This window comes from Eulemur rufifrons, chromosome 17, assembly GCF_041146395.1.
Source record: "Eulemur rufifrons isolate Redbay chromosome 17, OSU_ERuf_1, whole genome shotgun sequence".
Classification (NCBI taxonomy): Eukaryota; Metazoa; Chordata; class Mammalia; order Primates; family Lemuridae; genus Eulemur; species Eulemur rufifrons.
In genome coordinates this window covers 36,047,239-36,119,327 of record NC_090999.1, presented here as the reverse complement: position 1 = coordinate 36,119,327, position 72,089 = coordinate 36,047,239, and the positions used below count along the sequence as shown (strand labels likewise).

Below are 72,089 nucleotides of genomic sequence, written 5' to 3'. Positions count from 1 at the left end.
CAGAGGCACAGGATTTCATTTGCATTCATGCATTAGTTATGCACTCTGTGAGTGACTCCTCTGTAGTGTCAGGGAATAAATGTTGGGACTGTCAGAGGAAGGGCTGGTTGAGTGGAATGTCCTTTGGCTTGGGCCCCTCTTCACACCATACCCTGAGGTTGCATGGGGGAAGGGAGAGTTGAACATGACAGCTGTCAGCTGTGAGGGTGCAGCTGCTACACACGTCTGTCGCCATTCTTGGGGTGAGGGCTCTGAGGCACTTTGGGGCTTGTGACTCTTTTGTCATTTGTCACCAATCTCTCTCTAAGATCCATTCTAGCCCTCTGTGTACCTATTACACCCATCAACCCTTTGAACTCTTCCTCCTCCAGGCAGACACACGCACATGCACGTACACGCTTACACTCATACACATACCCGTATAATGATGGTTGCGCGTTACCATTTTCCTATCCTCATCATCAGTTCATTTATTAGTCCATTGATTCTTGGATTCATTCACTGATTTGTTCATTCAACCATTCATTCACTTATTCATTCCTACGTAGGTCGGCACTGAAAAGATTTACATTACACACAATAGTGACTCAATCCCAGCACAAAATGCTTTGGACAGCCACCTGTATTTTCTCTCTACACCACCTTCTTTTCAGTGTCTGTCCAGTTTAGACCTCTCGTAGAGCTGGTCCCTTTCCCTCCCATGCTCCTTTCCTCCCAGCCTCCCTCCCACTTTGATGCCTCTGACGGGCTGTGCTTCATGGGACTGCTCGTAGGTTTAGGAGGTCAGGGCTGGCTGCCTGTGGGTTGGTGACAGGTGCAAGATGGCATCAGAAGCAAAAGAAGCTGATTAAAGATCAGGTTCTGAGAATACTATAAATATGCAAAATCGCAACCCAGAGAGTTTCCAAAAATTCCCCTTACCTCTCTAACAATAGCTCTGTGGTACTACCTGTGAGGTTACTCCAGGGGAGGCACCCGGAAGGGGAATGTTCTGGAGCCCAGAGACTCCAGCGTGCCTGGGACTGTGCTCACACTGGGACAGCAGAAGGATCCCACAGCCTGCTGTTGATTGTTAGCTCACTGTCTCCTTTGTCCAGTCTGGAATCTGGTTTCTTCATTTTCGTCTTCCCACAGAACAGTCTTTCCACTCCAGCTCAGCTGCAGCCAACCTTCATAGGGGTCGTTAAGCAGCACCTACCTTGTCCTAAATTCTCAGTCTGCTTTCACATGCCCCATTTCTTGCATCTGGGCTTCTGTCGTGAGCCTATTCCCAATAACCTGGTGGTGTCCCCATCTCCTCCTAGAACAGCAGCCTCCCTTTGCCTCGCCAGGCCAGCTCCCAGGGACCAGACTCACAAATACCTCCACGGTCCACAGACTCCTGGTTGGTGTCCTGGACTGCTAAGGGTGATCCAGCTTGAATGCCCCAGTCCTGTGTGTCAAACACCTGCTAGAACCCTCTTTCCCTCCTCAACTGCTTGCTCAGACCTTCTCCAGTTGCATTTGCCCTGTGTCGTGCATGAAACCAGAATTAACTGTGGCTGCATAGCTCCTTTTCGCTCCCTTGTGTTTTACCCCTAGGGACAGAGATACTTCCAAGTCCTAGTGTCTCCTCGCCTTCCATCCATCTGCAAGTAGCGCTAGGCCTGGCTGAGTCCCACAGAGTGGCACAGGCAACAGTCATGTGTGAATTCAAAGTTATGGCATGTGCTGTTCTGTAGATTCATGTCACAGAAACAGGAGCCAAAACTTGAATGAGCAGAGAAAGGAAAAGGAAAGATGCTGTCTAGTTTGACTATTTCCCAATTTCACATTCTGGAACATGACTATTAAAGTATCCTTTGGGCATATGCCGTTCAGTTTCCCTTTATGCCAAACCCCCTTATAATGTGATTATTTGGTATTATTTTCTCTAAATCAGTTTGATGTGTCTTCAGAGGACCTACTTAGTAGCAGGATATCACAGTGAAAAGAGCACAGGGCTGTGTCCTGGTCCAGTTTCCCTGGAATGTAGTAGTTACTTAAACCATTCAAAGTACTATATACACATACAAAGTTGCTTTCTTTGACATTAATCTTAGGTTGTTTGTAAACCTTTCTGAAAAATCACCTTTATGTTATCATTTTATTACAAGCCACTTTGTAAAAATAGGTTGAAAAGTTTTATTGTTTCCATTTTATGGATGAGAAAACTGAGGTCAAGAAAAGGTAAATATGGGATTTTACCCAAGATATTGCTGATAAGCAGTAGAACAAGGGTGAGAAGCCAGTTCTGCTTCCCCAGGCCAGGCCTGTTTTGTTCTCTTCCCTTGGGGCCTCTCTAACCCAGCTCCCAGCTCTATCCCTACTCTCCTCAGTGCTGGGGCAGAGCTGAAGCGAGCCCTCAGGTGCCAGGCAGGAGAGTGAGGAACTGAACAGCAGGGATGGGTGGAGGGCCGGGCTGTGCCGAGCAGTAGGCTAAAGCTGAATTGCGGAGTGGGAGCAGAGTTCCGGGATCAAGCCAGAATTTAATCACCAAAAGAGAAAAAAATTCTGGGTTAATATGACAGGCATAAACTGTTTAAGCAGATCAGGATCAAACCAATTGCAATTGGCCCATTATCATAGACAGGCTCAGGCATAAAGTGGTCTGGATTAACTTTCTGGGGAGGGGTCAGTTTGCACCCCTTTGAAGGCTCAGGCCTAACTCTGAAGATGTGGCTCACTTGTTGCAAAGGCCTTTCGCTCAGTCAGTTTGCACGCATGCGTCAACACCGGGTTATCAAGGATTTACTCTGAACCATGAGATATGTTAGGTGCTAGAGATACAGTTGGGAACAAGCACATGTAGGCTCCCTGAAGCATGTAGTCTAGCTTGAGGTTTTCCACCTGGGCACTACTGACATTTTGTTGTGGGGACTGTCCTGAGCACTGGAGGATGTTTAAGATATCTGTCCCCTACCCACTAGATACTAGTTCCAACTCTCCAATTGTGACAACCAAAACCATCTCCAGACATTGCCAAATGTCCCTGGAGTATGGGGAGGAAGGGACAGACCACCCAAGGTTGAGAACCACTGGTCTATTAATAATGATCAGCAACCACTGAACACTTGCCAAGAGCCAGGCACGGAGTCGGTACAACCAACCAAGAGGTTAATGATGGAAACTCTTAGCAGGCCCCCCTTAAGCAATTCATCAGATTCTCCAAGGCTCCCCATGTCCTCCGTAACCCACAACAACCAATTCCAAGGGCACATGGACCACCTGCAGCCAAGGACTCTGGTTTGCCTGTGTGCTTCTGCTCAGCATGTTGAGTCACACGCTTACAAAAAGAAATTTTGTTTGTTCCTAAACCTGTTTGTGCCTATTCTACTTGTTATAATTGTGCAACTTAATTAAAGAGTACATAAACTGATTAAATATGAGTGCGAAGAGTTGTTCCTAAGAAAATTAAGTGGAATGCTTTTGAAAAATCTGATGAAAAACTTTCTGTTCAATTAAATATGAATCAGAACAACTATAAAAAGGCAGAAAAAATATAACAATTTAGCAGATATAAGTTCTTGCTACACTTTAAAGAATCCCAAACTGAAAATTGTTGCCAACGCATTGTGAATCTGGATTAGGTATAAGATAAAAAGATGGAAAGTACAATTAGCAGATCATTCTCAAAGAAAAGGCCTATGCCCTACATAAAGATGTCTAAGTAAATCCACATTTGTATGTTTTAAGTTAAAAGAAAAACTGTTTAACATATGTATGGTATTTAATGATTCTCTATTTTTAATTTATCAACCAATTGCCTATCTCAATTGGTTCAGGTAAGTAGGACTCTCTTGTATTACCCTTGTTTTTGAGAGGAAAAGTTGAAAGAGAGGAAATTTATCAGGCACTTACTAGAGATGTTATAGGCCTGAGGTTATTTGAAGGATTGAACCCAAAACATGGATATCAGACCAAACCATACAATTGACATCTATAATACAGATAAGAGAATTAGTAAAGAAAGACTGAAGAGATTCCCATGTGCCCTGTTTTCTCGATTTGGCCACATGGTAGTAGATATTGTGGCTTTAAAGACCATGAAGATGTTGTATTTAAAAATCTAGGGTCAGCCACAAATGCCTTGAGACAGTTACAAGGATTTCCATTTTCTGTTAAACCAATGCAATCCAGTATGAAAAACAGATTCTGATATAATAAAAATGTGTGGCATTTTTGTTAACAAGGAAAAGAAAGAAGAAAAGAAGAAAGCGAAAACTGTGCAACAGACTGCAAAAACCGCAAACAAAAAGTCTGTTCAAGCCAGGTGCGGCGGCTCACACCTGTAAGCCCAGCACTTTGGGAGAATGAGGTGGGAGGATCACTTGAAGCCAGGGACAACCAGCCCGGGCAACATAGCAAGACCCTGTCTCTAAAAAAAATTTAAAAAATAGCTGTGAGTGGAAGCATGTACCTGTAGTCACAGCTACTCGGTAGGTTAAGACAGGAGGATGGCTTGAGCCCAGGAGGCCATAATGAGCTATGATCATGCCACTGCACTCCAGCCTGGGGGACAGAGCCAGACCCTGTCTCTACAAAAAAAAAAAAAAAAAAGCCTGGTCAGGGAACACCAAATTCAGTTAGTACCCAAGAAAATCCATCACCAAATCTTCAGGTTCCTGATTATCCTCCACACTATATTTTATTCTTTATTAGTTTATCAGCAGAGACTAATGAGGTGATGTTATCCATGCTGTTTAATCAGTTCCCTGGTTTCAAGAAAGGTATGTTTGGTACCGGGGAGACATGGCATTGCTTTCGTTGAATTTGAAAATGACAGGTAGACTGGAGCTGCCAGGGAAGCTTTACAAGGATTTAAGATTACTTTGTACCATGCCACGAAGATCACCTGTGCCAAGAAATAACATTTGGTTTAGTCATCTTTAAAGGACTTGGTATTATTTATAGTGTTTGTTTTGATAACATTTGGTCAGGTCATTCTAATAATTAGGGGTGGGGAAAGTGAAAGTGAAAAAAAAAATAGAGAGGTAATTTAACTAGGTAACACATCCAGGACACGGTGAGCCAGGAATGCAGTTTAGGTGTGCCTGGCCATGGTTCAACCTCTTGACCATGATGTGATACACAAAGAACACCCCACCCCCACCGCAATGATGCTCTTGATTACATAAAATTAAGGATTTCTGTTCAATCACAGAGATCATGGGCAATGTCACTAGACGGTAAATGGTAGATGTCTACAACATCTAAAACCAACAAGGGTTCAATATCTATAATAAACAAAGAATTCCTAAAACCAAAAAGAAAAAGAAAGCAATCCAAACATAAAAATGGACCAAGTGTGTAACAGGCAATTGATAGAAAAGGAATCCCTAAAGACTAATAAGCATAAGAAATGAACAATAATTTTAGTAATCAGAGAAAAGGAATTGAAGACAACAAAGAGATACCACTCTGTGCCCCTTGGGTGGGCATGAATTATCTGGATAATGCCACCGATAGGCAGAGATGCAAAGATGTAGGAACCCCATGCACTGCTGGAGAGAATTCAGATGGGAGCAGCCACTCCAAGGGAAACCTGGGCCCTACCCTGTGACTCAGCAATTTCTCTCCTGGGTGTACCTCCCCAAGAAATCTTTATACAACTTGATTAGGGTATTTGTACAAGGATGTTTGGTGTGGCATTATGAGTTAGCATGGGTCTTTTAAGAAATAGATACCAAGATGTGGATTAAACCAATTGAATGTACAAAGATTTTATTAGAGGGAATACCTGTGAGAGAAAATGGAAGGGATGGGAGAACTCATATCACAATGAAAGTCTGACCCTCAGTGAAGGAGAAAGGGAAGGAAGGTTGGTGGAAGCTGAGGAAAGTTCTTCAAATCCACTAGGAAGTCATCAAGCCAAAATAAGCCATGAGAGCAATCCTGTGTCTCCCAGGGATGGGCAGGCCTGCCTTAGTGTCCCTGCTGTACTCGGTAACTGGCTAGGAGCAGCCTGTGGGAAGTGTGGCCTCAGGTGAAACCCAGAGATGGATTTCAGAGCACAGAGATGGGCCTTTCGTCAATTACACTCTTTGTGGTTGGAGATCTGTGAGGCACATTCTTGTGGGTGCCACATATTATTTGGAGTAACAGGGAGAGGAAGGCAACCTATATGTCAACACAGGGATGGTGGATAGGTAACGTGCAGTAGACACACACCAGTGAGCAGTTAGAAGCAAAGAATTAGATGTACACTCCAGCCTGAGTGAGAGCGAGACCCCGTCTCTACTAAAAATAGAAAGAAATTATATGGACAACTAAAAATATATATAGAAAAAATTAGCTGGGCATGGTGGCGCATGCCTGTAGTCCCAGCTACTCGGGAGGCTGAGGCAGAAGGATTGCTTGAGCCCAGGAGTTTGAGGTTGCTGTGAGCTAGGAGGACGCCACGGCACTCACTCTAGTCCGGACAACAGAGCGAGACTCTGTTTCAAAAAAAAAAAAAAGATGTACACTGAACAGCATGGATGGGTTTTAAAAACAGAAGGCAGAGTGAAAAAAGAAGAAACAGAACGAGATATCTAATACAATACTATGAATACTTTCTAAATGTAAGATACACATATACATGCATACGGGACGGTAACACACAATACTCAAGTATGTATGTGTAAACCCAAACCATTCACTATGCCCATTAGAATGGTTACTAGGGTGGAATATGGGAGTAAAAATGACCAAATAAAGGAATATATGAGAAAAGGTATTACATGTGATCACCCCGGATAAAGTGTCTTGAACTGTGTATGAGTCACTCAATCTCCTGACTCTGAGGATCTAAATAATCAACTCAGCATGATGCCCACCTCCTGCCTCCTGCAAAGTCCTCAACACAGAAGCAGCCTCTTTGGAATTCTTTAATAGCAGCAACTATAAAAGCAGTCTTCTGTTTTAAAAACAACATCTGCACAGGAGATGTCTACCCCACCCCTGGCCCTATAGTGCCTCACTCTGCAGCAAATGCAGACCCAGCAACAGCAGCACCACACAATACCAGCCCAGGAACTGCCTCAGGCACCTGCCTGCCTTCTCCAGGCTGGTCTCTCTCTCCGTCTTTCTCTCTCTCTGTCTGTCTCTCTCTCCCCATCTGCCTTCTGGCCAACTTCTGAGTTCTCCATTCCTGGCCTGGTCCCCTGGTTCTTTTGTTTGTTTTTGTAACAGCTTTATTGAAATCTAATTCACCTATCATACAATTCACCCATTTAAAGTGTACGTTCAATGGCTTTTAGTATAGTTGCAGAGTTGCGCAACCAGAGCCACAGTCAGTTCTAGATTAGATTCACTAACCCCCAAAGAAACACAGCCCTCCTTATCCATTAACCCCCAATCTCTCCATTCTTCCCCTGGCCCCAGCTCTAGGCAATCACTAATCTACCTTCTGTCTCCATAGATTTGCCCTACCCTGGACATTTCATAGAAATGGAATCATACAACGTGTGGTTCTTTATGACTGGATACTTTCATGTAGCCTAATGTATTCAAGATTCATCTATGTTGTAGAGTTAATCAGAACAGCATTTCTTTTTAGGGCTGAGTATTCCATTGTATGGGCATATCATATTTTGTTTATCCATTCTTCAGTTGATGGACATTTGGGTTGTTTCCACTGTTAGGTGACTGAATAATGCCGCTATGACATTTGTGTACATGTTTTTGTGTGGACATATGTTTCCATTTCTCTTGGGTGTATACCTAGGAGTGGAATTGCTGAGTTGCATGATAACTCTATGTTTAAGCTTTTGAGAAACTGCCAGACTGTTTTCCAAAGCAGCTGAACTATTTTACATTCCCATCAGCAGCATATGAGGTTTCCAATTTTTCCATATCCTCACCTATAGTTGTTATCATCTGTCTTTTTGATTACAGTCCCATGGTTCTTGCTATTGGTTCCCAGCTCCACCTGGACTTGCTGACCTTAGCTGTCCTGCACTCACCTGGCTTCCTTGATTTCAAAGCTCTTCAGGGCTTCCTGTGAAGCATCCTCCACCACACTGGCAGAATTAGTCCTCAGTTTCCTCCACCAGAAGAGGGTTGCAGGTAGTAGAGTCCTCAGATTCTACCCCCAAAATAAAAGAGTAGAAAAAGGGGAAAGTTAAATGTGACTGACACCTCAGTCCTTGTGATGGTTAATTTTATATGTCAAATTGACTAGGCTAAGAGATGCCCACTTAGCTGGTAAAACATTATTTCTGGGTCTGTCTGAGTGGTTTTTTTCTAAAAGAGATTGGCATTTGAATAGGTAGACTGAGTGAAAAAGATCTGCCCTTGCCAATGTGAGTGGGCATCATCCAATCCATTGGGGCCAGATAGAACAAAAAGGCAGGGAAGGGTTGAATCCACTCTCTCTTATTGAGCTGGGACATCCATCTTCTCCTGCCCTCAGACGTTGGAGCTCCTGGTTCTCAGGCCTTCAGACTTGGACTGAATTACATCACTGGCTTTTCTATGTCTCCAGGTTCCAGACAACAGATCATTGGACTTCTTGACCTCCAGAATTGCATAAGCCAATTCCTATAATAAATCTATCAATCTATGTATCTATCTATCTATCTCCTCTTAGTTCTATTTTTATGAAGAACCCTGACTAAAACAGCACTTTTGCTTTTGCTGCAGTTGCTGGAATGACAAGCTGAGGGGTCCAGGAGGGGCTGAACTGGGGACAGAAACCATTCTGGAATTCCAACCTGAGGGCGGCAAAGATGACAGCACAACCAGCGCAATGACCAATTTAGAGGTGGATTCTCATTTCCTGAAGTCTTTTCATTTTCTGCAAACGCAAAGAGGGAAGAGAGTCAGCTTTGAGCATGGTAATAATTAATAAATCACTGTTTTTACTGACAGTAATTTACAATTGATAATGTTAATTGTTTCTCTTATCAATGACTTCTCTCTTATGGCTGGTTTATTTGGAAACAACTCTTGGCAGTTGTACCAATTCCATGTGTTCCAGAATGAAGAGTTCTAGTTCAGAATGAGACAGATTGGCCTATTGTTTTAGCATTTGTATTTCAATAGGCATGACTGGAAAACACATTCTCAATCTATTTAGCTTTATAGAGTTCAAGTATAAACTTTTAAAACATGAAATCTCTTGAAGTATAATTCACATACATTTAAGCGCACCTGTTTTACTAATCAATGAATTATACATTTGTATAACTATTATCATAATCAAGATATAGAATATTTCTATCACCCCTTTCTTCTGCCTTTTGCTCTCAATCCCTACCTACTTTCTAGCCCCGGTCAAGCAATAATCTACTTTTTGTTACTAGATTAGTTTTGTCATCTTAAGAACTTAATTTAAATGGAATCAGACTGTTCTTGAGATTCATGCATGTTGCTGCATGTATCAGTCATTTCTCCCCTTTTACTACTCCATAATATTTCATTGCATAGTTATATCACAATAATGAGGTGAAGTTTACCTCAGGAATGAAAGGTTGATTTAACATTGAAAATCAATAAATATAATTCACCATAAGACCAGAATACATATGGTGGATTATTATACGATCATCTCAATAGAAAGGGTGCTTGACAAAATTCAACACCTATTAATGATAAATACTCTCAGGAAACTAGTAATAGAAGGGAATGTCCTCAATGTGCTGGAGGGCTTCTGCAGGAAAAATGATACTTAATGGCTGCATCAGTTATCTATTACTGAGTAACAAACTACTCCCAAATTTGGCAGCTTAACAATAAACACTTATCATCTCACAATTTCTGGGAATTAGAGATTTGAGAGCCACTTACCTGGGTGGGTATGGCTGAAGTTCTCTCATGAAGTTGCAGTCATATTTCAGCTTGGGCTATAATCATCTGAAGGCTATAATCATCTGAAGGAGGATTTACTTCCAAGATTGCTCATTCACACAGCTGTTGGCAGAAGGCCTCTGGTCCTTAATTGCTATTTGTGGGAAACCTCCAGTCCTCACCAGGTGGATCTCTTCATAAAGTTTCTTGAGTGTCCTCACAGCTTGGCACATGGCTTCCCCCAGAGTAAGTGATCCAAAAGAAAAAGAAAGCAAAGAGGAAGACACAATGCCTTTAGGATCAAGTCTTTGGAAGTCACATACTCTTACTTCCACCAGAGGCTACTCATTAGAAGCAAGTCACTAACTATAGCCCACATTCAAGGGGAGGGAAATTAGGCTCTACTCTTTGAAGGGAGAAATATCAAAGAAATTATGGATATGTTTTAAAACTACCACAATGGTAAAAGATGGAATGCTTTCCCCAGGAAGATCAGGAACAAGAAAGGATAAGCACTCTGAACACTTTTATTCAACATTGTCCTGGAGGTCCTAGCCATTGCAATATAGCAAGAAAAAGAAAAAGGCATGTGGATCAGAAAGGCAGAAGTAAAACTATCTTTATTTGAAGATATCTATCTTTACTTGGTCTTCTGATTCAAATACCAATCTCTTCCAGAAATACCCTCACAGTCACACCCAGAAACAATGCTTTATCAGCTATCTGGGTATTCCTTAACCCAGTCAAGTTGACACATAAAATTAACATCACAAAGATATAGGAGAAAATCTTTGAAAACTGGGAGTAAGCAAAAATTACATAGGCTACAAAAAGCACCAACCATAAAAGAAAAAAATTGATATATTGGACTTCATAAAAATTAAAATTTCTGTTCTTCAACTACAACTTTAACCAATAGGACAGAAGAGATCAGAGTAGAGAAGATTGTGTGTACCTACACCAGGTATTAAGGTTCTCATTGATAGAACTAAAAGCAGACCTACAATTTGATTCAGCAATCCCACTGCTGGGTATCTACCCAAAGGAAAAGAAGTCATTTTATAAAAAGGATATCTGACTCGAATGTCTATCCCAGCATAATTCACAATTACAAAGATAAGGAATCAACCAAGTGCACATCAACTAATGAGTGGATAAAGAAAATGTGGCATATATGTACCATGGAGTAATACTTAGCCACAAAAAGGAATGAAACAATGTCTTTTGCAGCAACTTGAATGGAACTGGAGACCTTTATCCTAAGTGAAATATCTCAGGATGGAAAAACAAACACCACATGTTCTCACTTATAAGCAGGAGCTAAATGAGGGATATATATGGTCATAAAGAGGTATAATGGACATTGAAAATTAAGAAGGGGGGAGGGTGGAAAGGGGTGAGTGATAAAAATCTACCTATTGGGTACAATGTACACTATTCTGGTGATGGGTACATTAAAAGCCCTGACTTCAGCATTATACAATTCATTTAAAAAATTCTCATTTATGAAGGGCACTGGCCAAGCAGTCATTAAATCAGAATGACCAAGAGCAGAGGTAGTATGAGAGAATGCTAGGATTCTCAGTGGACAGAGCATCCTGACTTAGTATCAGGGGAGCAAAGACATGGACCTCACCTCCTGACCCCGAGGCTTGTGAGTCTGAAAGAATGGTGTCCTGGGGCATCAAGGCAAGGAGGTAGATTTTAGTTAAGGCAGGTGGTGGAGGAAAATGCTCAGGGAAGTGGTTCAAGATATGAAGAGTGTGTTGATCACAGAGTGTCTTTTTTCCAGCTGCTATAACAAAAATACCATAGACTGGGGTGGCTTTAAAAACAAACCTTTATTTCTCACAGTTCTAGAGGCTGGGAAGCCCAAGATCAAGGTACTGGTAGATTCAGTGTCTCGGGTGAGGGCCCTCTTCCTGGTTCCTACTCAGCCATCTTCTCCCTTTACCCTCACATGGTGGAGGGAGGGACCTTTCTGAGGTCTCTTCTCCAAGGGCACTAATCCCATTCATGAGGGCTCCACCCTCATGTTCTAATCACCTCCCAACAGCCTCACCTCCTAATACTATCACCTTGGGGATTAAGTTTCCAAACATGAATTTTAGGAGAACATAAACATTCAGTCTACAGCAGACAGTCTGATTTCTGAGGGTTTGGTGGAACGATTGGGAAGAAAATGAACCATGTTGGGAAGAAGCAGCCCAGATAGAGGACTGGAGAGACCTGTGTTTGGGATCATGACTGCAGGAAAACAAGACTTAGTCCTCTCAGTCTCCCAAGGCAGTTGTCTTCAAACATTTTTGCTTGATTACCCCCAAAAAGAATTTGGAAAAACCCTCATACTTTAAAAAAAAATTGAAATATAACTTACATAAATTGCACAAATCTTAAGTGTAAGGCTCAGTGAACTTGTATATACCTACACACCCATGTTACCATCACCATGATCAAGAGAGAGAACACTTCCAGCACCTCAGCTGATTCCCCATCTCCTTCTTGTTGATACCTGTTCTCTCCCACCTGCAGGTAACCACTATTCTGACTTCTATCACCACCTGTCACATTTTGAACATGTAAAATTTTCTATTATAAACATAAATAGTTGCAAAGGATGTAATTCCTGCCATGTTATATGTTGCACCTTGCTCTGCACATTATCCACTTTAGTTTATAGAAAGTCTGCCACATAATCTAGACGGTAAAGCCAGTCCTTGTTGTCAAACCAAGTAGCTTCATTTATCAATTCATGTAAACGTGTTCAGATGTCTCCTTGTGTTCAGCTTATCTTACTTTTGGATTCTAATTCTAAGACATATAGATAGGTATGTAAGGCTCAGAGACTTGTCAAGAGTTTGTCACCTGGAAGAAACAAGGCACTGCCCTTTTCAATATTTTTATTATGCTCTTTGACTTTGCTCTCAGGGAACTGCCTCCCTGTTCCTCCTCACAGGAGAGAGCCACACCTTCTCAAATTGTCCCTTGTTGGGTACCTTGGAAGTTGTTTTGTTTTGTTTTGTTTTGTTTTAGATACAGGGTCTCACTATGTCGCCCAGGGTGGAGTACAGTGGTGCAATCAAAGCTCACTGCAGCCTCAAACTCCTAGGCTCAAGCGATCCTCCTGTCTCAGCCTTCTGAGTAGCTGGGACCACAGACATGTGCCACCATGGCCAGCTTACCCTGGAAGATTTTTATGCCCGGAATGTGTATTTGGGATTTGGAAGAAGGATCACTGTGAAAAGAAGGTAGGAAAGGAGAACTGGCAGAGTGTGGCAGACCAAATTTAGAAAAGAGTACAAATGGAAATTGAAGATATATAGCCTATCAGCTTAAAATGATCTGTGCCCCCTCACCCCTGGGAAGCCTACATGTACCCCTAGGGCAGGTTTTCTCAACCTTGGCACTACTGACATTTGAGTCAGATATTTCTTTGTTGTGAGGGCTGGACTGTCCAGGATATTTAGCAACATCCCTGACCTCTATCAGAAGCCAGTAGCATCCTTCCATAGAAGTTTGACAACTAAAAATGTCTCCAGACAGTGCCAACTCTCCTCTGGGGCTGGGGGGAATCTCCCCAGGTTGAGCAATACTAGAGTACTCCAGTTTGAGGACTGCTGCCCTAGAAGACAGCAGTTTTACAGAACTCCTCCGCAACCTAGGAAGGGGCCCACAGTTGCAGCATGGTCCCCCAGTTTCCCTTCTCTTCTTAGTCCAAAGAAGTGGCACCTGAACCTCATTTCCTAATATGCTGATGGCAGCAGGAGCCAGGATCCGGGAGGCATGGGAGTGTGGGCCAAGTGGTCCTTCTTGCAGGGGTGAGTAGAGGGGCAAGCAGTGGTCTTCACACTTGAGGAGAAGGTCCCAGGGACCTTCTGTAACTGTGGTTTGGCAACTTCATCAGAGATATCCCAATGAGACTCCAAGAAATACTGAATAAGTCTTGTGGAGGGCTAGGGATCTTTTGACAACAGAGATGAGCAAGTGTCAAAAAAAATTCTTTTTTATTCTTGGAAGCCCATTTTTAAAACCCCATTCAACTATAGTCTAGGGCAGTGCTACTCAATGTGGGTCCATGGACTGTTTGTTACCAGCTTCTGACTAGATAAGGACCCAGTGCCAAAATATCAATGAACACACTGCTTCCTTCAAGAGAAGGTCTTGCTATTAAAAAAAAAAAAAAAAAAGTTAGCTGAAATCAGTGCTTAATGACTTCAGGGCATAGTGACATAATTTATTTACATTCTGGCTCTAGCTCCTTAACTTTTCACCCCAGCGGTCCACACCTGGAGTAGATAGGATAAAAATGCACTGATGGTCTTTAGAGAATCTTGACATTGATTTGGGGAATTGCAATCTTTGTTTTAAGAAAATCTAATGGAATAGAAAAATATTAGAGTACATCCTACTTCAAAAGAGTAAGTATAATTTCATAAAACTTTTGTTTCAGAATATATATGTATATATGCAAATATTCACTTATGTTTACTGGGTCATAATATAAAAATATATTTCAACCTGTGGATATTGGTCAGAAAAGTTTGAAAAGCACTGGTCTAGGGAAACATGGAAGTACAACTGTACTGATTTAAGGTTGGATTGTGGCCCATAATGATTCCCAGAAATTTTTCAGCTATCCATCAGCAGCAGATACTGCCAATGATTGATTCTCAGCCTACCCTGGAGTCCCCTGTAGATGGCACCTGTACACACCTGGTTCCAGCATCTCACTGCCCAAAGGTATTCTCTGGCTGAGACAGTGGGGTCAGCCCTCACGAAGGGCAGGCCAAAAGTGCCAGGAGTGACTTTTAATGGGGATGAGAATTGGTGGGTAAAACTCTAGCTTCCTCACCCCTCTAAATACTTTACAATTTGAAAGTATTATGCACCATTTCTTTTCTTTCTTTCTTTTTCTTTTTTTTGAGACAGAGTCTCGCTCTGTTGCCCGGGCTAAAGTGCCATGGCATCAGCCTAGCTCACAGCAACCTCAAACTCCTGGGCTCAAGCAATCCTTCTGCCTCAGCCTCTCAAGTAGCTGAGACTACAGGCATGTGCCACCATGCCCGGCTAATTTTTTTTATATATATATTTTTAGCTATCTAGATCATTTCTTTCTATTTTTAGTAGAGACAGGGTCTCACTCTTGCTCAGGCTGGTCTCAAACTCCTGACCTTGAGTGATCCTCCCACCTCGGCCTCCCAGAATGCTAGGATTACAGGCGTGAGCCATCACGCCCGGCCTTATGCACCATTTCTGAGAGGGTCCTCTGTGTGATTGACTTCTTGTTGCCCAGAGTGGTAACCTCTCATTAATGAACCCTTTATTGGCTTCCTGCCCTCTCTGTCTCAGTTTCCCACTCCCTTGCAGTGGGATCATCTTCCACATAAACTACTCTATTCAAATCTTTGCTTTTGGAAGAACCAGACTAAGACAACTGGCTATGGGTCCCCATCTTGTCTTTTATCAATCAGTTATTAGGTACAAGGTAATATGCTAAGCACTTTACATAGGTGATCTCACATCAACTTCACAACCAGACTAAGAAGAGGAAACTGAGGTTCAGATACATTAAATGACTCATCCAGGGTTAGATGGCCAATAAACAGTTCCATTTGAACTCAGGTCTGTTTTATCCCAATGTCCGCTATGCTATAACTGCGTTATTTTTTTCTCCCGACATATACTTCTCTGGCCCATAAAGTTATCATTTGTCTAACAATTTCTCCAAGTTAGTCTGTCTTGTTTTGTGGGCCAATCCTCAGCCTGTGACATTAATTCCATCCCATATCCTTCCCTTGAGCATTTCTGTATGACAGAGGCACCCACTCCTGCAGGCTGCATTTCCTGGGCTTCTTCACCAGCTAGTTTCTTCCTGGGTTCCGGCAATCGGAGAGGCCAGCAGGAAATTGGAGGGAGAAAGAGAGAAAGCAGGAAGTTTCTCTCCCTCTCTGTGTCTCCAGTTGCATCTCCAGCACAGCCACATCTTCAGCTCCACCTGCTCAGGTGCGCTGTGGCTCCAACTTCCCCAGTGGCTCTGGCCTCTGGGCTCCAGTAACACTAATTCCTCCTTTTGTCTCTCCAGCTGAGGGGTAGTAGCAAGTTTCTGCTTTTGCAAATCTCTGGATTGTTTCACAGTCCTCTGTTCGTCCTCTCAGCTCTTTCATGACCCACATAACCAATTCATGGATTAATTTCCTTTGTTTTAATTCTTAGAATGGTTTCTGTTTTTTTTTAATTTGGAACTGACTGATACATTGTCTAATCCTATATTTCATAAAGAGGGATGATCCTCTGCACTGATCACACATAATGCAGGAGCACGTCATTGATCACACGACATGTGGCTCAGAATCAGCCCCAAGATTCCTTGTCAATGTTTGTCTCTAATTAACAGGATGTTGGTTTTTTTCCTCAGTCTTATTTTCCAGCTTAAAAGTATGCCCATGTTCTAGCCTGTGTTTCCTAGAAATAGAGCGTGAGGCAAGGATTAAGTAAAGATGTTGTATCTGGGAGTATTTGAGAGGTACAGAGCCAGGGCAGCAAGAATGAGGGAAAAGGGAAGTTAAACAGGGGAAGATGGGAAGCCACTCGACATGCCACATGCCTGTGCTGGCCAATTGCTTCATGATACAGCCACAGGCGACAGCTGGCCGCTCAGCAGGTACGGCTGCTCCTCCGCTACACTGGACATCTCAGGACACGCTGTGTGAGGAAACTGCCTCAGAGTCATCCATCCAAGGAATTTAACTACCTGCATCCCCAGCGTTCCCCACCCCAGTCCCCCATTTCCCCCGTCATCAAAGTTTAGCTCATGGAAAGTTAATATCTTCACGCTTCTGGCTTACACCCTTCAACCCCTTTAGACAGTGACTAGGAAGCCAGATACCATGCTCTGCAGGCTGGCACATCGTCTGAGCACAGAAGAGGCGGAAGAAGCCGGACCCCAGCACGCAGCTGCCTACACGGAGCTGGTCACCCGCGGCGGGGGCTGTGCATCTGAGAGGTGGGTTGGGTGGAGGGAATCTGAGGGGGCACATGTCATGGACTGAAGTGTGTCCCCCCAAATTCGTATGTTGAATCCCTAACCCCTGGTACCTCAGAATGTGACTGTATTTGGGGTTAGGGTGTTTAAAGATGTGATTAAGTTAAAACGAGGTATTAGGGTGGGTCTTAATCCAGTCTGTGCCCTTACAAGAAGAGGAGGAGGAAATTTGGGCACACAAAGAGATGCATTCACAGAGAAAAGGACCATGGGAAGAGGAACAAGAGGGACGTCATCTGCAAGCCAAGGAGAGAGGCCTCAGGGGAAACCAACCCTGCTGACACCTTGATCTTGGACGTCTAGCCTCCCAAACTGTGAGAAAATACACTTCTGTCGTTTTTGCCACCACGTCTGTGGTATTTTGTTACAGAAGCCTGAGGAGACTAATACAACACATAAGATGTTCTGATACAACCAGTTCCTAAAATTCCTTCTTTCTATGTAGAGAGGTTCTCCCAAAGGACAGGCTCGTTCTTACGCAACTTTGACATCATAATTTTGGAGAGAAATCCACTCAGTGGTGGAGTGGGTTTATTTGTGTGTAAATGCAAACGCTGGGGTTTAATTTTTTCAAGAGCTGTCGTAGAAGTTGGTGAGTGAGGAGAGCTGCTTTGCCATATAGATGTGTGAAGTATCTATTACAGATCCTAGCACAGTAAGTGCAATGTGTCCCTTTTTCTCTCAGATGGGGAGGCCAGGTAGAGCTGAGGTAGTCAGTATGGAGCTGGTATAGACCAGGCAGAACCTGCAGCTGCCAGTGAGTGGAGTGTTAGGAGGTACACAATCTTGTCCCAGAGAAAATGGTGAGGGTGAAAGCCAAGGAAGCATGTCCCAGTGAGTCAGACAAGTAAGGGAGCCCTGAGGGACATTTCTCTGCCATACACCATCAAGAGGAGTTAAGTACCTGAGGCAGAGGAGGAAGAAGGGACCAGACCAGGCCAGAAGAGGTGAGCCACTGGGCTGACTGCACACTGAAGTCAGAGGGGTGGCATCCAAGGCTGGGTTTCCTGGAACATGAATTGCATGAAGAGGCCTAATCCAACTAAAGGCCAGGGAGGGAAGTGATTTGTAAATGGATTAATAAGTGAATGACTGGTCTTGTATAATACTATACTAATGATGTATTAGAAAGTATTGCCTATCATCCCCATATATGCCTCACATTATTTCTCTCCAAGGAAGTGACTGCCGTTGAACTAGATCCTGATTCATTCATTCAACAGACGTGCTGGATCAAGCATGTACAAGGAGAAACTGAGACAGACATGGTCTCTGCTGTCTCACCTTACTATCTTTTACTTACTGTAAAACTCTGATTATTTTCCCCAAATGTATATTACTGTCTCAATAATCTGGTCCACATTTTTTTCTTTTATCCAATTTCACAGGTTATTCCAAAAGTTAGTTTCTTAGTTTAGCACACTTTTACCCCAAATAAGATTGCTTAGTCTCATTTATAATCAAAATTTCACTTAAATACTATTTTTTTTTTTTGTTTTATGATTCTTGGTTTACCCATTAACATCTTTATATAAAGAAGAGTCCAGGCTTTAAATTCAAGCAGACTGGGCCCAAATTCAGCTCTAATATTTCTAAGCTGGGTCAGTTTTAATTTCTCTAGGCCTTAGTTTCCTTATTTGTAAAATGGAGACAGTAACACTCACCTTGCAAGGTAGTTGGGAGCCACGAAATAATATGCATTTAGTAGGTATTCAACAAAACTTGTCATATGGAATCATATTGTGTTTACATTTAGTTTGTGCCAAATAAATGAAAAAATAAGAAAAAACTATTTAAATGGCATACTTTTGTTATTCCTGAAATATTTCACCATAATAATGTTAAAAGAAATTAAACTTTTTAAAAAAGCCTTAGGAAAGTGCCACATTGAAAGTAGATACACAGCCTCCCAAAAAGTCCAATGCAGCCAATTTTCCTTCAGTATTGGGTGTTTCTTTAGTTGAACACCAGATGAAGGAATTGGCTTGTATTTACAGACCATGCTGTACCAAAAAAAAAAATGTGTATCTTTAAACACCAGAGTTACACTCAATGCAGCAAGATGTTCACACTATGAGAAGCCAACCAAAAGTACAGAAGACTCAAGTTTCCTATCTCAGGCTATACCTGGAAGTACATTCATTGAGTAGAATGGAGAGCAGAGTCACTGGCATCCCTTAAGTTGTGCATTCTTTCTTCAGGATAATTTATGCAGCCATAAAATAATTCTAGTTCTGCTAATACTTGCTTTGGGAGGTGCTAATGATCCTTCACCAAATGAAGGCCCTGTTTATTCTTGCCCTACGCATCTCAGCTCAAACCCAGTTCTCTAAGCTGGTTGCCCACAGTTCTGTTGTGCTAAAATTGTCCAGTTAAGCTTTTTCCAATCTCCCTCCAGCTTCCACTCTAATACAGTACAACACAGAACTATGAAGCAATTGTTAGTATTTTTTTTTTTTTTTTGAGACAGGGTTTTGCTCTGTCTCCCTCGCTAGAGTACAGTGGTGTGATCATAGCTCACTGTAACCTTGAACTCCTGGGCTCAAGTCATCCTCTTGCCTCAGCCTCCTGGGTAGCTGGGACTACAGGTGCATGCTACCATGCCTGGCTTATGTTTCTTCTTTTTTTGTAGAGATGGTATCTTGCTATGTTGCCCAGGCTGATCTCGAACTCCTATCCTTAAGCAATTCTCCTGCCTCAGCCTCCCAAAGTGCTGGGATTACAGGCGTGAGCCACTACACTTGGCTGCAATTGTGTTTATGGTTGTTTTGCTCAATCTTTTTGGTCAATCTTGGAGAAGTAAATCTTTTTTTTATAATTATAATTAATAAGAGATAAAAAAATCTTCACAGTAGATATTTTGAAATACATATTGAAATAAAGGAAATATAGTAAGCTTTTAGGCCGTATTTAATACACGTTAAATCTTCCAGTCTTACATATATTTTAGTCCAAGGTTAAGCATAGTGTGAGGAATGGAGTATTTTGGTTTTCATTGAATTTTTCTGATATCAGGTACAGTATATTGTATAGTGGAGGTAGTGAAAGAGATAGCACGTTTCATTTAATGACTTTCTTGTTTCTCTTGGCCTTTGTTATAGAATGCCTTGCTGTTGAAGGAGGGTTCAGAAAGAGCAAAGTAAAAAACCATCATTGGTAGGGAACACTAAACACTAGTGAAATTTAAGCACACATTTTCAACGAGTCTCAATACTCATGTGTAGGCCATGATTTTGAGAAGAAACTGAAATGTTTTCAGAGACTTCCACATTTCCATGAACACTGGATAAAAGCCACATAAAAATCCTTATATTATTTCACTTTATAATATTCTTCCACTTCCTATTAAAAATAAGATGATAGGCTAACTTCTGGACTGATTGTTTTCAGCAGCATATACCTTTCACTATCAACAAACACATAAGAAAAGTTAAACATAAATAAAATTCATGGAGAATACCCAAATTTTTACCCATAATTCTCTTTTTTTCCCAAAGCAAATATCAGATGTTTGGTAATACCAAATTCCCAAAGCAAATACCAAATGCACACAGGTTGTCTTAGTCTACTCGGGCTGCCATCACAAAATACCACAGACTGAGTAATCAAGACCCAGCAGGGTCAGTTTCTGGTGAGGGCTCTCTTCCCAGCTTGTGGATGGTTGCTTTTTTGCTATGACCTGCATGTACACAGAGAAAGAGAGAGAGAGAGATAGAGAGAATACCCACAAGACAGTAAGCTCCCTGATGTCTCTTCTAATAAGGACACTAATCCTATTGGATCAGGGTCCCACCCTTATGACCTCATTTAACCATAATTACTTTCTTATAGGCACCATTTCCAAATATAGCCATTCTGGGGGTTAGGGATTCAACAAATGAACTTGGGGAGAACACAAATATTCAGTCTATGACACGTTTACCAAAGAAATATTGTGCCTTTTATCATATTCTTCACCATATAAATAACATCACTTGTAGCTACGTGTTACATCATATTACAATAAACTAAGTAATGAGGAACTGCATGTTGATTACATAACTTATTATAAAATGAATAAATTAATTCTATTAGATCTTACATTATTTTAATTTTGAACTGCAATGGCCTGATTTTAGTAATCTACCTTATAATACATATTTTGTAATATATTTCTCAGTGGGATTTTTTATTTTTTTTGAGACAGAGTCTCACTCTGCAGCCCTGGCTAGAGTGCCGTGGTGTCAGCTCACAGCAACCTCAAACTCCTGGGCTCAAGCCATCCTACTGCTTCAGCCTCCCATGTAGCTGGGACTACAGGCATACGCCACCATGTCCAGCTAATTTTTCTATACATTTTTAGTTGTCCAGCCAATTTCTTTCTGCTTTTTTAGTAGAGACAAAGTCTCGCTCTTGCTCAGGCTGGTCTAGAACTCCTGAGCTCAAACGATCCGCCCGTCTCGGCCTCCCAGAGTGCTAGGATTACAGGCATGAGCCACTGCACCCAGGCTCTCAGTGGTTTTTAATATGCTTCAAAATAAGAATTAACATGCTTATTAGAACTGAAAGATGGGCTGGATGTGGTGGCTCACGCCTATAATCCTAGCACTCTGGGAGGCCAAGGCCGGAAGATCACTTGAGGTTAGGAGTTCAAAACCAGCCTAAGCTAGAGCGAGACCCTGTCTCCACTAAACATAGAAAAAATTAGCTGGACATATTGGCATGTGCCTGTAGTCCCAGCTACTTGGAAGGCTGAGGCAGGAGGATCTCTTGAACCCAAGAGTTTGCGGTTGCTGTGAGCTAGGCTGACACCATGGCACTCTAGCCCAGGCAACAGAGCGAGACTCTGTCTCAAAAAAAATAAAAAAAGAATTGAAAAATGAAATCAGACTTTTTCTAAAAGAATGCAAGTCTGACTTGGAAGTTTAGTTTGCAAAGAGGACAGGCTTTGCTAGTTAGGTTATGTGGCAGACATTTTCCACAAACTGAAAAGGCTAAATCTGCAACTCCAAGGTTTTGACAAAAATATATTTCAATTGTGTGATAAGATATATGCATTTTATTTAAAAATACTGTATTGGCAAGAGAGTATTGAGATTAAGACTATTTCCATTTTCCCTCTGAGAGTATGTTGAGTCAAACAAGTGTCTCTACATTGGGGTGAAAAACAGTACAATTAATAGTCTTGGCAAAGTCTTTTTGGTAATCTGCATCAAAATTGAAGTGGATTATAGTGAAGGACTATAAGGGCTTGGTAACATCTTTCTGCAAGTCAGGTGGATTTTAATTCTTTGCTTTCAATGAAATTGAAAGAAGACCTTCAAAACATCAGTGTATAGAATATTAAAAATGTTTGATGGAAGATCATAACATATGACTAAAAAGATCAAATAATTGAGTGATGGTTTAATAACAAAACTATTCCATTCCCATCTACTTATTGTATGAATATGGTTTTTCAAAGCTTACTTCTACACAAATAAAAATAAGAATAAAATTGATGTTAAACTCTCTTTCTAGCATTATAATATTCATCTACAGGTACATGAGTTCTTAAAAAAACCCTATTCATTTTATCAAGAGACTGATTTCCAATGCAATTTTTGTTCAATAAACTTTAATCAAAATTTGTAATTCACATATATTATTTTAACCAATATATGATTAATACAATCACATTATAATTAATAATATAATAATAGTAATTGTACTGATAATCTGGAGAAAAACTATTAATCTTTATTATCAATTTATAGGGATATTTTTGTTGCAGAGAAAGATAGTACAGTATCAGCAAAAGGCTTCTAAGCATAAAACATATTCTTTGGAGGAAATAGAATGGGAATATGAGTTCAAGGAGAAAAAGGAATTGTAAAATTTCCTACTATTAAAGAAGAAATATGTTCATGTATTTTTTAAAAGAATGATGGAATATCCAATTGTTATGATATTTAGATTCCATTGCATACATTTTAAAGTATTATGTAATGTTTATTTTTAAATAGTCATCATTACAATATGTTGAAACGTATATCCTTTGCAACTATTAAACTTAAAATAAAACTATAAGTCAACTTGAATATGTAAGAAAGGGTACAGTTATTAAAAATTCTTTTGAGGATGTTCCTAAAATTTAAAGCCACTGAGTTGGAAGATCTCATTGGGTCCACTTACAAAGGTATGTCAGCCTGATGCATCCGTCTCATTTTGAGAACAATCCTGATTCATGGGCTGGGTAAATGTTCATGTCTATGGAACAAGTTATCTTCTCCTTTGGAATGAACTGAGGAGACCTCTTTTGAGCTGTATGAACTCTCTTTTCTTTTTTCAGTTACTGTGCAGATCATTTTACTTCTGTTAACAATCTGTGTTTAGGCAAAGCTTATTACAATCAATTAACTTTCTCAGAGAGTGGCCATTCATTCCGACAACAAATATTTAATTGCGTATCACACAGAACAAGTGCATATATTTAGAAAAATGCAAGTAGGGATGCTGGGATGAATTGTTGGCATTACAGTCTTATCCAAATCCATGCTGAGAGGTAATATTAAGATGATGTTCTAGGTCAGAATCTACAAACTGGAAGCTCACTGGCTAATCACAATTTATTTAACATAATTTATTTGATTTACACTGTGTTTGCATTTTAAGAAACTAGCTGATGAGTTCTAAAAACCAGGAGATTCCACATAAAAATCTAGTTTTTCAGCTCTTCTTGGAAAATTGAAGTGTCTGGAAACACTGGGCCCACATTCTCACAAGTCAAGAGCCAATCTGCTGAAACTAACTAGTATCTGCCCTGTTTAGGCAGACATAGGTCTCCAAGTTTGCTATTGCTCCTACTTTTGTCTACACTAGCCTGCTTCACTTGTTCATGATGCCTCCCTGACTCTATAAGCATTTAAGACTGAGACATTAACTTTGTATAATAACTTTGTTTATTATCTTCTCTTGGGTTAGATGGAAGCTACAGAAAGTTAAATATCTATATTGTATGACTGTGGCCTTAATTATAAAAACTGCTTTCTGTAGGTCATACATTCATATTGTACCCATACATTCATATTGTGCCCTCAACTTTCATAGATGGTCACTAAAACAATGCTGTGAAACCTGCTGGTATATTTGCAAACCTAGAGGATATTTCCTTCTATATTACTGTTGCCATGTAGCTCAAACAAGACATTTCTTTTAAAGTGTCCTGAAAAGCTTTGTTTCCATTTAAGAATTTGTATATGTCTCCTAAATGACAAGAGGGATCAAGCAACTGACTGTATTTACTTTTTTTTTCTTTTTTTTTTTGCTTTGGCTACCAGAAAGCTCTGAATTTATGGTTCAACTCTCATATTGTGTGTTGTACCTCATGACCTTGTTTTTACATTTTCTTTGGTGCTAACCTCCTTGTCCAGTTAGTTTCATTGGTCCTCATTTTTTATATTTACATTTCCTATTTTATTGTATGCATTGACTGTAAGCCATCTCAAATCACACATTTATAATCTTTTCTTGATTTATTTCATTTCTAAAGATGGCTGGAGGATCTATGACATTTTGGGTTTACTTAGGGGGTTATTATGGTTTCAGCCTTGAGCTTTCCTTGCTCATGTACCCATCTACCACCTATAGAAATTACTTAGTTAGACTGTAAGCTTTTGGGGGGACAAAGACTTTTATTGTGGTCCCATAGTGCCCAGCATCTAGCACTTTCCATATAATGCCCCCTGTTGTGTAGTGACAGGATAATAATAAACATAAAATTGTTAATAGTATTTTAATTTCAACTGCATGCAACAAAAGAACTTTTTATCTGTACTGACTCCTGGAAGTCTTGTCATCAAAAAGAATGAAAGATCCATCTACATACAGTAGACTTTATACACTTTATCATAAAAGGAATGTATTATGTAAGACTGGGTGGTAAACTTTTTCTCTAGTGATCAGGAAGGGAAAAGTAGCTCTGCTTCTTTAAACTGCCAATTAATTTAGCTTCATTTATCTTTCTCTGGATCCTTATTTAATACCATGGACACAGACTCCCTAAACTATGTACTATGATGGAGAGCATATAAGCAGTCAAAATTACAAATGTCTATACAAAATCTTTACAATTTAATAAAAAGAAAATCTACAAAAACCCTACTAGGTTAACGCAAGTACACAAATCCGTATTTCTCAGACGCGGCAAAACATAATCTCATTCCACATGTATAGCTTGGATTAGCCAAATTTGCTAGGAAGAAAATGTTTTTTTTAGTGTAATGTACCAGGCAGGCTGCTGAAGACACTTTCTTCCTATGGCTTGGACTGTGGTCCAGTGCTCAGGGCTCTGTTTAATAGCTCTGTCCACAGGCCCTGCTCGTTGCCTCATTTCTAAAGATAATCACTTGCACTTAATTTCAAGCCACTTTTTTACTCTGAAAACTCTGAACGCCTCATTGAGGACAGTACATGCAATGTGTGCCAAGCCTCTGGTTTCAAAGTTCAGCTGTTTTTGAGTTATTCAACTGGACAAAAGGTCGAAAGATATCTTTCACAGAAGAGAAAGTATAACTTTCCATGTCTTTATGATGTTTTGAAATAGTTGAAGTGATTTTTCCTTAAAATTTCCATAAATAAATTTTACCAGTGATTTTGAGATGTCTTGGCAAAAATTTTGAAATTAACCTTCTCCCCTCCTTCCATAATCCAGTCTCCAGCCTCATCCTCAAGTATGCACCCCAGGAGCAGGGGAATTGCAGAGAACCTAGGTTAAAATTCAGACCTTTCATGTTTGAATTAAAAGTATGGAGTATGGAAATTTTAGTTTCTAGAAAGTCTCTCAACTTGTGAGATTATAACACAAACTTCACCTCTATCATTTAATCTTACATACGTTTTAGCAAAAAGCTGGGAGAAGAGCTCTGGTGTCTGCAAATCCCTGTAGGGCCCTGCCATAGTTTCCTGATTATGTTTGCATCTCACTTATCCATGTACCCTATGGCAGACTTTTCCATACCTATGATTATTTCTGGCTTTCCACCTTGGGACAATAGATATCTTCCAAATTTGCCAGGGCTACTACACACTTTAACTTCCTGTAGGATCTACTTCTGTGGGCCACCAACCAGTTGCTAGTGTATATTTTTGTGTACTTTGCTCAAAGTTGTTCAGTGTGGATGTGGTCCGACCAGAGATTAGACTCAGCTTCCCCAGTGAAGAGCAATGGGCCATAAACCACACGTAGAAGCAGGTATACCCGTTAAGCCTTGCCCTGCCTCTTTCACCCATCCACTTGCACACAGGACTGGCTTCCTTTTACGATCCTGAGCAAATGTTTGGCCTTTTGCTGGGGGCGGAGGGGAGGTAGAGTTTTTGAGATTCATTTCAGGGCCTTTGATACATACTGCTATCCTTCAACAGATCTTTTGTGTACCTCCAGGTACCCTCTAGTCTCTTTGGTGATTAACAACCCTTAGGACTGGTCTAACTTTTTTCATAAGTGCACAGTATGTATTTTATGAACATCTTTGAATTGTACAAATATGTTCATCATCATTTCTTTGCCCTGTCGATCTTTTTTTGCCGTTTTTTTCCGTACTGTCACTACTTTCCAGAGCCTGTTCGGCAAATGTCTACTTGCATCGTCCACTTCACGAGCCAGTATACCCCGGTCTGCATCCCCCATTCCTGCAGGTCTCTTCGGGGAAAAGCGCAAAGTGCCTTGTCGCTGTCCTCTCATTCTGGACTGACTCTGCCATCCATCAGCCGCTTCTCTCTTTGCCCAGCGCTTCCTCTCGCCCGTGAGTCTATTCCACCCATCGCCTCTCAGGGAAGTTGAGTCTGCCGAGTTGTCCCTCCACAGCGCCTGCCCGTCAAGTCCCCCGCCCGCCTCCCCCACGCCCTACCACACCGCAGTGTGTGCGGATCGGACCCCCGCCGCCCCCGCCGGCGCCAGGGCCTTGACTGGCTGGCCGTGGGTCTGTCCCGCGCCTGTCCGTCCGTCCGTCCCCCGCTTGCCTCCAGTTCGGCAGGAACTTTACTCCAGCCGGGAGGAGGACGGGTGAGCGCGGGTGCAGGTCGGCCCGCGGCGGGCGGGCGCGGGGCGCGGCGAGGGGCGCCGGGCGGGGCGGGGTGGGCGTGCGAGCGGGCCGGGGGCGTCGCGGGCCGCCCTGCCCTATAAGGGGCCGAGCCGCCTCCGCCGCCGGGCGGGTGCCGGGCGGACCGCGGTGGCGGCGGCGGCTGCGATTGGCTCAGGCGCCCCATCCGGGGACTGGGCTCGGCGCTGCTCGTTCGCCCTAAAGGTACCAATATGGCGGAGGTGAGCAGGGAAACCGGGCAGGAGCGGCCGGGCTGGAGCGGGCGCCCGACGGCCCCCCGCGGTCCCCGAGCCAGCCTGGGGGATCGGGGCTCTTTCTGCGGCTCCATGGGGTGCGGCGCGGCGGCGCGGGGGTCGCGGGGTGGCGACGGGCCGCGGCGGGGCCGGCCGGGGGGCGGGAGCGGGCGCGGGAGCGGTCTCCCTCCGAGACTAGGCCGCGGCGGCTCCTGCCCCGGCCGAGCCAGACGACGGGGCCGGACGGAGGCGGCGGCCGGCGGCAGCGAGCCCCTGCCCGGGGACGGGACCGTGCCGTGGCCCCGGCCGCTGACGCCGGCCGCCAGCGCCTCCGCGCCGCCTCCTAGGGCCCGGGTGGGTGGAAACCGGCCGAGCCCCCCCTCCGTGGCTGGATTGCAAAGCGGGGAGCGGGCTGCGCCACTGCCCTGCGGGAGTGGTGCGCTGTGTCCCCGGCCCACCGGGCCCGGGCTGCGGCGCGAAGGAGCCGTACGCTCCACTTTGCGCCGGGCGCGGCGGCGAGCGGGATGCGCGGCCGCCGGGCTTCGCGGGAGAGGAGCGGGACTCCCCGCCCCGCAGCCCAGGATGTGCGGGAGCCCCTGGGGTGAAGGAGCAGACCACGACCCTCGACGCCCTCTCCAGGAGAGTGGCTCGATAGCCCCAGTTTCTTCTGGGCTGGAGGAGGGAAGCTGGGCGAGCGAAGCTGCCCCGGCCATCTCCCCCGGGACAAGTGAACTGGGGGGGAGGGGGTGGCGCGGCAGGAACCCCTCGGCAGGAGGGGGCGAGGGGCGCGCTGGCGGGCCCGGGACGGGACTGAACACTTTGGAAGGAACCACCATCCGTGGAACTGAGGAACTGTATCTCTGGACTCGGGAGAGACCGTGGGGGGCTCGCGCTTTGGTTTGGGGGCAAGTGTCCGATTTGAGCCGGCCTGCGCTCCAGGGCAGAGGACAGTGCCGGAGTTGGGGCTTCCGGGCCCCACGGGGCGGACTAGGTGCCCAGTGAGCAAGTTCCATCCAGGAAAGGGTGTTGCGTTGCAAGGAGTTGTTTGGGGCCGCGGAGGGCTGGGTGGGATTTGGGGGACTCCCGAGATGTTTGGGATAGGGGATTGATGCTGCGAGCCGACTGCTCTGGGTTTTGCTTCTGTGCCTTGTAACTTGCCGAGCTCTAAGAAGAGGCTTGGAGTTGCCTCTTAGACTCCAGGTTTCGCCCCGGGTCTGCGAGTTTGTACGCTGGGGACTCCGGGAGGAAGGCGAGGCAGCCAAGAGGGGGCCCGAAAGGGGCCGGGAGCGACTGGAGCGAAGCTACGTCTTGCACTTTTGGCAGCTGCGGAGGAGCGCTTGACTCCGCCTCCTCTGCTCCCTGTTGCCGGCGCTGCCTCTTTCCTTGGCTGCGCGATCTAACCTCACGTTTTCTTCTCTCTCTCTCTTAGGCTTCTTTTGGAAGTTCAAGCCCAGGTTTGTCCTATTTTCTTACCTCTTTTATGGGTCCCTGAGGGTAATGCGGCTCAAAGATCCATTGCTAAAGGTTTCCCCACAAAAATATATCCTGCAAGTTCTTCATCATTGGTTTTTAAGAGTTTCAACGTGCATTTGGTAATTAAGTTCTTCTAGAAAGGGAGTTAGTTATACTATCCTTTTTCTTCCTTGCATGTTGAAAAAATAACCTTGTTACAAAGCTGCTAAGACAAGTGTTCTTCTAAGTGATATCTTTAATTTTTACATGTATTGTTTTTTTTCTCCAAGTCTGAAACAGTAAATCCCAAATAGACTTTCCACCAACTTTAGCATTTTAGATTTTAATTTTGATTTCTTGGAGAGACTGAGTCTTTAATTTGTCAGAATTTTGGGACTGCTTAAATTAATTATTAACCATAACTCCCCATCTCCCGTTGTTTTGTCTCTTTTTTATAATTAAATGTCTATGGATTGTGTTAAAATTGAGAGTTAGGTAAAGCTGCCTTAATAATATGAAAAAAGAACATCCAAGTTTGGCACTGAAAAGTGGTGATTTAGTATTTTTGAACTGAGAAGACAACAACCGCAGATCATCCTAGTACAGTGTTTCTTTAACCTTTTTGAGGTCAGAAACCCCTGTCAGAATCTGATGAAAGCAAGAGACTCTCTCTCCAGAATTCTGCACATGTGCATAATTACACAATTTGGGGTTTGTGGAACCCCTGAAGCAGATCCATGGTAAGGACCTTTCCTTATGTGCTTTGTTTCAATTTCTCATCCCCTTTCCAGCTCCCCTCTTGCCTACCTCTTTTCCCTCTCATAGTCTCCAGGAAAAGCACTTCTGAGCTAGTCCAACTCCCTTGTTTTACAGTTGAGGAAACTTAATGCTATAGTTAGTAGCGGAGCACAGATGAGCTCCCAGGTCTTCCATTAGAACATGTTGTCTTAGAGTGAACAATCCATTTCCTTGCAAAATTACTTTTTGTATCTACTCCACCTTCAAGGTCTCACTTGATTATCATTTAAGGTATTGTAAAATACACCAAGTAAAAGAAATTTGTGGATATTTTAAAAATAGCTGTCTACATCTTTACACTTAAAAATTTTTAAAAAAATTTTTGCTAATTTTGAGACAAACATTTCTTTGTTATAACTGATTTCAGGAAAAGAATATTTATGTGTGTGATGCCAAACATCTGGATGACAATGGAATTTTTCCATTTTGCATCACTGACTTCTTTTAAGAAGTTGCAATGTTTTTTTTTTTTTGAGACAGAGTCTCACTCTGTTGCCCGGGCTGGTGACGCCTAGCTCACAGCAACCTCAAACTCCTGGACTCAAGAGATCCTCCTGCCTCAGCCTCCTGAGTGGTTGGGACTACAGGCATGTGCCACCATGCCCGGCTAATTTTTTCTATATATATTTTTAGTTGTCCATATGATTTCTTTCTGTTTTTAGTAGAGATGGGGTCTCGCTCTTGCTCAGGCTGGTCTCGAACTCCTGAGCTCAAACGATCCACCTGCCTCGGCCTCCCAGAGTGCTAGGATTATAGGCGTGAGCCACCATGCCCGGCTCTTTTTTTTTTTTTCTTTTATACAGAGTCTCGCTTTGTCACCCAGAGTAGAGTACAGTGGCATCATCATAGCTCACTACAGCCTCAAACTCCTGGGCACAAGCTATCCTCCTGCCTCAGCCTCCCGAGTAGCTGGAACTGGGTCTACAGGCATGTGACGCCTGGCTAAGTTTTCTATATTTAGTAGAGAGGGGATCTCACTCTTGCTGAGGCTGGTCTTGAAGAAAAGTTGCAGTCTTAAATAAAACACCAAAGACAGTGTGGTTTTGGTGTCTAAACAGACTTATAACCTGTTTTTAATCAATTAGTTGTTTAGGAGAATTTTAGAGCTGGAAGGGACTCTTGAGGTTCTTTCAGCCAGCTCTGTGTATTTTACAAATGGAAGACTGGAGGTAGATGTAGAAAGTTTAAATGACTTGCCTCAGGTCCCAGAAAGCCAAGGACAAAGCCAGGAGTAGAACCTGAAGCCCTTCAATTTCTGGCCCTTATTGAATACCTTCTATATTAAAGGGGAAGCCTGTTGTGCCAAGTGATATAGGAATAACAAAAGAGGGCAGAATTTTGCTCCCAAAGGGGTGGCAAAGTTAGCATCTATTTCATCCCTGCCGCTTTGGAATATTGTGGAGGTTTCTAGGAATTCCTCAAAGGAAGAAAATTTGTAATGGTAGATGTTCTGTTTTTGAGCTAGTTAGTAAATATTCATCTTTCTCTTTAAAATTAAATTAAACCATATGTACTTCATGTTTGTAAATGAGCAGATATTTTTCAACCTTTAAAGAAATAACGTCATAACGTAAACCTAAAAAGTTAAGTCCCATAGAAATTGTATTATTTTTAGGACTAATGATTAGAGTTCTTGGAACTCAGAATCAAAAACATTGAATTACGTCTGTGGTTTTTCCATAGTGAAAAATCTTTGGCCTAGTTCAGTGTTCTGGTTATGATCCCACACTGTCCTTAAATGTTTGAAATTTTAAAATATTTAATAGCTTCACTAAGAACAGATCAAACTTTTTATGTTGAATATGCTTCTATCCACTTTTTTTCCCCACACCAACATATTCTGATCCTTCTTTCCTTCCCTGTTCTGAGAGTCACACTGGTCTAATTGAATTAGATACTAGAGTAAAACAAGTAGAGAAAATCCTGTTTTTCATAAATTTGATTTCATTCTCTTAGGATTATGGATTTTAGTCATTTCTTCTCTTGGTTTTTGGTGTTTCCTCTTGAATTCATATTTGCTGTTAAGAAGTAATACAATGTATAAACAAGTATGAATTTACGAAAACAACTTGCAATGGATATATCTTCCCAAACCTTAAGTTATGATTGTCTGTATTCCCTTCACATAATCCTAAGAACTTTATTAGTAATCCAAAGTAAAGTATAGTTTTACAGTTTAATGCTTGTCTGATTAATGCTGGGGAGCTTGAAATACTGTTATAGATACGTAAAGTGATATAGTGTTTTTAAAAAGTGAGTTGCTGTATAGCTACTTCACAGAAACTTGTATTTGTTTTATAAACCAGATTTCTGTTGTGTTTTGTGTACTTGATGGTAAGAATTTGGGTAAAATTTATATTCTCATCTGAAGTGTTGGCCTTAGTATATGGTAGATTCTTGTGAAGTCTTCCATTAATGGAAATGTAATCCTTTTGACTTTTTGCTATTGCTTTTATACAGATGTATTAAACTGATACGCAAGTTTGACTGTTTTTCTATTAGAACATTTATTTAAGACCATGCCATTTAAATCACTTTGCTGCTATTACAACTTGTTTTCTCCTGGACTGGACCCATTATAAGAGTGAATTACTTTGCCTTGTTCTTTTGCTGGTTCAGATATCTTTTCAGAATCATATAGTCTTACTTTATAACCTATAAAGTATATAGTAGATTCATTTAATAAAGCCCACATATAAAACATCAAAAGGGACTGGCAGAAGAACACAAATTTTTATTTTCTTTTGTAAATAACCTTGTAAATGTGTAAAGTGATTGAGTTTGTTTCATTCCAGTTGGCTCTTTGTCTTCTGAGGATCATGATTTTGACCCCACTGCTGAGATGTTGGTCCATGACTATGATGATGAAAGAACTCTTGAAGAAGAAGAAATGATGGATGAGGGTAAAAACTTCAGTTCTGAAATTGAAGACTTAGAAAAGGTAAAGGATTTACTTTAGTATTTTAACAAAAACTTGTAGTAAAGATTTTGAAATTCTATTATAAATTATTTTATAATCTTCCTGAAATAAAAATTGGATCCGTATTTTTTTTTGACCTCACTTTTACGGAATATCACTGATTTTCTCATTATTGGGGCAGAGGATACCCTGATAAGTGCATTTTCATTTAATTTCTCAAAATTATTTTATAATAACCTAATTTTTAAGCTTATATCAGCACAGCAAAGCAGGTACATCTAGGCATTTTGCAGATGAGAATATTGAGGTTTAGAGAACTGTAGGCTCTAAACTTAGTTCTGGATCCTAGTTCAGCCCTTTTTCCATTATATCATGCTATTCTCCTAAGGGTCAAACTTGAATTTTAAGTATGATAGTAGACACAAAGAGAAGTCTTTTCCTGCAAATAACTGATGATCTGGTAAAATACTGTAAAAAGATTGAAAAAGAAAAAGGTTTACCATATTTTCAAATGTAAATTGGTAATGTCCCATCCTGACCCCCAGTCATCTTTTAAAAAGTAAGCAAGAAGGAGTGTAGCTTATAACTTTTTAAACCCAGAGACAATATAAATTCAAATGAACTGTATTTTAAACATGCGTTTATACCAGGACTATACAGAGAGACCTCCATAGGGGTTATTTGGAAAAACTAAGATTATACTTATCTATAAATTAACCTTATTTGAAAATTTCTAATCAGCCCGGAATGACAGAAGCTTTCAGAAGTAATATTAAATAATGCTAATCCTCTGAGTTCTTATACCTCTTTTTCTTGAAGAAGAAAAAGCACATTCTTACATATATAATCTCTGTTGCTTACTATCTTTGTAAGGCAGGAGTGGGTTATTATTTCATTTCTTTCTTCATGTTAATACACAGGAAAACAGAAGACAGAGTCTTCAGGGCCTACATCCCAGGCTTGTTCCAGTAGACCTGAAATTTTCTATAAGTATTCATTCATTTGCCAGTTGACCTAATACAATTGCAGTTAGATTTATTCACTTAAAAAAAAATCTGTAAAAGCCAAACCGATTTGGGAATATAAAGCTAAAATTGTTGTGAAATACTCAGGTGGTAGAAGAAGAAAAATCTTTTGCCTGTTGCTCCTTTCAGGAATGATAATAAAATGTTGCCTATTGATGAGAAAAGATCCCTGAGAGTCTCAAGCTCTATCTTGGCTTTACTCAGGCAATTCCTTCCTACTTATGGGTAGGTACCCTAGAGTAACTGAAAATTATAGTCCATCTAACATTATCAGTAAGCCAAGGACTGTGTAGCTCTGGAATTGTAAAAATGAGCAATTTGACAATGTCCCTGAACTCAAGGAGCTTATAGTCTAATGTGGGGTGACAAATGCGAACAATTTGTTTTTATATATATATTAAGGACTATGAAAGAGGTAAGCAATGAGAGCTGTGGCACAAAGGGTATGTATATTTAGTAAAAGATGTTTAGGGTGGTGTGGGAGTTCAGGGAAGGCTTCTTAAAATAGACAACAATTCTTTTTTGTAGTCTTAAGTCAGGACACTGCTGTAGGCATGTTATGTGGGCATGAGGCAAAAGTCCCAGGTGGCTTAACAATGCACCTTCCTGGATAATGTGTTTGTTTTAAAAGTAGGGAGACAGCAGTCAACTTAAAACAAGGTACAAGAAAATGTTTTCTAGAAGTGTCAGATGCATTTTAGCCATGCAAATAGCCATTTCTCAGTAAAATAGTAAGAACTAAACTTCATTTACTGTGTTAACTTAGTTATTGCTTGACTGTGGGTAATCTGGTAGAGATTTTTATGTGCTAGTAAAATTTTATTTTTCAGATTTGTAGGCTTTGTTGTTATAGAAATTGTAATAATAGCTGTTTTGATCTGTGTTTAGTGAGTTTTAAAAGGAACTTGAGGAAGATGCAGAGAAATAATCAACAACAGACTTACTAAAGCTATTCACAGAAATACCTAGTCCCTATTCCTATGATTTTCATTTTGTTTAGTAAACCCTAGTAATGAAATCTTTTCTTTGTAATGTCTATCATTGAATTTGTAGATTCAGAAAAATTATAGGCCCTTAAGCGTTTCAATTTTTCTGTACTTGGACAGTTTTTCTTCCTGGCATTTTATCACACTCTTGGAAATTGGGATGGAAAAGTACAAATTCTTCAGAAGACCCAGGAACTGTGTCTGCATTCCAAAGGCTAATCCTTCTCTCATTGAGCAGTGGACAAGAGGAGTTATTCCTAAGAGTGACTGACTGCCCGCTTCCTTTGATCTGTAGTTCTGATCTGTAGTAAAGAATAATTGTGTGGATGTGGTCTCTATTCTTTATTGATGTTTAATAAAACAGGAAAATGAATCAAAGAAACAGTAGATAGAGACACAAATATCCTTACAAAGAGTAAAGATAAAGTTTTTAAAATAAATTTTCAATTGTTTTTATTATTTCTATATAATTTACAATAATGTAGTCTATTAATCTATTGGAACAATGATTTAGGTATTGATACATATTAACAGTCTTAGGAGCTTGATGTTAATGTTTATTTTCAAAAATTATAAATAAGTTTTTATGCTCATAGTAAATAAACTCAGTTGTTCGTTGACTGTAAATACGACCTGTATTTTGGCACGTACAGATTTTCAATACATCATGTATTATGGAAAATAATAAGAGAGGTACAAAATCAGTTTTCTTATAGTAGCTCTTTGGTGAGCATAGAGTACAAATTAAGTGGCTAGATTTTAGTTACTAAACATACTAAAATATGGTTTCTATTAAAGTTCTTGTTTCTGCTTCTATTAATATATAGATACATCCCCTGATCATTGTGAGAAAATTCTAAAAATTCAGAAAAGCATAAATAAATGAGAAAGTAAGACATTACTTTTTCTATCACTTAGACTTTAGTATAAGTCCTTCCTTTTTTTCTTTTTAAAGGATTTATACAAATTATGTCTATTTTGTAAACTGTACTTTAAGGTATCAGGTGTTATACTAGTTGCTAACATTGATCTGCACCTCACTTAGTCTCATTTGATCCACTCAGCAGTGCTATCAGGTGTGCTAGACAAGAATTGGTGTTATTTCCTTGGCTCAGAGGCCTTGCTGATTATAAGATGTACCATTGATTTACATAGCATAGATGGGGGCAGGGAGAGACACTACTATGTGAAACTTGTGTGTTGGTAATGGGATGCATCCTGATTCAGATATGTGACAGTGTGCATCATAGGATCAAGGAAATGATGGTATTTTCCTTTTTACAAATGAGGAAATGGAGTGGAGAGGAGTTAGGTGATTTGCCCAAGGTAATGGTTAGCAATTAATCGGTTCCCTGCCCTACATCTTGTATTCTTCCTAAAACAAACCCTTTGACTTAGACAATAGTTCGTTTATAAGTGTGACTAGACTCAGCTATGTCCCTTTAAATTTAAATAGGCTCAACAAAATACCCTAGAAAAAGATAGAAGAGAAAAGTCCTTATACCTGGGATAAGGTGCTGATCAAACTTCTAAGCTGGTCTGGCCACCACAGATCTTCAGAGACTTCAAGACTTACTAATTCATTTTGAAAAAATTGTTTTTATGCTTCAAAGGACTAAGGGCTTTATTAATAGGCTCTAATAGACAGCTCATTTGGGAAGTGCTTCAGAGACTGGATTCACCTTTTCCAGTTTTGCTAAAGAAGTTCCAGTACAAATAATTTGTGCTAAAGCACCAGCCCATTGGTCCCCAGTATCATCCCTTGAATTTACTAATAAGGTTTCTGCTAAGGTGGTCACCTTTGCCCTCAACAGATGATCATGCCTGTGTCTTTATAGAAAGTAGGGGTTTTCATGTGACTACTGGGAACTTCCTGTTCCCCATCCGCCAAGAAGCTTAACTTTTATATTCTTTCCCTCCTGTCCCCAAAGTGTCTGCCACATCCTAGGCTAACACCTAGATTCCATCTCTCCTGCCTTCAGTTTATTCTTCTATTTTTTTGTTAAGTTTCCACATGGAATCCTATTCTTACAGTCTGCACATTTGGAAGGAAATCTCTTGACCCTGTGTTGCCCTTAGTCATTTTCCTTCTATAGCCAAGTCTCAGATATGTGTGTGTACTTTCTCCCCTTTCATTCAGTCCTTAGCTTGGCTTCATCCACCATGCTATGGGATCGCCGATAATTCCCGATTGCCAAATATCAAAGAATTCTTATCTGTCTTTCTCTCCCTTGATTTCTCCTTGATATTTGACCCAAGTGACCATTCCTAGTTTCTCCGTACTTGCTTCTGCTTTAATTTACATAATCGTGCTTTCTCCTGATTCTTTTTTTTTAGAATTCTAGCTTTTCTTTAATCACTGAATTTCCGTTTTTACAAAGAATCAGTTCAGGTAACTAAGGTTTTTGATGGGGAAACAGTTCTTAAAGATATGGAACGCTTCACGAATTTGCGTGTCATCCTTGCGCAGGGGCCATGCTAATCTTCTCTGTGTCGTTCCAATTTTAGTATATGTGCTGCCGAAGCGAGCACTCACCTGGTTCTAATTCTACTCTCTAGGTTCTCCCTCTGTCTTATTTATGGGCTTTTCTTTCTTTGCCTGCATTTTAATTGATGATGTTCTTCAAGGTTTTGGCTTTTGCCTATTCACTCTATATGCCTTTTCTGGGTGATCTCACTCAAGCCTACTGCTTCAGCTTTCACCTTAAACTCATCATTATCATCCTGCCCTCAAGTTTATTTGTCTTGTGTGTCTGTCTCATGGTGTACTATAGCAAGCTAACTTCTCACGCCAGAAATCTGGCGATCTGTTTAGACTCCTGTGTTGCTTTCGATCCCTCTATCAAGTCAAACAGATCTTTTCCCTAAATTTCGCTCAAATAATTCCCTTCCTTAGTTCAGGCTCTCATTTTTCTATTTCCCCTAGACCATCATTTCTAAAATGCAAATTGTATTTAAGATTTTTCAGTCATACCCCATTGCCCATAGGAGGCAATATATCTGAAATATATCTGCCCATATATCTGAAAGTTCTCTAATAAAGCATAGCTCCCCTCTCTTTTCTCTCTACCCTCTTCGTGGGTGAGCTCATCAGCTCCTGTGGCTTTAAATATCATCTAGATGCTAATGAATGCCAGATTTATATCTTTAGCCCAGCCTGATTCTCTGAGCTCCAGGCTCCTGGCCAACTTGACTTTTCTACTTGGATGTTTCATACTCTTCTCAAACTTAACTGTGTCCTTTGCAGAACTCTTAATTTTTTTCCTTCGAAAACCTTTTCTTCCTTTAGTCTTTTCTAGCTCAGGAAAAGTTACCACCATCTAATTGCTCGAATAGAAATCTGGGAGTCGTCCTTCCCTCCTTCCCTCCCTTTCACTCCCACATCTAGTAACCCATTTGATTCTGCCTCAGAATGTATCTCTTCTATTCACTTCTGTCCTTGTCTGTGTCACTAACCTAACCTAACATGAGGCCCCTTAAGTGGTTTCCCTGCTTCTCTCATATCTCTTCATTCCCACCCAACTTTTCTTCATGCAGCTGTCCAGTATTTCAAGAAGAAATAACTGCCTGTTACTCTCTTTTTATAATTCTCCAATGGCTTCCCACTGCCCTGGGAATAAAGTCTAAGTTCCTTTCCCTGGCCATGAGGCCCTTTGTGATCTGTCCCTGCCTCTGTTTCCATTCTCCTCTTGAGCCACTTTTCACTCTGCTTACCAAGCTGTGGCCACTTTGGCATAGTGGGAAGCCACCTTCAGGCCTCATGTGTGTTGTTTCCTTTGCCTGGAATGTCCTTCATGGGAATGGCCACTTAGACTTCAGGTCATTTACTGTCTTTCCCTGCTCCCCTGTGAAAGCAGACCCCAATATTACTGTGTGTCTCAGGATCCTCATATTTGTTTCCTTTGTATTCATCAAAATTGGCAGGGCTATATTTGTGTTTTGTCAATGGCCTTGTCATCTTCCAAGACTTAGCTCAATCTTTGCTCTCTGTCTGTACCTCCCTGCCCTATACCACTATTCTTGGGTGTAGGTCTTCTCTATACTGAAAAATTCATAGCACCAACTCCAGAACTGAGTATTGTAGCTATCACATTGTATTATAATTATTAGCTTACCAGTTTCTCTAACTAAGACCAAATTCCTTGTGGGCAGGGATTTTTCTATAAATATCATTTCTATATCCATAGCCAGTAACCCTCAGCAAAGTACCTAGAACCTAGTAAATGATGAGAAGGTGGACCATCAGTGCATAAGAAGTGAGAATTTCCATCTCCTCAGTTCAGGGAGAGAATCTGAAACTGAAGTTTTTGAGAAATACTACTGACAGGTGGTTGGCAAAGGCTGCAATCCAGTCACTTCTTGTATTATAACCAGTATGAGCCAAAGGGAATGGGCTGCGTGGATCTGCAAGGAGCAAGAATAGGACCGTAGAGAGACTCTAAATCTGATTCTGGTCAGCTCCAAGGAATTCTTTGGTTTAGGAGAAGAATAATTCATGTCGTGGGTGAACTTCTGTCTGTCCTGACACTCTGACTCAATTTATGCTGACTCCATGCTCCCGAAGCAGGTTTTTATTGATTTCAATCCCAAGCTGAAAGGATTCAGGAATGACATGATTGTTACAGTCATTAGAAAGGCATATGTCTACTACTGCAAATTTATGAATCAGCATTCTATTGTATACTGCTTTCTAAATTCATTTAGCATGAATCTGTTTCAGTCAGGTACAGTGAAGTGTAAGTTCCATATCTGCAAAGGTGAAGGCCAGATTTTTGAGGGCCCCCATAGCCTGCATGCCTTGTGGGCAGCCAGCTGGCTCTCTAGGAATCATCGCTAGCTCCTCTCAGTTCATTATGTGGTCAGCTGTGGGCATGTTCTTCACACTCTAGCATTTTTATGCTGTTTGCTTCCCGACTTAGGTAATTTAGCTTAAAGGGAAAACTAAACCAATAAGCAAGCTTTAAAAATAAATCTCTTAATTGATAGACACAAACATCTTAAAAATACTTAACAAATGAACTAGTTCCTAGGATACTGTTTTGAAATTGTTTATTTGAATGATAATTATAAATAGTTCTATACACTTCAGTAGTTAAAATATAGTCATGCGTCGCTTAATGATGGGGGTACATTCTGAGAAATGCGTCGCTAGGCAATTTTGTCATTGTGTGTACTTCATAGAGTATACTTACACAAACTTAGTTGGTACAGCCTATTACACATCTAGGCTATCTGGCACAGCCTGCTGTTCCTACCTCAGTCCATCTTTGACGGAAACGTTGTTATACAGCATATGACTCTATTAAAAAAGGAAAGATAGCACTTATTTTCACATAGATTAGTGGGAGGAAAACAATGACTGGGTGTCACTATGGGGCATGGCATAGGTATTCGTAACACAGGCTGCACTGGAACCAGAGTATATAATTTTATCAAAGCACCATCCAGTAAAAGAACTTGGGGGACCGGGATTGAAACCCAGAGCTAAACCTCAGTTTTCTTACCTGTAAGATGGTGATGATAATAATACAATCATCATCAGACAGTTGTTTTAAAAAAAAATCTGGAATAAAATGTCAGATGCAGTAATAATAATATAAAAGGATAATTGTGCTTTGAACATTAATAATTAAATGTTGCTGGTGTTGGTAAGTGTTCAGCAAAGGTTTCCTATCAGGTATCTACTAATTAACATGAAGAATAAACCAAGTGGTCACCTGTTAAATGCAAGGAAACAAACTGAAAATTACATGAAGTTATTGATTGATTAATTGGAAATATTTTCAAGGCAAATCTTTATACTAATGTGAAAGCTAAAAAAAAAAGTCTGCACTAAAGCAAATATTTGGGGAATTTTTTTAAAGTAAAATGCTGGAAAATAAAAACTAAGTGTTACTTGTTAGGCTTTTATTAATATATTATTTATAGCTCTAGGTGTTTGGTCAGCTTTCTGACAACAGTATAAAAGAAAAACTGAAACTTAGCTTTGGTTTGTTCTGCTGTTTTGATAATGTGCTTTATGAACTTAAGGACAATCACACAGTTTTCCCGCAGTTCATTATTGTGACACCTACTGAGTTCATGTTTGTCTCTTGACTTGAATAGGAAGGAAACATGCCTCTAGAAGATTTACTGGCATTCTATGGCTATGAACCTACAATTCCAGCAGTTGCAAATTCCAGTGCAAATAGTTCCCCAAGTGAACTGGCAGATGAACTACCAGACATGACACTAGACAAAGTAAGTACAAGCATTTAAAAGAAAAATTCAAAATCTATTATCATTGACTGTTTTTCTTAGAGTTTCTTTCATTTAAAGCATTTTATAATTCTGAAATGTAAACTTCTTGTTGACCCATTTCTCTTACCATTTTGGTGACTGATTTAAGCATTGGCTTTGATCACACTATTTTAAGAGTAGCAGTAGCTTCATGATACTTTGCATGCCTGAATATTCTCCCATAATTTTTTCATCTTCCTTTGTGGACACATTGTACCTAAACTTAGACTTTGCCTTAACTTCTTTTTATCCCGTAAACACATGAAAGCATTGATTAATAAATCCCCCAGAAGCCTTCAAACCAAGCTGGCTTAGCCGTGGAGTGGTTGGAGAGAAGTTCTGTTTTCTTGGCTCTGGGAGTGACAGCGGCTGCAGCAGCCAAGGCCACGGTGATCCATCTCTAACATAGGCTGGTTGTGGGGAGGCCTTGTCCCTGCTGAGGAACATTCTCACAGCCACAGTCTCTGCTAACAGATCCCTGGAAACCTTTCCTTCCCTTTCAGATCTGAGGCAGGGAGAGGAATCCACATCTTGGAACCTCTTTTTGTGAGTTATGTTGTTCCCACTTTTTAGTCAATATGATATTAATGTACCACAGACCTTAATGACTGTAGTCATTCAAGTATTTATTGAGTGCCTACTATGTACTAGGCACAAGGATGGCTATACATTTACATAAAAATTAATTCAAACATGGTGCTTTTAAAATTATGTCACTAGTCAGAGCTATTCATTGGTTGGACTTTTTAAATTGTTGGAAGAGTGGAATTTGGAGGCTTTTTTTTTCAGTTTTATTTTATTTATCATTGGCAGAAAGTGAGTATTGTTAACCACTTAGAAGTCAGATTATTTTTGTTGTAAATTCAGTAAAAATTAGCCTACAGCTTTAGGAAAATTCTGCATACCCTAAAATTAGGCAATTGTTTAAGTGTATAGTTGCACTTGTTATTATTTACTAGTATATTATTAAATATTACCTATAATTAAATATTAAATATCATTAAATATTTGTGTACATGAAGTAAATTAATAGGAGAATTTCACAATTACTTCTAAAACTAAGGGGGCTTCGGCTAGTTCTTAATTGTATTGTGGGTTATAAAAAGATATTTTTCTTAATTGATGAGATGTAATCATTTCTAACTCCGGCACTGCCTTCCTATTCTTCTAGGAGGAAATAGCAAAAGACTTGTTGTCAGGTGATGATGAGGAAACTCAGTCTTCTGCGGATGATCTGACACCATCTGTGACTTCTCATGAGACTTCAGATTTCTTCCCTAGGCCGTTACGATGTAAGAAACCCGATCATTACTGATTAGTAGTAGCATTGATAATATGTGTTAAGTACTTTATGTTAGAATATTCCAAGTGTTTTATATAGTTGAGATAAAATACTGTTGTAATTTATGCTGAACAAGATTACAGCCTTTTTACTGGGCTAGAGGTGAACTAATATACCATTTAAAAATTGAAACATACACTTAGTTTTGCAAGGCTGTTTTCTTTTCCAAAACTCATCTGTTGATATGGTAACCAGTCTTAGTTTGATCATGAAATTTTATAGACATTTTTGGGATTTCTTTTAAAATGCCCTTGCTCTCCTGGTTTTGAAAATTTATCAACGCTTAAAAAATATTTTTAATGATTCATTTAACTCTTCTTTTTCCTATTCTTGGTGTCACTCCTTAATGTTTATCAGTAATATTAAAAAGGCTTTGGACTGAAACAATTCCTTATATGCAATTTTGCTTATATTTTTTGAGGTATCTTTAAGGTAGAAGAACCATTTAACATGTTCAAGTACACATGCACTTGTGTGTGTGCAAAAACAATTTTGATGGACTTGATGTGCAGCTGATGTTTTTATCTCTTTCTGGATTAGTGTAATCAGAACTCTAGTGCTTTACTTTCTTTTTAAGGTAACCACAATGGTTTCCTTTTAACTCCCAAACTATTTAACAGTACACCATAACAATTATAAGGACACTATATACTTTATTAGAGCTTTTAGAGTCTTGTTTTGACTAATGTCAATTGCAAGAATAGTGCAGGAGGTTTAGTATATTTATGCTGATCTCATTTATTCCACAAGTTTTTATAAAATATTAAATAATAGGCATTCTCCCAGATGCTACAAAAATAAGCAATAAAAACCTTTTTAATTTTCTTCTTTTAAGCAAATACTACATGTGATGGTGATAAGGAATCAGAAGTTGAAGATGTTGAAACAGACAGTGGTAACTGTCCCGAAGATTTGAGGAAAGTAAGTTGAGTTACCATGATAATCTAGTAGACCATTTGGACTAAAGTGGGCTTTAAAAACATTTCGGAAATGATTTATGATAATTTTGTTGTTACAAGATAAAGTTTCTTTTGACTTGTAGAACCTGATTAATGAGTTTGGGACCTTTGTTTCAGTATTTATTTTTATAAGAAGTTATTTTTACTTCTCAATTTTCCTGTAGGAAATAATGATTGGTTTACAATATCAGGCAGAGATTCCCCCGTATCTTGGAGAATATGATGGTAGTGAAAAAGGTAAGGAAAACTTTTTATTTTGATGTTTGGTAGACCAAAGTTATCACTTAAAATGGTTCTTTAAATATCTGATAATATACCAACCTTGACAGCATGATAGATTTGGGGTCAGGGAAACTTCCAGAGTCAGAGTATTTAGGCCTGACTTAGGAAAAATGTGTCAAAATTAACCATGAGACTCAGACTCCGCGAGACTTGTAAGAGCCCCCTCCTTCATACACACACACACACACACACACACACACACCTCTGTTTCTTAGCCAGTGTGCTCAGTGCCTGTTAAAATAGTGGAGAGCCTTCTAAGGTGCAGTATCTTGGCCTACACCCTGCTTTAATAAAAGTAGGTAGAATTTCCTCCCTGAGATAATGAGAATGTTAAGAATATAATCCTGTGGCAAGAAAACTCTTGAGGGAAAAAGAGACTAGAAGAAATTCTCCTGCCCCAGCCCTAAAGAGCAGGAGGTGGAATGTAAGGGTTCTGTTGCTTTTGCTGTACACCCCTACATATGTGTAATTAGTTTTTCTTTACATTTTTGGTAGATTCCAACTATAGTTGGTTCTGAGAGTATGGAGGGGATAAGGTTGTGGGAAGTAAAAATACAGGTACACCTTTTTAGCTGAACTCAGGAACCAAGTACATGTGGAATATTTCCATAGGCATTTGGCCTTTTCCATGAATTGATTTGTTCCTGGGCAAAAGCAGCACAGCCAGCACAACACTTCCTGAGTCCTCCTTTCTTTCTTCCATACCAGATCGTCCCCCGTTTAAAGGAGGGGAGGACTGACTACCCTGGGGTTGTTAGCCTTGGCAGCCCCTAACAATGCTGTTTTCCTAAAACTGCTTTCCAAATGATGGAAGCCAGTTGTCCCAGGGGAAGCAGACAATAGCTGATGGTCTTCAGATGTGGCAGCCTCTGCACATACACATCCCGCCCAAATGCCACACATACCCTTGGAGCCAAGTACATGCTCAGCAGCTACAGGTCCTTAGGGCAGACATAATGCAGGTGATCTCTCAATTCTGCAAATCAAAGGGGAAGATATACATTCTCTGTCTTTTGAGGGAATAAATCCAAACTGTTTTACCTATTTTCAGTTGTGACCAAAGAGGTAAAGAAAGTTCCAGGAACTTCTCTAAAAAGTCAGTCTTATTGCTTCACAGGCACACTTCAGTTTTAACTTTCCTGCTAACTGAGTATGATAATACCTGCCTCATACAGTTCTGAGCATAAGGCACTTACCACAGTCCCTGGTACATGGCGAGGTCTCAATAAATTTGTATTAGCTATATTTAGTATTTATTATACACTTGAAGAATAGATTGTACTTGAAGCACTGGGCTAAATACTTGGGCCATCCATATTACTTTATGTAACACAGAAGCTTTGAGTAAAATGGTAGAGTGCATTAGTATAAACTTGTGCAAAATATAAACTTAGTGACATTTTGTTCATTACTATCAGTCTTTTAAGAGACTGTGGAAAGTTTACTTCTCTATTTGCCCTTCTTTTCAAAAATCTCCCTAGGCATAGTCAATTCATCTGCTTCCTCCTTTAAATAAAAATACTCTTGTTGAGAGGATGTTAGTAAAGGAAAAGTATGCCTTTCTAGATATTTCATTATTACCAGAGAGTTTAGTTTTTATATGGTTTTATTTGTTTATTTTATTTGTTTGCAATTTTTAACCTCTAGAGATTTCATAGAGCTATTTAGGGAATTTAAGAGAAAATTCTAATAAGGTTATTAGAGAATTTACACAGGTTATTTTTACCCCTTCATTAGAAGAGTATAAGATACCAATAGGGGGGTTTCCATTAGATTTTACTAGGTATGGAAAGCCTTCTGATCAGTAAATCCGACCACCAAAAAAGCCACTTGTTCTAGCCACCAGAACTCTTGCCCTATAATAAAATTTAAAAAAGGTTCTTAAACTAGTGAAAGGCTCTACTTGCCAGATAATCAAATTACTGGTGTCCTCAAAGTTACTTGTCCCAGTGTAATAGCCTATCAAGAGGACAAAGAACTGTGTGCATCTTTGAGTGTGTTCACTATTTTTAATGTGCTAATGGAATTTTCTTTATCAGTGTATGAAAATGAAGACCAGCTACTTTGGCGTCCTGATGTGGTTTTGGAGAGCAAAGTTAAGGAGTACCTTGTTGAGACCTCATTAAGAACTGGACATGAAAAACTAATGGATAGGATTTCTGCAGGAACGCATACAAGGGACAATGAACAGGTATCTTCAACTACTTCTGTTGAAACAGCAGCCAACTTACAGCATCTCCTTGGTTTCATATGTTTGATTTAAATATTTCTTACATGTGAATTGGATATCTTTTCTGACAGATTTTTAAAATTTGCAAAGTACTGGTTTAAAAAAACATAATCTCAAATCCTAGAGGTAACCATTTTACATAGTTTCATGTCTTCTGGTCTTTTTTCTATACAGATACACATATCTTACTTTAGATACCATTTTATATCCTTTTAATCACTTAATCATATTTTCCTTTGCCATTGAGAATTCTTTAGTACCTCATTCTTGATGATTATATTTTTTCTTAGACTTGTAATTACTTCTTTAAACATGCTCTATGGTTGGACTTTTAGATTTTATGATAAATATATTCTTTGAATTATTCTTGAACTTCAATCAGGAAATGATTAAAAGTGGTGTCTATTAAGACAGTATGAATTTGATGTAGGAGCATTTGCTAAGCACTTGTGTACCTGTAGATGTGGAACAGTCTCCTGATCACATCTGGAATGGGGGGTGGGAGCATTGCCTATTAATAGACTTTTGAAGGCCCCTAGTTTTGCCCCTCTGACACCATTTTGTCCCTCTCGTATACCTTTTTCACTCTGTATACCAAATCTATGTGATCCTGACTCATGAATACCCAGAGACAGGTAGACTCAAACTTGAATTCCCAAATAACATAGAGAAATCATATTAGCTGAACTTCAAAGTAGTTTTATCAGCTGTCAAAAAGAATTGTCCTGGATTTTTGTATTAATATTTTATTAAGTCTATAAATTAATTTTGGAAGAATTAGTACTTTCACAACATTAAACGTTTCTACTTCAAGAACATTATCTGACTCAATTTATTTGACTTTTTTATATCACTCAAATGTTTTTGTTTTTTTGAACATCACATCCATCTTATTAACTTAATTCATTTTGTGGGTGTATTTAATGCTATTATAAAGGGGATTTCTATTATATTTATAATTGTATATTGATGTAGAAAAATAACAATTTTTAAAAAATTTTATTTTAAGCTATTGAAACATTTTTCAGTTGTTTCTCTTAGGTTTTCTACTTTTTAAAAATTTATTAATATTTTTGTTTTATACATCATAATTATATACATTTATGGGATGGGGTGGTTTTCTGGCTTTAAAGTCATTATTAAATTATACTTTTGTTCCTTACTCTTATTCGTATTTTATGTCTTAATGATTAGGCATAACTCTCAGAGACATTTGGTATTAATAGTGATTTTGGGCCTGATTTTGGTAGAAGTAATAAATCTAAGGTTTTTCCATTAAGGATAATACTGGCCCTTAGTCAATACAGGCTATCTTTAGTATAGCAAGGTAGTATCCACTATTTATAACTACTATAGTTTTTATCTTTTTAGTTAGAAATAGATACTGATTTGTCAGTTGCTTTTTCATTGACATGTTTTTTAATTGACATATAATTGTACATATTTATGAGGTACATAGCGATATTTCAGTGCATATAATATATAGTGAGTGATCAGATCAAGGTAATTAGCATAGAGATGATTATTTTTTAATGTAGCCTATTTATGTATTAAAAGTTTTTCTAATAATAAACCATCCTCACCTTCCTTGAAACTTACTTGTGAAGGTAGATTATTTAACTTATGATTGAATTTTGTTATTGCTATTTATTATGTTCATAATTACAAACAGCTTTAATAGGAAGAAATTCTAATTGAAAAAAATGATACCTTTTTTAGTAGATAGAAATAGCTGAGGCCATTTTAAACCCAGTCACTAAAGTACCAGTGCTACCATTCCAGGCCTGCTCTGTTCCCTTTTATTAAAACTCTAAAAGATAAGGAGGAAGTGACATCAAGAGAAAAGCCATAGTTCTAATTTTTCCCAACTAGAAAAAGTCACCTAAAATAGGGGTATGTTTCAGCTCAGAAGGCCTAGCAATTAGAAGAAAAAGGAGTCAAGAATGATACAGGTAGGTGTCTTCTGAGAATTAGAGTAAGAATGAACAAACTGAAGTAGTACCACAGTCAGTCTGCAGGATAGTTATATAAACTAAATGCCTGGGCAAATGTACCCTCAGATGTCCTGAAATTAGGGAGTATTTCAGCCAGTATTTGTCAAGATTTTACCTGTTTTTTAAAATGCTATTAGGTATGAACTTACAGCAATTTTTACTGGATGTTTTATTCCCTCTGTCTCTCCTAGGCATTATATGAACTTCTCAAGTGTAACCACAATATAAAGGAAGCAATCGAAAGGTACTGCTGCAATGGAAAAGCATCTCAAGGTAAGAAAGAAACACTTGAATTCAAGAGAGAGAAATGACATAGGATGGTCATTTCAATATTTAAGAAAAATATTGTAAGAAACAGAGCAATTTGTAACATTTTTGTAAGATCTCTATTCGTCAAATAATTTTTTCCTTTTCTTGCCCTCTATTTTTAGACATACCAGAGATTGTTCAAATACAAATTAGTTGTCCCCTATCACTTCCACTTTGTTGAAGAAATAGTTATAGAACAGAGCAGACCCCAGAGATGACAATATCCAAAGTAATGAAAAAGAATGGTTTTATAATTTCATTGAAAAAAAAGTTGGGTTTTTTTTTCTGTTTTTTAAAAAACCAGACAGGAAATGAAAAGGAGATTAAGGATTTTAAAAAGTAACATGTATAATATAGTCCATTGAATTTATTGCAAGAAGTGTATTTTTAGTAATCATGTAATAACATTTTTACAGTGCTTAGGTTTTGTTTTGTGTGTGTCAAGGAAAATAGTTAACTTTTATTTCAGTATTTTTTGTCATTATATAAATGGATTGCATGCACCATAGCTTACATTAAGTAGATACAGAGTGAAAATGATACTTAGTAATATTATATAAATGGCTTAGAAAATATAAAAGCTGAAAATAGTAAACTTGTACATTGAGTTAGTCTATTCAAATATTTCCCTTATAAAACCTGCTTCTTGAAAAAATTATTTTAAGCTCTTAAAACTCTTAAAAACTAAATACTGATTTCTTCAAACTATTTTTTCACCTTTATTGTAGATTATTAATGGCTTTGGGGACCCGGTCTCCAATATCATTGAGTGAGACACTTCAGAGATAAAGGGGCATAATAAGCAAACTCTTAAGTCTAGACTGTGACCCTGTGAATACCTTCTGGGTCTCTACCCCAAATAGATTTTGAATTTGCCAACATTAACATCTGCTGGGAAGTTGAATGGGATTTAGTGTTTTGAAAACATGGAGAACATGTTTTGAGAACATGGACTGTTTCTTATTCTTATATTTCCAGAGTGTGGCATTCCAACTTTAGATATATATGTATTGATTATACTTTATTTATGGCCTCTAATTAAAGAACATAACGGTTTTGATGTAAGACCAAAATAGAGTTTTTTTTCCCCATAAAGGAAATAGCCCTTTTTTCTAATTTTAAAATAGTATATGCTTATTGTAAAACATTTTTTAAAAATCAGAAAAACAAGCATAAATTAAAGAAAAACATTAAATTCTTGTCTCATAACACAGAGGAAAAAACCCAATGTTTATATTTTTGTATTCTAGGCTTATTGATAAGATTTAGAATATGCGTACTTTTGGTGATCCTAATAGAAGTCTCCTACATACTGAATTTGTGTGTATGTGTGAGTGAGAGAGAGAGAGAGAGAGAGTGTATGTGTTTATGGCCTTTTACAGGGAAAACACTGAAAATAAATCAGTGATTCTCATAAAAGAGTGCCGAGGACAATGAATTTTGTTTTAAATTATTTTTTAGAAGGAATGACTGCATGGACAGAAGAAGAATGCCGAAGCTTTGAACATGCACTCATGCTTTTTGGAAAAGATTTTCATCTTATACAGAAGAATAAGGTAAGCGAAGCAAATTAGTACAGAGAAATTGCTTACGTAATTACAGTGAACGTAAGCAACTAATTTGTAAGTCACTTGAGTAGGAAAAATAGCAATAACTTGTTAATATTCTCCTGCCACTAACATCTCATACATCACTATAAACATAACTGGAATTTGCTCACAGGTGCCACAGGCTGCTCATGGGATGGCTGAGAGTATATTCACATATCTTTTCACATAAACAGTTATAATATTCTACTCAAAGAAAATGGATTCATGATATTTTTCGGGAAGGTCCGTACTCTTTTATGTTCCTCCTTGACTTTCATTTCTTTCCAAGCTATTCAGAGGTTTGTGGCCTCAAAAATTTCTTATCAGCAGTAAAAACTGCAATTGCTGAAAGAAGAAACATTGTTACTAAAAGCAACTAAAAAAATATATTCCAGCAAAAGCAAATGCTGGCAAGGATGTGGAGCAATGGGAACTTACGGGCATTGCTGGTGGGAATGCAAAATGGTATAGCCACTTTGGAAGACAGTTTGGCAGTTCTTATAAAACCAAACAAACTTTTACCATATGATTTAGCAATCCTGCTTCTTGGTATTTACCCAAATGAGTTGAAAACTTATGTCCACACAAAACTTCCACACAGTGATAGCAGCTTTAATCATAATTGCCAAAACTTGGAAGGAACCACTATGTCCTTTGAGATGAGTGGATAAATAAACTGTGGCACATCTAGACACTGGCCTATTATTCAGTGCTTAAAAAACAATGAGCTATGAAGCCACAAGGAGACATGAGAAATCTTAAATGCATAGTACTAAGTGAAAGAAGCCAATCTGAAAAGGCTACAACTATATGACATTCTGGAAAAGGTGAAAACTATAGAGACAATAAAAAGATCACTGGTTCCCAGGGGTTTAGAGGTAGGAGAGAGAGATGCATAGGTGTAGCACAGAGGATTTTAAGGGCAGTGAAACTACTCTGTATGATACTGTAATGGTGGATACATGTCATTATACATTGTCAAAACCCACAGAATGTACGTCAAGAGTGAACCCTAATGTAAACCATGGACTTTGGTTGATGATGTGTCAACGTAGGTTTATTGATTTTTAACAAGTGTACCACTCTGGTTTGTGGGATGTTGACAGTGGGGGAAGTTATGCATGTGGGAGCAGGAGCTATATGGGAACTGTCTGTCCTTTCTGCTCAATTTTGCTGTGGACCCACAACTACTCCAAAAACTAAAGTCTGTTTAAAAATACGTATTTTTTTTCATCCTAATAATATGGGATAGTTAAGTCTCATTAAAATATTCTTTTTTATTATCTCTCTTCATCCTCAAGGAAGGCAGTGTTTTGAAGCATTTAGGTGGGTAGGTCAATATTTTATGCCTTTAAAAAAATTAACGGACTTTATTTTTTAGAGCAATTTTAGGTTTACAGCAAAATTGAGCAGAAAGTACAAAGTTCACATATATCCCTTCCACCTCTATAGTTTCCCTTATTATTAACATTTTTGTTAGTATGGTACATTTGTTATAATTAATCAGCTGCTGTTGATACCTTATTATTAATTAAAGTCCATAGTTTACATTAGGGTTCACTCTTTTTATTGTACAGTGTGTGATTTTTTTTTTTTTTTTACAAAAAGCATATTTTTCTATGTCCAAGTATGGTAAAGGAAGGCCAAGGTGGGAGGTCGGAGGATCACTTGAGCCCAGGAGTTCAAGACCAGCCTGGGCAACTCCATCTCTACCAAAAATGAGACCCCATCTTTACAAAAAGTTTAAAAACTAGCCAGATGTGGTGGTGTGTGCCTATAGACCTAGCTACTCGGAAAGCTAAGGCAGGAGGGGATCACTTGAGCCCAAGAGCTTGAGCCTACACTGAACTATGATTGTGCTACTCCACTCCAGGTTGGGTGACAGAGTGAGACCCTGACTCTTTAAAATATATACATATATATATATATATTTTTTTTCCTTTCTTTTCACAGGTATTAATCCCTAAGAGTCAATGTGTTTTGACAAATGTATAAGGACGTGTATCCACCATTACAGTATCATTTTGAATAATTTCACTGACCTGAAAATCCCATGTTTCACCTATTCTTCCCTCCCCCTACCTCACTCACAACCTCTAGCAACCGCTGATCTTTTTACTGTCTCTATACTTTTGCCATTGCAGAATGTCATATAATTGGAATCATACAGCATGTAGCCTTTTCAGATTGGCTTCTTTGACTTAGCAATATGCATTTAAGTTTCCTCCCTTTTTTTGAGGCTTGATAGCTCATTCCTTTTTATCACCAAATAGTATTACATTATATGGATATGCCTATTTGTTTATTCATTCACATATTAGAGGATATCTTGATTGCTTCCAAGTTTTGGCAGTTATTAAAGCTGCTGCAAACATTTGTTTGCAGATTTTTATGGATATAAGTTTGCAACTCCATTTGGTTAAATGCCAAGGAGCAGGGATTGCTGGATGGAATGGTAAAAGTATGTTTAGTTTTGTATGAAACTGCTAAACTGTCCTCCGGAGTGGCTATACCATTTTGTGTCCCACCAGCAGTGAGAGTTCTCTTGCTCCACATCTTCACCAGCATTTGATGTTGTCAGTGTTTTTGGATTTTCACCATTCTAATAGGTTTTTAATGGCATCTTTTTGTTGTTTTAATTTGCAGTTCTGATGATGTATGATGTTAACAAATGCTTATTGGCTATTTGTGTATCTTTTATCAGGTGTCCCTTCAGATCTTTTGCCCTTAATTGAGTGGTTTGTGTTCTTATTGTTAAGTTTGAAGAGTTATTTGTATTTTTGGATTCTAGTCCTTTATCGGATTTGTTTTTTGCAAATATTTTCTCCCAGTTTGAGGCTTGTTTTTTATTCTCTTAACAGGGTCATTTGCAGAGTAAAAGTTTTTAATTTTAATGATGTCCACTTTACAATTTTTTTTAATTGTTCATGCTTTTGGCATTTTATTTAAAAAGTCATTGCCAAACCTAAGGTCATCTAGATTTTCTCCTGTTATCTTCTAGGAGCTTTTATAGTTTTGCATTTTTACATTTAGCTCTATAGTCCATTTTGAGTTAATTTTTTGAAAGGTGTAAGGTCTGAATCTAGATTCATTTTTTGCATGTGGATGTCCAGTTGTAGCACTACTTGTGGAAAAGATTATCCTTCTTCCTCCATAGAATTGCCTTTGCTCTTTGGTCAATGATCAGTTGACTATATTTATGTGGGTATATTTCTGGGCTCTCTCTTCCGATCCATTAATCTATTTGTCCATTTTTTCCCCAATACCATACTGTCTTGATTACTGTAGCTTTATAATAAGTCTTGAAGTTAGGTAGTATGAGTCCTTCAACTTTATCTTTTTCTGGGTCTTTAGCATTTCCATGTAGAATTAGGTTGTTGATATCCACAAAATAACTTGCTGGGATTTGATTGGGATTGCACTGAATCTGATCAAGTTGGGAGCAACTGACATCTTAATGAGATGTCAGTCTACGTTCATCTATCCATGAACATAGAATACCTCTCCATTTATTTAGTTCTTATTTGATTTCTTTAATCAGAGTTTGGTAGCTTTCCTCATATAGATCTTGCATGTATTTTGGTAGATTTATACCCAAGTATTTAAGTCTTGAGGGTGTTAATGTAAATAGTATTGTGTTCTTAATTTCCAATTTCAATTGTCATTGTTGGTATATAGGAAAGCAATTGACTTTTGTATATTAACCTTGGATCCTGCAAATTTTTTATTGCGTATTAGTTTTAGGAGTTTTTTGTTGATTCTTTGGGATTTTCTACATAGACGATAACGTCATCTGCAAACTGAGACAGTTTTATATCTTCCTTCCCAATCCGTATACCTTTTATTTCTTCTTGTCTTACTGCAATTGCTAGACCTTCCAGTATGATGTTTAAAATTTCTTACTTTCTGTACATATGAAAACCTAATGTTTTTTCAAAGATGAGATGAATAGATAAAACATTTTTAAAGAAGTCTGGGTTGTCTTTTTAAATAAAAATAAAACCGTCAGTTTTGTAATGACTTATGAAATTTACTCCATTCATTCCAAAAACAATTATGTCCTTCCACTCTACTTACCAGACATTGTTTTAGGCACTAGAAATATATCATTGAATAAGACAGAAAAGGTCTGTGGCCCCAGGAAGCCTGCATTCTCTGTGAAGACTTATATTTAATGATGTTTATTGAAAAGGTATACTGTATTTCTTTGTTTAAAAAGCTTGTCCCTATATTAATGATATTATATCACAACTTGCTCAAGAATTTGGGATAGAGATACAGAAGCTTTTTTATTGGGTACTGATTAAGCAGCGGAGAAAGTGTTTATTGGATAAGGATAAAGAATTTTGTTAATGCATCTGAACTCATGTCTGTGGCTGTATGTGGTTAGAGGAGCCCTAGTTTGAGTGTGGAGCCAAGTTGGTGAGACTCAAATTTTATTGTTGTTGTTATTACCAAAGTCTATTGGAGATGAGAACCAAACACATGTTGGAGGAAAAAAGTCCTACCTTTAGCCAGCAAATAATCTTAAATTCCAGATGCTATAGATTATTGATTCTTTTGCCAAGGGTTCTTAATCTTTTTTGGATAATAGAACCCTTTGATAATCTGATGAGGCTGCATTCCTTCTCCCCAGAAAAGTGTACCTGCATATAATTTTGGGAATTAATAGATCCCAATGAAATCCATTCATGGACCCCTCAGGGGTTGGTTAATCCAAAATTAAGAATCCGTCACTATAGTCAGAATCACAGTGAGAGTTCAATGAAGAGAAGTAAAGAATGTGCCAATGTTTAAGGATTTTTAGTAAATGTGTTAGAGAATTTCTGGATGCGTACTTTTTTTATAAACTAATACATTCTAATTTTTCTAAAAACAACTTTGGGCTTTTGAAAATGGCCTCATTATTAAAAGTAAAGACATTTCACTAATAAAAGTGTTTGGAATTTCATAACTGGGAGGATAGAAAATAAGACCCATGGATTGAAGTTACAGTGTTGTAAGGGGAAAAATTGCTTCAAAAATGGGATGACTTTGTTTTATTTTTAAAATTCAACTTTTCTTGTTAGGTGAGAACTAGAACAGTTGCTGAATGTGTAGCATTCTACTATATGTGGAAGAAATCTGAACGTTATGATTACTTTGCTCAACAGACAAAATTTGGAAAGAAACGATATAACCATCACCCTGGAGTTACGTAAGTACCATGGGCTTGACTTCAGTGACTTTTGTTTTTAATCATGATATGCAGTCATAAAATTATTGGGGTGTATTTTTCAGGGACTATATGGATCGTTTGGTAGATGAAACAGAAGCTTTGGGTGGGACGGTAAATACTTCAGCCTTAACTTCTAACCGGCCCGAGCCTATTCCTGATCAACAGCTGAATATTCTCAACTCTTTCACTGCCAGTGACTTGACAGGTAAAATGAAAATCTTTTTGGGTTCTTTAGTATAGTTTGTTGGAAAATTGCGTCCTCTTTGCTTCAAATTACAGGACCACTTGATTAAACCATTTTCTGTTTCTTTTTAGCTTTGACCAACAGTGTAGCAACTGTCTGCAACCCCACGGATGTGAATTGTTTGGATGATAGCTTTCCTCCACTGGGCAACACACCCCGTGGACAAGTAAATCATGTGCCTGTTGTAACAGAAGAGTTACTCACCCTGCCCAGCAATGGGGAAAGTGACTGTTTTAATTTATTTGAGACTGGATTTTATCCCTCGGAGCTAAATCCTATGAACATGTGCAGTGAAGAGTCAGAACGACCAGCAAAAAGATTGAAAATGGGCATTGCCGTTCCTGAATCCTTTATGAATGAGGTTTCTGTAAATAATCTGGGTGTGGACTTTGAAAATCACACACATCACATCACCAGTGCCAAAATGGCTGTTTCTGTGGCTGACTTTGGCAGTCTGTCTGCCAACGAGACCAATGGTTTCATCAGTGCCCACGCTCTGCATCAGCACACCGCCCTTCACTCTGAGTGACACAGGGAAGGAGCGCAGAAACAGTGTGTGTTCAGTACCAGTAAACTTGAGGGGAGCTATCAGGTTTGCATAGTCTTTCACTGGAAGTTTGAACCTTTTTCACTATGACATCAGTGATGTCAGTATGTATAGAACTATATCTTGATTTATCAAGAGTATTTTCATTTTTCAATCCATAAATGTGGAAATGAACTATGATCAGCAGAGTTGGGAACTAAGATTGAACTCTGTGGTGCAGCTTTAAGCTCTGCTTCTCTCTTCCTCATCCCCCAATACCTCTTCCCCACTCCCTTCTTTTTCTATTCTTTTCTGTTCCCCACTGCCCTCACTCCCAATTTTAAAACCTGTAGACAGAGGCCACCAGCTCAAAACCAGCACAGATGTTCTGAACTGAATGGTGTGGCTTCTTTTCATGTAAATTCCTTTTGCCGTAACGGATGCAGTGGAATAACAATGTTTACAGGTACCGATCCCGATCCCTGCTCAATGTAGCATTTTTTTGGTTTTATTTTCTTAATTAATAAAAGCAGGGGTAGGTTTCTTTAAACTGCACAAACATGCAAGGATTTTTTTAAAATGGAAACTTCTCTCATGTTATTCAACTAGAGCACTTCAGTTTACAAAACAGCAAGTCCATCTTTATGGAAGCCAGCACGAGGAACTGTGTGCAAATTATGAAGACACTTGCTTGGATCCTGCTTCAAAATTCTAGACCAGGGCTACCTTACACAGAATTGGCCATTTTACTCGCAGGAGATTTCTGTGTAACTTCATTTATTGGCTAAAAATTTGGTATTTGAAGATGTGGTATTCAGATGGGGTTTTGTCCACCATTGTCAAGATTGTAATCTTAAAAATCATATACCGGTTATTGATAATTTAGTTTATCCTGAGGCAGTTGACTTGCAGAAACACAGTCGACAAAGCCTAGGATGTTGCCACTCAATGGTTTACATTTTGGGACACCTCTTAAGTTGTTCGTAGCACTGCAGTTCAAAGTGTTAATATTTAGAGGGACCTCTAGATTTTATACATAATGCAGTAGAACCTTGAAGTATATTTAAGCTTTTTTGTTTAGCTTGAACACTTGTCAAGAAAAATGTGAGTTCCTATCCGAAATAGAATGGTACGTTACCACTTTAAGTTTTAAAAAGTGATAAACATTTAGTTGTATCTCAGTTTTGTTTTTATTCTAAACATCGTGAATGGGAAGCCATTGTCATAAACTTTGGCCATTTTTGCTCTATAGACATGCTTCTTTAAGTTATAAGGTGAATCAAACAATATGTAATACAGTATTAGGATGTAATAAGCTTTGCTTTTATAGTACAGTTAAAATACAAAATTCCTTTTTTTTTGGCACCATCTTAATTAAAATTTTTGATTTTTACTAGTTGCGTTGCTTTGCAAAAAACATAAATGTTTGGCTACATTGCTAATATTTGTAAGTGTAAGTTGCTTCAAGGTTGTGCTGATGAGTAGATAGGACGTAGTGATTAGTGATCGAAAGGGAGGGTATTTATTATACAAACTGTGAACTGCAATGACATCCTTAGTTTTGGATGATGTGTATTTTTTCTTTGCAGCATTTTAATGAAGATTGCTTTGAAGTGTTTACGCAGTAGCACATTTACTATAAAATTTAGTTTAGCACAGTGGACAAAAGTAGTTAATAACTTAAAATCAGTCTCTAATTTATACATCTGAAGTCTAGCATTCCTGTATGCACACAGTAAATAATGGGTAGCCTGGGCTCTGTGTTGCTTTCCGGTATTTTTATCCAAGGTTGTCAGCTTCTTATTGCTGTGTTGGTTGTGCTAAACTTTGAACCTTATTTCTTTTATTAAAAATCAGTACACTTTCTATAATTTAGTAAGATACTGGCCATAATGTTCCATTGTTATAACTTTAATTTTCACTCTGGGTTTACAGTGGCTGGTCTGTATAAATAATTTACACAAAGATGACTGAATGCTAATACCAGTTGCACTTAAATGAACATGCCCATTCTCAGTAGCTGATGCAGTAATATATTCAGTTTATCTATGCATTGCTGGGATCTTGATATAAGATGGAAACAGTGTTTCTTATCTAAAGTTTTGATTATCAGCAAGTTGAATGGACACTTTAGTTATTTAAATAAAGATTTTTGACCAAAATCCAGAAAATGGTATGAGAGAAAAATAAATTCCAGCTAGTTTAATAGATTTTTAAATGCCAATCTGATTTTAGCCTCTTAGAGAGTGCTAACTAGCTGGTAACGTTTACTTTTAATTCCTTGTTAAAATGAGGCAATAATTTGCAAGATTTTTGTACATAAGTGTAAATTCTTCATATCTTTTTAGATCTAATTCAATATTTTCTGACTACTTCTGCCATGTATAATACCATTTTTGTGCATGCTTGATGTGACATTCATAAATTGTACCACTATGACTTTATCCATGTAAAATAGCTATTTATTGAATTTTCTTTTAAAAGCTGAATTTACTGTTTTTTCTCTCCGTTTAAACATCTTAACAGAATTTGTTACTGTTTATTAAAAGAATTGCGTTTGAAAGCATGAAAACTGATTTATAATCATATGAAGAAATAATGCCTTTTTTATCAAGTGTTAAGCACAATTCTTATAACAAACTGTGATAAATTCTTTGTTTTTTTTTCCTTTGCCGCATTATTTTTGTATGAACAAACCAAAAATTCATGGTGAGCAGTTGCAGTGTTGGCTGATATATCTTTAATGTACAGGGAATTTGAAGAGGACAGTGGATTCATTTAGAAGTGTAACTGGTGCTGTGATTATAGCAATACTTTTACTTTTGTTAGTTGTACTTCATCTTTTTTACACTAACTTTTTAAATGTTTAGTTTTCCTCTTGTCATGGTCAACTGCTGAATTTACTTGAAGGATGTAGAATACTGTTTTAAATAATACTAAAATCTGTACAATTAGGTCAAAGAATTGTGCAATTGTTTCCTTTTTAATTTTTAAAATCGAGGGTCATAAATATTTGAGAACGCCAGATCTGATAGAGCATAGTGATACTATTTAATTTAACCAAAGTCTCTAGTGAGTATTTCAACTTTGAATGTAAACTAACAAATAAACCTGACCACCAAGGAGATTGTTTGCCCAGAGTTTCAAAGCACATTGTCTACAAATGGGAATTGAAATAATTTATAAAAATATTGACATTACTATGTTTTTTAAAAAGTTCCTAATTTTTTCACTAAAAGGAGGAAACTATTAGTTTTATTATTAAATATGGTAGATACTATTCCTCTTAGATGACCAGTGATTCCAATTGTCCCAGTTTGAAATAAGTACCCTGTGAGTCTGAGATAAATTAGTGACAATCAGAACAAGTTTTAGTATCAGATGTTCAAGAGGAAGTTGCTATTGTTGCATTGATTTTAATATTTGTACATAAACACTGATTTTTTTGAGCATTATTTTGTATTTGTTGTACTTTAATACCTGGTGTACAGTTCCAGAAATAAAAATCTGGAAATCTTTTTTTTTCTTGGTTTGTGTGAGTATTTGCCAAAAATAGATTTTTTATTTAATGAATGTTAAGCTATACCAAATAGCTAATATTACACCCCTGTTAAATTGGTTTTACATGCAGTAACTAAGACATAGGTAAGTAATAAAGGTGGTAGATAAGTTTTCTTTAAATCCTCTATAGTAGTTTTCCATCTATAATAAAATTCTAACCATCTTAAGGATTATACTTTCAGTTTAATTCAGGAAGCATTTGTTGAATGTTATGTTTCAAACACTGTTCTAAGCAACTGGGTCTTTTAGGAAAACATGATATCTGAAATTTGATCAAGTATTATTTGACAAATTATGGTCAACTAGTCTTCCTTATCTACACTATTCATAGTTTCATTGAACCTACCTAGTCGCATTTTTCCTAAACCTTCATCATTTCAAGCTAAAGATCTTGCGTTAGCCTAATTTCACAGGTTTGTCCCTGTATTTCATTTTCTGTGACCAGAACTTTTATCTAGTTCCATTCTTAAGATGCAGTGATCAGACTGCACATAATACCCAAATATTGTACAAAGCCAAGAAGGGGCTAGAATGAAAGCAAAAACTTTTACTCCTCTGCTTTTGGTTACTTGTCTAAAACCATATTCCTTCATTCTCAGACACCAAAGGGCCTCAGTGTGGAGGGCTTGTGTGGTGGACACATGCACAGAAGCACCTCCAGAGGGGGGACAAGCACAGTATTTGAATACAGCCAAGGCAGCAGCCAGGTGCCCCGTAGGAACTACACACTACTTCAGGCTTTGAGCGGGGGAGAAGCCTTGTGGAAGCACAATAATCTCCAGTGACTTCTAGGATACTAGAAGTCATTTTGACCATAATTTCCATCAATAGTGTGCTTTTTGAGCCTGCTGGTGATAAGTGCTACAGAGAAAAATACAGAAGTGGAAAGGAGAGTACTGGGGTGGCAGCCAGGGATTGCAACTTCAATAGGGTGATTAGGCAAGGCTCCTCTCTGAGAAGGTGACAGGAAAGGGGAGAACAAGCTATGTGGCCATCTGGGGGAAGATCTTTGCAGGCAGAAGAAACAAGTGCAGAAGCCCTGAGGTGGGAACGTGCCTGGCAGGTTCAGGGAATGGCCAGGGGGCAGGTGTGGCTGGGATGGAAAGAGCAAGGTGAGAGCCAGGAGAGCAGATCTGAAGTAAAGAGCAGCTAGATCACGTATGTGAAGGACTTCATTTGCTCCAGGACAGAAGGAGGATTTTGAGCAGGGGCATGTCAAGATCTGACTTTAAAAGAATCACTCTTGGTGATGTATTCTGTAAGCAGGGCAGGAAAGACAAAGAGCAAAGACAATTAGGAGGCTATTGAAATTGTAATAAACTAGGGGAGTAAAGCTGGTGGTACAGCAGTGAAGGTGGTCAGAATCTGGTTATACAGGTTCCATGAAGATTTCAGGGGCCCAGTAAATAACACCCTCCTTCCTATCCAAGTTTAGAACTGAGAATTGGAGCAGGAGTCAGGTCTATGGAGATCAAAGTAACTATTGCTAATAAAATTCTGGGGAAGATGGCTTCAGAGTTTTGGCCAGGTTGGCTTGTTAATACTCCACCTCTGAAGTAGACTCATTCTGGCACTGGCTGGGCTGGCTACAGGCTGCTCCCTGCATAAGGCAGAGAACTGCCCAGGACACATTCTTTCTGCTGGCAGGCAGAGTCTACAGAGAAGGAACTAGAAGGGTGTGGGCCATTGGTGCCTAGTTCTCCAAACATACTCTCAGAAAGTCACTTCCTCCAGTGGGGAGAGAGAGAGGCTACGAGCATTACAAATGGAAGCCCTTCACATAAAACCTGAGACATGGGGAACAGGTATTCCTCCCATTGACACTATCTTTTAACTATCTTCCCACATGAAAACAATCTCTTGCCCTTTTTTTAAAACCTTTTTTGGTATGGAAATGTTCAAAGAGTAAATAGTATAAGGAGCTCACATTTTGCTCTTATCTAGCTAGAACAACCTTTAAATTGTACATACATACACCAATTTACTCATAGCAACACAATAGATATTTTTTACTTGATTCTATAAAAATAAAGTATTTACATAAGTTTGTAGACATCAACAGTACTACAAAAATTACTGGTGCTTGGCTAAAATTTTACAAACCACCACAGAGCTGTACAAAATAAACAAAAGAAAAATTGAAATTATAAGTTCAAGTAGTAGGTTTTAATTTAATAAGCTATTGTGTATTTAGGTGAAGCCCAATTAAAATTTGAATTACATTACAAATTTGAAATTGTAATGAAGCAAATAGCTTTTATCATGAAATTGGAACATAAATATAATGTCAACAAAAACAAAAAATTCCTACTCCAATTAGGTCTCAAAATATTTGTTCTACAGGTGGAACTCAGAGAACTGATTAATAAAAAACATTTAGATAACTGAGTAGAAAATCTAATTTCTAATTCGGAGTTAGCTGACAATTGTGTAGTAGTTTGAAAAAAACTCTTCTCCTTGGTTGATGTCCCTAAGTGCGACAAGAACGACACATCGAAGCGGGCTGAAAACAAAAAGAAAAATATAAAAAGGTAAGAATAGTGACAGATAAAAGCTCAGATTTTTAATATAACCAGTATGGGTTGTATAGATGTAACTTTCTCTCTACTCAGGTTCCTCACATTTTAATTTATACATTTGATTTCAGTGAGGAAATAGTTCTTATCCCTGATGCAGTACTCTAGAGAATGTCCATATCATTAAAAAGACCACAAATCAATATACAGTCAGTTTATACAACTGACTACCTCTTCGGAAAACTCTGTTTTTATGTTTAGGCCCCTGAAACTGATATCACAAAAAGGATTTTAAAATGACATTATGGTTTAACATTCTTTTATTAATTTGTATCTTGTATTCTAAAAACTGGAAACATTACTTAAAATTAGTTGGAATTTAAAAAAATACTTTTTCTGGACACAATAAGACACTGTTATATGTACACCTTTGAAGTTCTAATGACATTATAGCCCAGAGTGTATGGCTAAAACAACCTAATTGTTCTAACACATACATGTAGAGACACAAAAGTTATCAAATTTTAAGTATAATGAATAGTCCAAGTTTTAAAAATCATTCATCTTAAAAGGATAATTTAATAGGTCCTATATAAAATGTGTGCTAGCAACTCAGTGAAATGATATAAAGATTATATATTCCTATAGCATTGTTAACAAAGAACTCAGCTCTCCAGAATTACTTTTATTAAAAATTGTTATTTGAGTATTCTCAGTAGACTTTCCACTTAATAAGCAGAAAATAAATGTTACATTAAAATATGTGTTTTCTGAATATAGTCCTTTTTTTCACTATTAGGTTTCGGAACCAAATAGTGAAATGGGCAAAAGAAATAGTGTAATTTGGCCTCTTTCTTGTGAGGTAGAGAACATGATACTTTAAATGATTAAAGTAAAAATGTATTTGAAGATTTTATGGGTAGGAAAAACAACAGAATCAAAAGAAAAAAACTTTAAGGTCAATATTTCTAAAGTATTACATAGAACAATAATGGGTAATAATAAGCAGAATAAGCTAAGTTAAAGGAAAATTTTAAATTTCAAATAAGCCTACATTAACACATTAAGGTGTTATGAACATAAAAAAATCTAAGTTACTTATAATTTTTCAATAAAAATATCCTGCCCCAAATTCTATATAGCTTTTTCTTAGAAAGTATTTTTTTAAGTACCACATAAGATAGGAAATGCTCTTTTAGAAGACTAACCTTTGTTTGTCATAGCTATAGGCAATGTTTGGAAGATATTGCTTCAGCTCTATAGGGAAAACCTCAGGCACATCAAATTCCTGATAACAGACATTAGCTGCTCTGTCTAGGAACAAGCACAAAATTTTTAGAAAAAGAACCATGATACAAGGTCATGGAAAACAGTATTGAATTATGACACTTAACATATGGTTTTCTAAATTATTGGAACATGCTCAAAATAATTACTACTATGTTCTAGGCATTGTTAGATTTTTTTTTTAAATGGGTCATTGGGAATGAAGCTGTTAGTTTTTATATATTTATATATATTTTTATATATATAATAAATAACAAATAATATGTAAAACAATAAAAAGTAAATAAAACATTTACATATAACAATAAACACATTTATATTATATAAACATATATAATATATATAAATATATTTTATAAATTATATATTATATATAAACATATATAATAATCTGTATGTTTTATTGTTTACTTTTGATATACCAAGAAATAGAGGCTCAAAAAGGTTACAGGTTAAATAAAAGAGTCAGGCTTGGAGTTCACATCTCCCTAACAACAAAGCCTATGCTAAATGTAGCCAAATGATCAAACTTTCACTTATGGGAAAGTCAAATCCTAAAGAAGGTAAGTGACTCACCAACTTAGCGATAGAAAGAGGATACCAGTGTAGCGATTAATCTATAAGGCTATATTGAGGCACTGACAAAATAATCTCTAAATTAACTAAAACGTTATTTAAAAAATGCTAAAATAATAATGATCAAAAGGGCAGTTATCAATTGCCTATACTCACTGAAAAATCAGAACAAAAACAGTAACTTAAAGAATTCCATGTAATGTGTATCATTATTTCCCCAAATTCTCTCTCTCTCTCGTATCTTCCCTCCAAAAGTTATAGTTGCTTAATTAAGGACTTTGAATACCTGAGATGTTACACTCAACTGCCTCTGGTGCTCAGTCATGTGGCAAAGGAGTAGAATTAACCATTGTTATAGCGCATCTCACAGCTCCATGATGCTTACTTACCATTGGAACAATTGTTGACATACTGTCCTACAGCCAGGGGATTATGAATTTCTGATGTTAGCCATGTACTATCACTCATTTTTAAAGGGCCAAGTTGGTCCCTCCCATTGCAAGATCTGAAACAGGTGAAAGCATTAGTTAAGGGGTTATTGTTCTGTATCTTAAAATAGAATTCAAAAATACAAAATTTACCTTAGAATTAAACAAGTACAATTTCTCTTAAAAAAAAAAAACTTGTCTAATCAACAGGACAACAGTTGTTACATAGAAGTTATCTAAATAGATTTTTATTTAAAGCACAAATGCTATTGGTCATAATCATTGTTGTAAGTGTGGTTGTGTCTCCTACACTTAAATTTGAACATGGGCATCACTTACCTGTACACAACTTTTGATATTCCTTTGTCATTTCCATCAATAAGTACCCCATCCAGGCATCTAAAAATAAATGGATTTCCAATGGACTGGAAAAAGATTGGCTCATACTTCTGATATACTGTACCTAATATATCACAAGATAAGACATATTATAGCAACATGGAAAAATCATAAACACTGTGGTAAGAACCTTTCTCTGAAACATAATCACATTCTCTGTAGTTACTTTTCCCCTTTAAAGAGTGAATATCCAATAGCAAGCATAGAACCAACTTGTCCACACAGCAGAATAAAATATAACTATCTTGGTTAATGATAAAATGAATACCACATTTTAGGTTCATTTTTACAAAGTCATATATATATTTTTAAGTAAAGTATGATTTGACACCTAAAGAGTCTTTTAAAAATGTATTTTGCTAATAATTTAATAATATAGACATATATGGGCACAGATGAGTCTGACATTCAGGATGTTTCTCCTTTTTCTGGCAAAGGAGGAAAGGAGAAAATTAATATTTACCAGGTGCTTCCTATGTGCCACGCATGTTAATCTATTAAATTTATTTTAGTATTAATTGATTTGGTTGGCTTGATCTATTTAATCTTTATAGAGTTAGGTTAGTTGTATAGCAGGAAACTCAAGACTTTCTTGCTTAGGGACGTAAAATTAGAAAATAGCAGAATTATTTTTTAAAAACATGGTCTACCTGACTCAAATATTCACATATACACTTTCCACTATACCAAATAATGTAAGTTTAACAAATAACATTCTATTGCGCATGCTAGTCAATGATCTTTTTTTTGCAAAGAAGTTGCTTTACTAGTGTAGAAATGGCAGAAAGACCTTTATTCAGTGATTTATGGATTTAAACTCTTATCTTTTATGTTTTGACCCATACCATTTTTATCTTTAGTCATCAACTAAGCCAAAGTGGCTTATTCTCTAGTGCTTTCTAAGTAATTTGTACAAGTGGACTATACAATGTTCTAAACATTGGCTAGAAAGATTTCCTTAAAAGAAAAGTGCATTTATTCCAACAAATACTCCATGATACTTTCTAATACATAATTTACAAACAGTTCATTCCCAAATTAGAACTTTAAAAATCTATGGAAACCTGAGTTTCAAATTCAACCCTTTAAATATTACAGGGCTAGGTATTTTGTTGAGCTTATATTAATCAGTATGCAAGAAACTTGGCAAAGTACTAATCATGCTGTTACCAGGATACATAGATACAACTGCGCCTTTTGGTACCAATCCTTTAGTAACGAAGACACCTTTTCCAGCAGAAATCAAAGAGCTAGTTGCTCGAGCAACACTGAAACCCAATGTCTTATAAAGAATTTCTTCTGGTTTTAAGATATTTTGTTGTTGATGTCTGTTTTCAAGCAGTGTCACCCTTTGATGTTCAAATGCCAGAAGGTCTTGATATTTTGATTTAACAGGTTCTGGAAGCATAGTCAAGATTTCTGATTGTTTATCAAAATCATTTAAAAATAGAGCCTGGAAAACTTTCAGTAATGTTCCTAGGACATCTTCATCTGAGATAACTTTGTCTTTAGATTCCTCTGGAACATATCGGAGGGTCCTGAAAATGGGAAAAGTTTCTATTCACTACCTTTCAACCGGTAAGAGCCACACTATCTTCATGCTTTCTGGGTTACTGGCCTTAATGAACTGTAAGATTATTCTGCTGTGTTTGCAAAACATAAAGCTCAAGAAGTTCAGAAAATAATTGTTTGGGGTAGCTCTAGTTACCTAACTCCCAACACTACCCATACAAGCAGTCAGAATTTATGAAAGGCCCATTTTGTACCAAATGCTTTTGGGTCTTTTGATTATCCCATTTTTGCAGACAAGGAAACAGGTTTGGAGGTGTTAGGGAACTTCCCAAGGTCCAAAAGCCAGCAAGTGGGAGAGCCAGAAGCAGAACTGTATGTAGCTCAGCTCTCTCCTCCACTACACCCAACCACCACTTACTTGAGTGTTATCACATAATGAGAACCCTCATATTCAATGGCTTTCTTTACAGGCATGTAGTTTCAAAGACAAATTTAGCATATACTTAGTCACATTCTCTCCAGGAGTACCATCTTCTTTAATGACTGCATCACTTATTTCTACAACTTTAGTACATAATTTCCAATTGTACTAATTGCATTATTTTTACTCTTGAGCAAAAGGGGTGCAATTTCCACCTCACACTTCTATAGTAACGATGCACCTGCATTTATGTCTCCTTCGTATGAAACTTCGGGAAATCTCTTGGGCTTCCCAATTTTTCGTTAACTGCTCTTCCATGAGGCCTAGTCTGCCTATGTGGTAAGCACTGTGTTGAGTCCTTGTAGATCACTAGCATACCCTTAATAATGCCGGCAGGGTCACTGTCCAGGGCGACCTACTCAGCTAGCGTACTCAAAACTCGACGTGCTTTTAGTCGCTCTTTGCCCGTTTTATGCTTAGCTACTCCAAGGTATCCTCACAGCCGAGCTGGGTTGCTTTCACCACGTAAATTATTTGTATGGAGCTGTGAAAATAAACCTTGCTTTGACTTTTCGGAGGAAGTTCAAGCTCCTAACTATGTCTCGGCGGAGAAAAGGCCACGCACTATCACGAGGTAAGAGTAGTCTTTTTTTTTTAAGGTTTCCATTTTTGCGCAGATACAGGAGCCCCAGCAAGTTCGGAGCCCTAAGAGGAACAAGCGCCACGAACCGCCTGCAAACCCGACCTTGCAGGCCTAACAGCGCGAAGCACACTGGGAGAGGCCGCAGGCCCCGCCCACCCAAGGTCCGCGCCCGCTTCAGGCACTTGGCCGACCGCCGCCGGACCCGCCGCTGGCCCCGCCCACCGCGGCCCCACCCGCCGCTAGCCCGCCAACCTCAAACCCGGACGCGGCCTCAGACCCCGCCCACCCAGGGCCCGCCTCCTCAGGCCCCTCGGCCGCTTCAGGGCACACCCGCCCGCAGGTGTCTCCGCGGTTTCGCGGCCGTGGTGGCGTCTGGGACCTGACAGAAGGTACCCTTGGTGCGGCCGCCCCTCCTTCTCACCTCGGGTTGTGGCTTAGGTTCAGCGCGATCCAGGGGACGAAGCGGTACTTGTAACGGCGCCATCGCTGCCACAGGCCCCGCAGCAGGCGGCGCGGCATGGCTGCCCCGCGGGGCCGTGACGAGGTCGGCACGGGAGAGGCGGGTCGCGGTCTCGGGCCCGCCCCGGCCCGGGTGGAGCGGGTCCGCGTTGTCCCGCCCTCCTCGGTTTCCGCCCTTAGAATGCCTGGCAGCGCCGGGCTCCCGTCCTTCCCCTTTTTTGACCCCAGCCCGCTGAGCCAGAGGCGTGTAGACCTGGAAGGAGGCCGCCGTTTTCACTTGTTCTTTCTCGTGTGGTTTGAGTATTTTCGCGCGCGCACACTCAGACTAGCCTTGGTTGTGCGCAGAGGGTCGCAGGGCTTCAGAGGGCATCATGCCCTCGAGGAACGCAGCCTAGGAATTGACCACCGAGATTCTTCCTCAAGCCTTCCCCGGCCTTCCCCCTTGTGCCGGCTGCGCTCTGTGTTCCATCCTCCGTCTCTGCTCAGCTCTCGCTCTCTTCCTCGACGTTCTCTTCTCCCTTGCCTCTCAGCAGCCTGACTCTTCGGGAACAAGAGTTTCACTCCTACCCTTAGACATCAAGCCCTTCTGCCAGACTGAACCCATGTTCCCAAAAGTTACCGATTTGGGACTTTGGCGAATGTATATACTTAATATTTAAAAACGGGGGGGAGCACGGTGGCTCACGCCTGTAATCCCAGCATTTTGGGAGACCGAGGCCAGGGGATCGCTTGAGCCCAGGAGTTCGAGGTTATAGTGAGCTATGATCAGGTCACTGCACTCCAGCCTCGGCGGCATAGCGAGATGCCCTCCCAGTTTTCACTCCAGTTTTTCTCTTTATTCTCCCAAACACTCAAAGGCAAGACTACATAGGCAAAATGTGTTTGTTTGTTTGTTTTAAATGAAGCTGGGAGGGGGGGTCGGTTTCAAGTAGATGCTCCATCAGTTTCCTTGTTTGTTTTTGTTGAGACAGAGTGTCCCTCGGTGTCCTGGGTAGAGTGCAGTGATTGTAGGTCACCGCAAGCTCCAGGTCCTGGGCTGTGAGTGATCCTTCTGCCTCAGCCTCCCGGGTAGCTGGGACTACAGGCACACCACAACGCCCGGCTGGGTTTTGTGGTTTTGTAGGTTTTTTTTTTCTTTTTTTGTCTTTTTTTGTATTTCGTGTTTCTAGGGTAGACCCAGGGGGTCTCACTGTGCTCAGGCTGGTGTCGAACCCCTGAGCTGCAGCTATCCTCCCGCCTCGGCCTCCCAGAAAGCTAGGATCACAGGCATGAGCCGCCGCACCCTGCTGGCAAAATGTGTTTTTAAAAACAGTTTTATTGAGGTACAGTTGGCATATAATAAACTGCACATTTTTAAAATGAACAGTTTGATAAGTTTTTGACATACATATTGTGAAACTATCACAATCAAGATAGTGAACATATTCATCACCCCCAAAAGTTTTCTTACAACCTCCTGTAATCCCTCCATCCAGCCACTGCCCCTCATCCCCAAGCAACCACTGATCTGTTTTCTGTCACTATAGCATGGTCATGATGTATTAAATATTATCCTTTTAATATATTTTTGGATTTAATTTGGTAAAGTTTTGTTTAAAAGTTTTGCATCTTGTTCGTGAGAACTATTGTTCTGTAGTTTTCTTGTAATGTCTTTACCTGGTTTTGGTATTTAGGGTAATGCTGGCCTCATAAAATGAGGTGGGTAGTAGTCCCTCTATAGGTAAAATTTGAAAGGATTTTCACAACTGCCCTTCCCCAACACACACACACACACACACACACACACACGTGCATGCGACAGGTTTGGACAGAGCTCAGTTTTCATGGGGCAAACTACAAGAATACTGTAACCATCTTCAAATCACTAAGTATTTATTAGGAGATAAATGTGGTAGTGTCATTTCCTCAGGCTGGAATGTTGACTTCCTATTCTTTGCCTGAGAGTGAAAATGAATCCTAACCTAAAGTCAAAATTGAACAGCTCAGATCTAGTGAAAATTCAGGCAAATGCCAGTGGCCTCAGGATTAATTTGCTCTATTCCGAAAGAAATAAAGGGAAAAAAGAGTATCTGCAACGTCTCTCTTTATTTCACTCTAATATCATATAGAATGTTTGCAAACTCTAGAGGTCTTTCCCTCAGACTCTGTGTTTGGTAACTTGGCATAATCCAGATTTACCTGACTTGCTAAATGGAGTCAATTTGGTTCCAGGATGTGTTAATAAATGGCATACAAAGAAAGTGCTTTTATAGTCTCCAAACTTACAAGGAACCAAAAAGAACTAGTTGAATTTTTATCTATGGTAATGTATTTATCCAAAAAAAACAAAAGCAGTTTTTGTATATTTTTCCAGTGCTTTTATATTTGTGGTATTAAAATTAAGTTTTGGTTAGCTAAGTAATTCATGAAAACAACATTCTTCTTATAACAAATATTAATAGAAACATGGTAGATAAGGCTAAGTCTCCTTTAACCAAACCCTTTACCCTGTAAATACCTCTGCTAATCCTGGTCCTAACCTCTTCTCAGAAGTTATCAGACTGATGTGTTTTCTGCCAGTCTTATTTCTATGCATTTACACACCTGTGTATGTTCTATAAAATAGTAGTATTTGTGTGAGCGTTTTTAAAATACTACAAACATCCAAAACTTCTTTCATTTACTCAAATATATATCTTGGAGAACTACCCACATTAGTTTGTATAAATACTCTTCGTTCTCCCATTTTTACGGTTTCACCTTCAAGTTTAATATTTACTGTAATTTTCTGGTAGATATACTTTATGGTGTTTTAAGAAGTTCTCTTCTATTTTTTACTTTCCAAGAATTTTTGCTTATCTTAAATTTTAACTGAATGGTGAATATCAAATGCTTTTCTCTGCTATTTGTTGAGATGACCATATAGTTTCTCTCTGTTCTGTTAATATAGTGAATTATAATGATACATTGTCAGATTCTTTTAAAGATATGGGGCTGTTGAAAATTTCTGTTTAATCTTATGTCTAGTTTGGTAAATTATATTTTTCATGAAATTTGTTCTTTTGTCTAAATTGTCAAATTTCTCAGTATAAAGCTGTTAAAAAATATTGTCTTACTATCCTTTTAATGTCTGTGTGATCTATAGTGATGATCTACTTTTGTTCTTGATTTTGATGATGTTCTCTTTTGTTCTTCATCAGCGTCATTGGGGGGTTTGTCAATCTTCAGAGAAACAGCTCTTTTGACTTAATTTTCTCTGTTTATTTTCTATTCTGTTGATTTTGTTCTTTATTATTTTATATTTTCTACTCACTGTGGGTTTATTTTGCTAGTTTCTTAAAGTAGAATATTACATCACTGATTTTAGTCTTTTCTTCTTATCTAATAGAAGCATCTAAGTTATAAATTTCCTTCCAAGCATTACTTTAGCCAAATCCCTGAAATTTTGATACATTGTATTTTCATTATCTCTCCGTACAAAATATTTTAAAATTTTCTTTGTGATTTCTTTTTTTATCGATGGATTATTTAGAAGTGTGTTTTTAATTTCCAAATATTTTGGATTTCTAGATATCATAGTGTAATTGGTTTTTAATTTAATTCTGTTGTGGTCAGAAAACATGTATAATTTCCATTCTTTTAAATGTATTGACTTATTTTGTGTCCCAGCATATGCTCTGTCTTGGTGAACATACCATATTCTGTAATTGTTTGGTTTAGTGTTCTATAAATATTAATTAGGTCATGGTGGTTGATAGTGTCCTTAGATCATCTATGTCTTTCATGATTTATATAAAATTTTAAATACAAATGAATGAGCCACAACAGATTGACAGACAATTTTATAATATATTATATATAGCAAGCAAAAGGTTAGCATTGGTAGGCGTGGAGATGTGTTGCTGTCCAAAACTACCGTCTTCTTCTGACTCCTTTTTTCTATTTCCTGTTGTTTCCAGTTTCCGTAAATATTCTGCCCAGTTGAGGCAAAGAATATGTGTGCTGTATTTTTCCATTTAAAGCCCATTTGTGCTATAAACCACAAAAATATCATGTAGGAAAAATGATCTTTAACATCAATGTCCTGAAAATCCACAAATAGGGCATGTGTTCCTGGATGGATTGTAACTTCTGGAGTTCAAAATGAGACGTAACTCGATCTTTCAATAATTTATTGGGTTTCTACTATGACCTAGGCTCTAAGTAAGATAAATGCTTAGATACTAAGTAAACACATAAATAATGTCAGACAGTGATTAATGCCCTGAAGAAAATGAGGCAGGGCACTGAGAAGAGAGTGGGCTGGATATATTATGGAGCCCCTCCAGAGCCACTGTCCATACCCTGGAGGACTGACCAATTTGCACAGCATCAGGGTCCCTTGCTCTCCTGCTTAGATCAGTGGGGACTGTTGGCAGGAAACTGCAGGGAAGGAGGAGAGGGAGGTGTGGGTCTCTGTGTCCTGGCTGTATCCTGACCAAAGGTTCTTTTCATTTAGCCTTCTGGCTCTTTCTGGGTTTCTTTTAGGCCTAGGGGTGGCAACAGCACTCAGTTAGCTCCACAGTTTTGTACCATTTTCTTGTGGTTTACCTTTACCCTGTCCATGCCTTTATACAATTCTTCTCAAATTATCCTAATTTGTGTGTGTCATCTGCCTCCTGCTGGGACCCCAGTGTCTTTATATGGGTCACCTGGAGTGGGAATAGGGGTAGCAACTTTGGATAGGATGATGGCATGAATGACTGAGACCAAAATGACAAGAAAGCACCAAACTTGGGAAGATCCACAGGGAGAATCTCTAAATAGGAAGTGCAAAGGCACTGAGGTGAGGAGGAGCTTGACATGCTCAAGCAAGGAAAAGGTCAGTGTGGCTGGAACATGCTAAGTTAGGGAAAGGTGAAGTCAGGGAGAAAGGGAGGCTCCAAATCCCTGGGAGTTGGAATTCTTAGTGTGATGGGAAGCCATTGGAGGGTTTGAGCAGAGGGGTGATAAGAACACTTTGTAAGATCACTTTGAGTAGTATGTGAAGAACA

General features: G+C 38.8%; 2 protein-coding genes, 1 non-coding gene and 1 pseudogene across 5 annotated transcripts; 2 read left to right on the top strand and 2 right to left on the bottom strand.

Moving 5' to 3' along the window:
- Positions 1 to 3,926: 3,926 nt before the first annotated feature.
- Positions 3,927 to 4,889, top strand: LOC138398296 (U2 small nuclear ribonucleoprotein B''-like; annotated as a pseudogene).
- A 22,191-nt stretch (positions 4,890 to 27,080) lies between these two features.
- MIER3 (MIER family member 3) lies at positions 27,081 to 58,794 on the top strand. 3 transcript variants are annotated; one of them, XM_069491955.1, is made up of 13 exons: positions 27,081 to 27,110; positions 28,552 to 28,576; positions 32,168 to 32,313; positions 40,409 to 40,543; positions 41,754 to 41,874; positions 42,760 to 42,845; positions 43,048 to 43,120; positions 45,205 to 45,356; positions 47,581 to 47,662; positions 49,163 to 49,254; positions 54,357 to 54,484; positions 54,568 to 54,710; positions 54,821 to 58,794. In XM_069491955.1, exons 1-13 carry the CDS (start codon positions 27,102 to 27,104, stop codon positions 55,276 to 55,278), a joined length of 1,650 nt encoding a protein of 549 aa, XP_069348056.1. In that variant the 5' UTR covers positions 27,081 to 27,101; the 3' UTR covers positions 55,279 to 58,794. The 3 variants fall into 3 exon arrangements, with proteins under 3 accessions (XP_069348056.1, XP_069348055.1, XP_069348054.1); XM_069491954.1 differs by having other exon boundaries at positions 49,160 to 49,254; XM_069491953.1 differs by having other exon boundaries at positions 32,153 to 32,313; positions 49,160 to 49,254.
- Positions 36,729 to 36,835, bottom strand: LOC138398467 (U6 spliceosomal RNA). The gene has a single exon (XR_011235959.1). It is a non-coding gene; the product is annotated as a U6 spliceosomal RNA (small nuclear RNA).
- A 2,022-nt stretch (positions 58,795 to 60,816) lies between the features above and the next one.
- SETD9 (SET domain containing 9) lies at positions 60,817 to 67,185 on the bottom strand. Its single transcript, XM_069492300.1, has 6 exons — positions 67,040 to 67,185; positions 65,213 to 65,580; positions 63,983 to 64,106; positions 63,605 to 63,720; positions 62,561 to 62,666; positions 60,817 to 61,339 (listed from the first exon to the last, which is right to left on the bottom strand). The coding sequence occupies exons 1-6, from the start codon at positions 67,135 to 67,137 to the stop codon at positions 61,252 to 61,254; spliced, it is 900 nt and encodes a 299-aa protein (XP_069348401.1). The 5' UTR covers positions 67,138 to 67,185; the 3' UTR covers positions 60,817 to 61,251.
- Positions 67,186 to 72,089: the final 4,904 nt, after the last annotated feature.

What these genes read in the sequence shown, in the direction of transcription:
- SETD9 (XM_069492300.1), bottom strand. Translation starts at nt 67,137, where the DNA reads ATGCCGCGCCGCCTGCTGCGGGGCCTGTGGCAGCGATGGCGCCGTTAC. An exon ending in AACCTAAGCCACAACCCGAG is followed by an intron (nt 65,581 to 67,039) that starts GTGAGAAGGAGG and finishes TCCCATTTTCAG; the next exon opens with GACCCTCCGATATGTTCCAG. An exon ending in TGTCAACAATTGTTCCAATG is followed by an intron (nt 62,667 to 63,604) that starts GTAAGTAAGCAT and finishes GCTTGTTCCTAG; the next exon opens with ACAGAGCAGCTAATGTCTGT.
- MIER3 (XM_069491953.1), top strand. An exon ending in ATATGATGGTAGTGAAAAAG is followed by an intron (nt 43,121 to 45,204) that starts GTAAGGAAAACT and finishes TTTCTTTATCAG; the next exon opens with TGTATGAAAATGAAGACCAG. An exon ending in AACCATCACCCTGGAGTTAC is followed by an intron (nt 54,485 to 54,567) that starts GTAAGTACCATG and finishes TGTATTTTTCAG; the next exon opens with GGACTATATGGATCGTTTGG.